Source organism: Coregonus clupeaformis, chromosome 30 (genome assembly GCF_020615455.1).
Source record: "Coregonus clupeaformis isolate EN_2021a chromosome 30, ASM2061545v1, whole genome shotgun sequence".
Classification (NCBI taxonomy): domain Eukaryota; kingdom Metazoa; phylum Chordata; class Actinopteri; order Salmoniformes; family Salmonidae; genus Coregonus; species Coregonus clupeaformis.
Window position 1 is genome coordinate 47,106,257 of NC_059221.1, and position 72,089 is coordinate 47,178,345.

Consider the following 72,089-nt stretch of genomic DNA (forward strand, 5'->3'; position numbering starts at 1 on the left):
GAAAAACCTAAAATAAGAGAGAACAGTCAGATGAACTGATAATTGACTCAGACATGGTGGCACAGCAGGATGCTCGTAATGCCATTAACCAAGAGGTTGTGAGGACATGTTGATTAATAGTTACTGTATAAATGAAAATGCACAGTGTAATCGTGTGTCAAATATGTATGTTGAAAACACTATAAAAAGTGTGTAACTAGTTCCATAGCCATTTTTAGGTAAGATGTTGGGCCAACTAAAAATGTTAAGTTCAGGTAACACTTTGACCGAAAACTTGAGTAAACAAAAAAAAAGTATGTGGAACCAGTTATTTAATAATAATTAGTTGAAACAACTAGATTTGCGGGTGTTTAACATTTTTAAAAGTGCACACACACACACACGCACAAACACACATGTCTGTTCCCTCCTAGCCGTGTTGCTATTCATAGACTCTCTCTCCATCTCCAAACACATGACCTCACTGGTCCTCCACTCAATAGCATCTTTCACGCACACTGTTGTGATTTACCTCACTATATTACCTATAGGAACGTTAATTCCCCCAGTAACCTAAAATATGGGACTTTTAAAAAGGTGATTTAAAGGCCTTGATTAGCTATGTTTGTTTAGTTTTGGGGGCTGAGGAGAGGCGGAGAGAGAGAGGAGGGAGGTGAGGGAGAGAAGGAGGAATGTTAGCTGGCTGTAAAGGGAGGGAGGGGGAGGGGGGTTGGGGGGGTGAAGAGACTTAGTGCCGGTGGACTGGTCGAAGCACTAGGCATGTCTGTGGTCCCTATGGGAAGACGCCAAAGGAAAACACAGAGCAAATCAGCTCGCAGAGACATTTCCTGTGCTTGTTTTATCAGATGAGGAAAGAAGCTCAGGGGCAAAAGTCCTGCTCAACAATGTTACCCACTTTCAGCCCACCGTCTTTTTGGGAACTGAACATAACACATCTTTGGAGAATGACATAAGTAGCAGTGTATGAGTCTCGGGGTAGTGAACTGAACTCACACTCCCACGATCACCCCCACCCTTCAGATCTATACCTTGGGGCGAAAAATTTACTTTTACCTTATAAGACTTGGGTTGAGTAAGCCAAGGATTCCTGTACCGTCGCCCATCCACTAAAAAGAGAGTTGGTTGTGTTGTGAGTGAATTGGATGTGAAAATATCCTTATACAGCTGGTGGACTTCTGGAGGCCTCGCTGCCTGCCAACTGGCATTCGATGGGTAAATGTGCCAATTATCAACACAGTCTGCCATGCTACCAATTAGGGAATCTGGGCTTGAATGATAGCACTTCAAAGTCTGAGAAATGTGGGAGAGGTTTGATCTAAGAGGCCTTCTAATCTGAGCAGCAAAAAGGACGAGTTCTTCTTCATCACCCGGGAGAAATCCAGACTCTTCGTTCCCCAGAAGAGTTCTACTACTGCCAGGGTCTCTCCATACCAAGGACTGAGGACACATACGAGCCTGGTTTGGCACGGGTTCTAAAGCAATGCAGAACCTTTCCATTGCAACCTGGCTGGTTAATGAAGAACAACAAACAGAATATAAAGTTGAATTACAGAGAGGATTTCATGCCATGAGAGGAAAGATTAAAAAGGAGAGTGAGAGGAATTTTTTATTTATATATTACTAACAAAACATCTGTAAGCCACTTATTGCATATTTGCAGGGTCCTAAATAAACTAAATCAAGAGTTTCAGTTTCAGCTGGCCGCTCTTACTTCACAAATTAGGAATGTCCCACTTGCCCCCATTTTTTGATCATCACCAGTTAAGAGTTAAGCAGATTCCTGTTTTTTTCTCATATTTTCCAAATGTGCTCCAACTTTACCATATTATACAACTTACTGTGCGGTTCTGGATACAGTGCATTCAAATTACATGCTATCATATTCAAAGCAGAAAATAAATAACAGTGAGTATGCTGTGGACAGAGTCCAGGGCAGAATCCCTTGAGGTTAAGTTCCATGTCAATCATCCTCCACTTCAAATTAACTGAACGCTCCATGAGAACAGTTGTCGAGAGGACACAAATTTTAGCTTTGTGCTCCAATTAGATTTCTCCCTTGGAGACATTGATGATTTTGACTCTTTTGATCAAAGACGAAGAAGAGACATCTTCGTTGTGTAACCTATAAAGATGGCTCCTCGATCCCGCAAATATATCTTGAGGCAGCAAATCTGCATAAAATCAAGCCAAGTGGCAATAAACTGAACTATGCAAAACATGCTTGACATACTTTAAGTCGTCCATTATAAGACAAACCAGAAAATGTGCTCTGGCAAACTCTGAGAACACTGTGCATGTTTGGATATACATGTCAACATGTAATAATTTAGAACTCCTTGCAGAACATTATCGAATATATTATCGATAAACAATGGTAATAACAAAAAACGAACAAACTACTAGTTTATGTTACACAATTTCCTCTGCAGGTTCTCTTTTTTCGTACTTCAGTTTAGTTGGCAGCCTCTCTCAGTGGCGGTAATAGCAACTGCAGGCTGCAGCAGAGATATAAAGAACTTCTGGAACTGAATAGTGGATTAAAGCTCTGCCTCGCATCACAGAGGCACTGCAGAACTCTTTGTCTGCATTTACACAGGCAGCCCAATTCTGATCTTTTTTTCACTAATTGTTCTTTTGACCAATCAGATCAGCTCTGAAAAAAATATCTGATATGAAAAGATCGGATGTGATTGGTCAAAATTGAGCTGCCTGTGTAAACGCAGCCAGAGAGACTCAGAGAGACACACAGAAAAATAAAATGAGAGATATTTCTCATGAATCCTAAGAGGACACCACCTTTAAAAGACATTATGCTTCAACTAGCCTTCTCTCAAATACTAACTGTGTCTAAGAAATAGCCTTTTCTCATAACCACAGTGTCTCCAGGCACTCCTTTAAAGAGAGAGGGCCTGGATTCACATTGTCTTTAATAACTTTATCAGCTTCTCAACCCTGAAGACAGTGGTAGTGATTCCAGAGTAAAATGTGTGTTTTCACACCTGCAGGGACCTTGAACACAAGTAGCTCAGGTCAGTCAGAGAGCAATGAAAAGTTATCTAGTACAGTTAAAGGGATCTACTATATTGTTTGTGAATCCAAAGGCTGCATCAAAGCCCTGCCCTTGGCCACAATCTATCGTATGCTCCAGGGTCAAGCCTCAAGTCTATGTCCAAGTTCCATCCCAAAGTTCCAACCTTCGGCCAACTAGGCCTAAACTCCCTTCTCTAGTCCTTGAGGGCATATTCTCCTCCCTTCACCACTGGTCTGAAGCCATCTTTACGTCTTTTTGAGTAATGATTAAGGTTATGGAAGAACTGATCCTGAAACAGTCTGTAAATGAAGGGCAGAGAGAGCAGAGTAACTACAGCCTGTACTACACAGGGCACACCAGACTCCGGAAACCCAGGGCAGTGTTCCCTACATCCTGCCCGGGGCCTAGCCCATGCCAAACCCTTGTTATCACTGTGCCGAATTACCTCCAGATCCCCCCCCTCTCCGCACAGCACAGCACATTACCCAGGCTCTTTATACGCTAAAGAAAAGAAGCAGAAAGAGGTTAAAAAAAAAAGAGGCAGAAGTAGACGAAAAAACTAAGCCTGGCTGTTATGCATTCCAAAGGCTATTCCAATCGTCTGTCAGCAGGTTCAATCTGTTCCTTATAAGGCAAGGGCATTCCCCTCATATTTTCCAAACACTGCAGTGTTATCAGATACAGCTTCATGGACAATTACTGTGCTGTCTAGCTTGGAGCATTCTGCAGCTCCATAGCCCCCTAACCCCCTTTTCTACCGTTCACTCACTTCACAGTAACTGCTATGTAATCAACCTGAGATCAAATGGAAGGCTGAGATAAAGTACGTTAAAATAAAAAGAGGTTGGCCCAAGGGATGGTGGGACTGCACAGGACATGATACCTTCAAACTATGTGGGTGGATTCATTTGGAGTTATTGCACATCTTACTGCAATGCTTTACTGCACCACAATGTGGTGAGATGAGAGAGAGATTAGGTTCTTGGAATACCACACACTGTTTGGACAGTGTTGAATCAGTGAGTGGCCTTCTAAAGCCCATGACAACATCAGCGTTTCCTGTTACTTTGATAAACTTAGATATCAAGTTGATTACTCAGATGAATCATGGTCTGCTAAATGACTTAAATGTAAATGTTTAACTGGGCTCAACTGGTGCTGTGTAGCATCACATAGGTCTATGTGATCTAGATCTACATAGGGATAAGGATTCCAGCCAACCCAGTGCTAATGGTTGCTTTTAAGTGGAAAATGATCTATTTTATGTAAAGTAAGATGTTGTTTTGTTTGTTTTTCATAACTTGAGATATTATCCAGTTAAAACGAATGCATTCATAACCCAATTATTGTTATAGGTGTAATTGATCCTAAAGTTAGCCCACTGGCAAACTAATCAAAAGCATAATTAAATCATCACATAACACATTTCCTGAAATTGTCAATTAATATGCAGCCTTTGTATTGTTTCTTATAATGGAGAGATCTGGCACCCATCCCTCTCCATGAGTTTGGAGACTGCCTCCTCATATTTGTCCGATAAGAATCTATGTCAGTGGGCAGGAGGGGGACATTCCACAATTCACATCCAGATCGGTAATAGGTTTTCTAAAGTGATTAGCCATATAATAAAACATATTATACTCGATAACAACAACCACATTTTATTACCATGCATAAATGATCAATATCGACTCTTTAATTCTTTATAGTTTAGGTTTAGTTTAGTTTTTGAAAATGTTCTAACCGCAGGATAGTCACATTATTGTGAATCTGCTGGGTGTGTGCACCGTATGCAGTTTGCTGTAAAGATCTATCATTTTAAAATGACATATCTAATAAATTGCAGCATTGCATAGCCAAAAAGAGCATCGCACAAGTTATAGTCTACGTTCGTGCGCACTACGCAAATTTCACCAAGTTGGATAAACAACACAAACAACTTTGGAGGCGCAAAACTTACCTATAGAGTTCACAAAGTAAAGTATTGTTTTTTTCGCGGGGTTAGAAAGCAACCACGAAGCAGGCCAGTCAATGAAGAGGGACAGAATCTGCCTTCGGATCGGTCTGCTCCACAGTACTCAATAATAGGTTACTACAAAGCGTAAACCCCTCCCTTCAAAACATAATCGCACACATCTCTCATATGTTTACAGTTGGAGAGCCCTATGCATTGTCCATTGTCTGGTCCAAGTGCTACCAAGGCTATCTGTTTAAAAATTCACTTTGGCCAATCTTGTCAGTGTAAAAAAAAAGGTTAAAAACACGATGTCCATCGCTTTGTGAAAAAGTGAGGAAATAAATGCCGGGGGAAAAAAATCGAAGCAGCCAAAATTGACTTGCAGAATGCCCTTTTTTGGTTATCCTTCAAGAGGCCTCTGAAAGAAAATCCTCTGTCAGGAAAGATCATACGAAATGTTAATCTTGGCGAAAAGGGTTGCTCAAACAAACACTTAGAGCCTGGCGTCCTTTAGAAAGGCCTCAAAATATCCCCCATTATTTTGATACATGCCGGGATTAACCAGGTAATAAAGTGAGACTTTTTACACATTCATGTATTACAGGGCACCTTTAAAGTTTTCATTAGACAACATTCTTACTCATTCAGTTATGTAATAGCCTACTTTTTTTTAAAAATACATTTGGTTGAGATGTCATTCTTATCATTCTGGTCCCATTGTGACCTTTTGTTTGTCAACAAGTTTCCCTGTAAGCAAAATTACGTTGAAAAGCATATTTTCCAGATGTTGACATCAGGTGCATTTTAGATGCTAAATGAAAGGTGAAATTATGTATTTCCCGGACTCGAAAATACGCCTTTTCCTGAAGTTGAAAATATGTATTTTCCGGATGTTGAAATCAGGTGCATTTTAGGTGCTGAATGAAAGGTGAAAATCCGGCCGAAAATCCATATTTTCTGGACATTGAAAATACTTCATTTACAGATGTCCTCAGGGTAAGCACAATACAAATTTTGCAAGCCTCTTAATATAGGAAAGAGGAGCCAATTTAAGATTCCAACATAATATGAATTATTGTTCCCATCTGTCACATGTACTTATGTTCACTTTTTCAAACACATTCAACTGGCAGTGATGATGTTCAAAATGATATAACCTACTCAATAAACCGACAGACCAGTTCAACTACAATAACATTGTTAATAACGGTTACAGAATTGTATTTGTTCTTGCTATGACTGTGATATGTTGTTGTTTATCTACCTTAGTTGAATGCACTGACTAAGTCAGTCTGGATAAGAGCATCTACTGAATGACCAAAATGTTAAAACAAACAATTGCAAAGCATGCTGGGTATTATTGTAATGAGCTCCGCCTCCAAACAATTACACATTTGGTCGGTGCAGACTAGGGCCCTCAGCAATCAAGCGTCTCTTCAGCAGTTCTTACGGAAAAATGAAATGTGCTGTTTATTGATTCGGATTCCTTCTTGTGCTGGCTGGTCAATGTAGGACAACATTTGCCCTTGATAATGATTTTGTATTTCTCAACTTGCACTGCAAGTAAAATACTTGCCTCTTCCCACCAGTTCGGTTTTCTTTTTATTTCCATGATCGCATGCCGCATAGTATGTTTAAAAAGGCTAGAAACCGAAAAGGGGTTGGTAGTTTTATGTAAAGAGGGTAAAATGAGACAGCTGTTCATAATGTCCTCTCAAACTATTTGGGTGAGTTAGATTAGTCTATCTCTCACCACATTGCCAACCTTTCATGCGCCTTTGTGCCTGGGAGTATTATTGAACCTAAATAGGCCTATTAACCAATTTTACAATTGGCCGACACCATTATAATTATATTTTATGATGATTACATTTTAATACAACAATAAAAACAAGACATATCGAATAGCCTACAAAACAAACATCATAACGCTATGTTGATAGGCCTGTAATTGGTTTGATATTAATGTTGGTTAAATGTATCGGTCTTGATTTTGGAAAAGTGGAATCCACTCAGTGTGCCCTTTTTCTACTTGAAAAACTACAAAACGTCATCACAGTTTCACTTAACAGCTCTTCTCATGTCGTAAAATATGCTGAGATCAATTCATCAGACTAGTGGTGGAAAAAGTACCCAATTGTCATACTTGAGTAAAAGTAAAGATACCTTAATAGAAAATTGACTCAAGTAAAAGTGAAAGTCACCCAGTAAAATACTACTTGAGTAAAAGTCTAAAAGTATTTGATTTTAAATATACTTAAGTATCAAAAGTAAATGTAATTGCTAAAATATACTTAAGTATCAAAAGTAAAAGTATGAAAAATTAGAAATTCCTAATATTAAGCAAACCAGACGGCACAATGTTCTTGTTTAGTGAGTCCGCCAGATCAGAGGCATTGGGGATGACCAGTGATGTTCTCTTGATAAGTGTGTGAATTGGACCAGTACTTTTGGGTGTCAGGGAAAATGTATGGAGTAAAAAGTACATTATTTTCTTTAGGAATGTAGTGAAGTAAAAGTAAAAGTAGTCAAAAATATAAAGAGTAAAGTAAAGAACTGATACCCCAAAAAACTACTTAGGTAGTACTTTAAAGTATTTTTACTTAAGTACTTTACACCACTGGCCGTCACTCTCCTCAGCAGCCTCCACTGGTGTGGAGAGCCTACCTAAAGTGAAGGTTGGCAAAGTGATGGCGGAAAAGCATTCCCTCTCCACCTATGGGACTAGGGCGCGCATCATCATCGCCATTGTCTCCATCGCTGTCATCATCATCACTGTCGTCATTGTCAGTTTCTGGGTTTCCATCATCGGGAAGGTAGAGGGATCAGCCGTAGTTTGAAGATGTTGTGCAATGTAGATGGGTTAGCTGACAACGTCACAAACGATGTGCACGCTTCAATGGGGCAGAAGTCCGTGAGTTGTGATTCTGGATGGCCAGATAGCTACCAAAAATGACCATAAACTGCCATGTGGGGAATCGTAAGTGACTTATTTCAGCTAGTTTCATCTTGTTCTTGATACCATGTCTTGTTTTGAGGTGTTTTGACAGATTTTATGTCAATGCTAATATGGCTAAAATTCACTAGCTAGCTAACCAACAACTGTAATGATGTACAGTGGCTTGCGAAAGTATTCACCCCCCTTGGCATTTTTCCTATTTTGTTGCCTTACAACCTGGAATTAAAATTGATTTTTGGGAGGTTTGTATCATTTGATTTACACAACATGCCTACCACTTTGAAGATGCAAAACATTTTTTTTGTGTGAAACAAACAAGAAATAAGACAAAACAACAGAAAACTTGAGCGTGCACAACTATTCACCCCCCCCCCCCAAAGTCAATACTTTGTAGAGCCCCGTTTTGCAGCAATTACAGCTGCAAGTCTCTTGGGGTATGTCTCTATAAGCTTGGCACATCTAGCCACTGGGAGATTTGTCCATTCTTCAAGGCAAAACTGCTCCAGCTCCTTCAAGTTGGATGGGTTTCCGCTGGTGTACAGCAATCTTTAAGTCATACCACAGATTCTCAATTGGATTGAGGTCTGGGCTTTGACTAGGCCATTCCAATACATTTAAATGTTTCCCCTTAAACCACTCAAGTGTTGCTTTAGCAGTATGCTTAGGGTCATTGTCCTGCTGGAAGGTGAACCTCCGTCCCAGTCTCAAATCTCTGGAAGACTGAAACAGGTTTCCCTCAAGAATTTCCCTGTATTTAGCTCCATCCATCATTCCTTCAATTCTGACCAGTCCCTGCCGATGAAAAACATCCCCACAACATGATGCTGCCACCACCATGCTTCACTGTGGGGATGGTGTTTTCGGGGTGATGAGAGGTGTTGGGTTTGCGCTAGACATAGCGTTTTCCTTGATGGCCAAAAAGCTCAATTTGAGTCTCATCTGACCAGAGTACCTTCTTCCATATGTTTGGGAAGTCTCCCACATGGCTTATTTTTTTCTTTAAGCAATGGCTTTTTTCTGGCCACTCTTCCGTAAAGCCCAGCTCTGTGGAGTGTACGGCTTAAAGTGGTCCTATGGACAGATACTCCAATCTCCGCTGTGGAGCTTTGCAGCTCCTTCAGGGTTATCTTTGGTCACTTTGTTGCCTCTCTGATTAATGCCCTCCTTGCCTGGTCCGTGAGTTTTGGTGAGCGGCCCTCTCTTGGCAGGTTTGTTGTGGTGCCATATTCTTTCAATTTTTTAATAATGGATTTAATGGTGCTCCGTGGGATATTCAAAGTTTCAGATATTTTTTTATAACCCAACCCTGATCTATACTTCTCCACAACTTTGTCCCTGACCTGTTTGGAGAGCTCCTTGGTCTTCATGGTATCGCTTGCTTGGTAGTGACCCTTGCTTAGTGGTGTTGCAGACTCTGGGGCCTTTCAGAACAGGTGTATATATACTGAGATAATGTGACAGATCATGTGACACTTAGATTGCACACAGGTGGACTTTATTTAACTACAGTGAGGGAAAAAAGTATTTGATCCCCTGCTGATTTTGTACCTTTGCCCACTGACAAAGACATTTACATTTACATTTATGTCATTTAGCAGACACTCTTATCCAGAGCGACTTACAAATAGGTGCATTCACCTTATAGCCAGTGGGATAACCACTGGAGTAAAGGGGGGGGGGATTACTTTATCCTATCCCAGGTATTCCTTAAAGAGGTGGGGTTTCAAATGTCTCCGGAAGGTGGTGAGTGACTCCGCTGTCCTGGCGTCGTGAGGGAGCTTGTTCCACCATTGGGGTGCCAGAGCAGCGAACAGTTTTGACTGGGCTGAGCGGGAACTATGCTTCCGCAGAGATAGGGGAGCCAGCAGGCCAGAGGTGGATGAACGCAGTGCCCTCATTTGGGTGTAGGGACTGATCAGAGCCTGAAGGTACGGAGGTGCCGTTCCCCTCACAGCTCCGTAGGCAAGCACCATGGTCTTGTAGCAGATGCGAGCTTCAACTGGAAGCCAGTGGAGTGTGCGGAGGAGCGGGGTGACGTGAGAGAACTTGGGAAGGTTGAACACCAGACGGGCTGCGGCATTCTGGATGAGTTGTAGGGGTTTAATGGCACAGGCAGGGAGCCCAGCCAACAGCGAGTTGCAGTAATCCAGACGGGAGATGACAAGTGCCTGGATTAGGACCTGTGCCGCTTCCTGTGTAAGGCAGGGTCGTACTCTCCGAATGTTGTAGAGCATGAACCTACAGGATCGGGTCACCGCCTTGATGTTAGCGGAGAACGACATCAAGGATGTCGTCAACCTTCTTTTTTGAGAAGGGGTGCAACTCTCGCTCTCTTGAAGACGGAAGGGACATAGCCAGCGGTCAAGGATGAGTTGATCAGCGAGGTGAGGTAAGGGAGAAGGTCACCGGAGATGGTCTGGAGAAGAGAGGAGGGGATAGGGTCAAGCGGGCAGGTTGTTGGGCGGCCTGCCGTCACAAGTCGCAAGATTTTATCTGGAGAGAGAGGGGAGAAAGAAGTCAAAGCATAGGGTAGGGCAGTGTGAGCAGGACCAGCAGTGTCATTTGACTTAACAAACGAGGATCGGATGTCGTCAACCTTCTTTTCAAAATGGTTGACGAAGTCATCCACAGAGAGGGAGGAGGGGGGATTCAGCAGGGAGGAGAATGTGGCAAAGAGCTTCCTAGGGTTAGAGGCGGATGCTTGGAATTTAGAGTGGTAGAAAGTGGCCTTAGCAGCAGAAACAGATGAAGAAAATGTAGAGAGGAGGGAGTGAAAAGATGCCAGGTCTGCAGGGAGTCTAGTTTTCTTCCATTTCCGCTCAGCTGCCCGGAGCTCTGTTCTGTGAGCTCGCAATGAGTCATCAAGCCACGGAGCTGGAGGCGAGGACCGAGCCGGCCGGGAGGATAGGGGACATAGAGAGTCAAAGGATGCAGAAAGGGAGGAGAGGAGGGTTGAGGAGGCAGAATCAGGAGATTGGAGGGAGAAGGATTGAGCAGAGGGAAGAGATGATAGGATGGAAGAGGAGAGAGTAGCGGGAGAGAGAGAGCGAAGGTTGCGACGGCGCATTACCATCTGTGTAGGGGCAGAGTGAGTAGTGTTGGAGGAGAGGGAGAGAGAAAAGGATACAAAGTAGTGGTCGGAGACTTGGAGGGAGTTGCAGTGAGATTGGTAGAAGAACAGCATCTAGTAAAGATGAGGTCAAGCGTATTGCCTGCCTTGTGAGTAGGGGGACGGTGAGAGGGTGAGGTCAAAAGAGGAGAGGAGTGGAAAGAAGGAGGCAGAGAGAAATGAGTCAAATGTAGACGTAGGGAGGTTGAAATCCCCCAGAACTGTGAGGGGTGAGCCATCCTCAGGAAAGGAACTTATCAAGGCGTCAAGCTCATTGATGAACTCTCCAAGGGAACCTGGAGGGCGATAGATGACAAGGATATTAAGCTTAAATGGGCTAGTGACTGTGACAGCATGGAATTCAAATGAGGAGACAGACAGATGGGTCAGGGGAAAAATTGAGAATGTCCACTTGGGAGAGATGAGGATTCCTGTGCCACCACCCCGCTGACCAGATGCTCTCGGGGTATGCTAGAACACATGGTCAGACGAGGAGAGAGCAGCAGGAGTAGCAGTGTTTTCAGTGGTAATCCATGTTTCCGTCAGCGCCAAGAAGTCGAGGGACTGGAGGGTAGCATAGGCTGGGATGAAGTCTGCCTTGTTGGCAGCAGAACGGCAGTTCCAGAGGCTGCCTGAGACCTGGAACTCCATGTGGGTCGTGCGTGCAGGGACCACCAGGTTAGAGAGGCAGCAGCCACGCGGTGTGAGGCGTTTGTGTAGCCTGTGCGGAGAGGAGAGAACAGGGATAGGCAGAGGCATAGTTGACAGGCTGCAGCAGATGGCTACAATAATGCAGAGGAGATCGGAATAAAATGAACTAAACATCTGGGAAAGGAGAGAGCGGGGCCTCCCTCACCACAACTCCCAAATATAACTCTCCCAACTTCCACCATTAGAAACTATAATTGTTGTAAACTACAGCGGTTCAATGTTTTCTAGGAATAGACTAACCTAGTTTATTCAGCTAGCTAACTAGGTGCAGTATTATTCTGTGAAAAACGTCCGGGCACCTCGTCATAAGACGCCACAGCCAGCTAGCATGCCGGTCTCCAACAGCAGGGTTTAGCGCCAATACTCAGCCACAACAACCACCAGTGTATCAACACACAAGCAGATCGTCCGTGTCTAACGTTGTGGGTTAGTCCCGACAGCTTGAGCGAGTCCGTCGTCAACTTATTCAGCCAGTTAGTTAGCTAGAATAGTTAGCAAACTAGCTAGCCATTGCTTTCAGACAAAGAAGAACACGGCACGAACACACAGAGAGAGCCAAACTAACGTTAACTAGTCACCCATGTCCCGAATTCCTTGAGCGACTCGGGCTATCAATATGTAAAAAACAAAACACAAGTGTAGGTTATGACTTACCCCTAGCAGCTACTGTTAGCTAGCAAAGTGCAAAGCTAGCCACTGAATTGACTCAGCCAGTTCGCGTCTGTTCGCTCGGTCGTTCCAGCTATTGTTTACAAGTAGCTATCCAGGTTGCAACAAGCTTGCTAATTTTCGAGCAAAGTAGCCACTTGCTGCCTAACGTTTAACGGTTCAGACAATGAGGTTAGAAAACAGCTGAATGGTAGGCAATTATTGTATGTAATTATTGTAGGCAGCCAGCTGGCGTAATTACAGGCACTCTCAGGCGTGAAACAACTATACCGTTGCTAATAGCTACTCGCCAGCTAGTCCAGGTGGTGAGTTAGCTAGCTAGCTAGCTGTGCTACACCCGCACCGCCGAATACAACACTAACCTACAATAATTACATACAATAACTACCTACAACAACCCACGATACCTACCTACAATACCTAACTACAATCTAAATACATAGTTTAAGCCTTACTCGACAAAGCCCAAGCTATGTATAAAGCCAAACTTACCCGACTCCAAGCTCCTCACCTGCTCGCCACACCGGACATGATCAGTCTATAATTTTAATGGTAGGTTTATTTGAACAGTGAGAGACAGAATAACAACAACAAAAATCCAGAAAGACGCATGCCAAAAATGTTATAAATGGATTTGCATTTTAATGAGGGAAATAAGTATTTGACCCCTCTGCAAAACATGACTTAGTACTTGGTGGCAAAAACCTTGTTGGCAATCACAGAGGTGAGATGTTTCTTGTAGTTGGCCACCAGGTTTGCACACATCTCAGGAGGGATTTTGTTCCACTCCTCTTTGCAGATCTTCTCCAAGTCATTAAGGTTTCGAGGCTGATGTTTGGCAACTCGAACCTTCAGCTCCCTCCGCAGATTTTCTATGGGATTAAGGTCTGGAGACTGGCTAGGCCACTCCAGGACCTTAATGTGCTTCTTCTTGAGCCACTCCTTTGTTGCCTTGGCCGTGTGTTTTGGGTCATTGTCATGCTGGAATACCCATCCACGACCCATTTTCAATGCCCTGGCTGAGGGAAGGAGGTTCTCACCCAAGATTTGACGGTACATGGCCCCGTCCATCGTCCCTTTGATGTGGTGAAGTTGTCCTGTCCCCTTAGCAGAAAAACACCCCCAAAGCATAATGTTTCCACCTCCATGTTTGACGGTGGGGATGGTGTTCTTGGGGTCATAGGCAGCATTTCTCCTCCTCCAAACACGGCGAGTTGAGTTCATGCCAAAGTGCTCGATTTTGGTCTCATCTGACCACAACACTTTCACCCAGTTCTCCTCTGAATCATTCAGATGTTCATTGGCAAACTTCAGACGGCCCTGTATATGTGCTTTCTTGAGCAGGGGGACCTTGCGGGCGCTGCAGGATTTCAGTCCTTCACGGCGTAGTGTGTTACCAATTGTTTTCTTGGTGACTATGGACCCAGCTGCCTTGAGATCATTGACAAGATCCTCCTGTGTAGTTCTGGGCTGATTCCTCACTGTTCTCATGATCATTGCAACTCCACGAGGTGAGATCTTGCATGGAGCCCCAGGCCGAGGGAGATTGACAGTTCTTTTGTGTTTCTTCCATTTGCGAATAATCGCGCCAACTGTTGTCACCTTCTCACCAAGCTGCTTGGCAATGGTCTTGTAGCCCATTCCAGCCTTGTGTAGGTCTACAATCTTGTCCCTGACATCCTTGGATAGCTCTTTGGTCTTGGCCATGGTGGAGAGTTTGGAATCTGATAGATTGATTGCTTCTGTGGACAGGTATCTTTTATACAGGTAACAAGCTAAGATTAGGAGCACTCCCTTTAAGAGTGTGCTCCTAATCTTAGCTCGCTACCTGTATAAAAGACACCTGGGAGCCAGAAATATTTCTGATTGAGAGGGGGTCAAATACTTATTTCCCTCATTAAAATGCAAATACATTTATAAAATTTTTGACATGCGTTTATCTGGATTTTTTGCTGTTATTCTGTCTCTCACTGTTCAAATAAACCTACCAATAAAATTATAGACTGATCATTTCTTTGTCAGTGGGCAAACGTACAAAATCAGCAGGGGATCAAATACTTTTTTCCCTCACTGTAATTATGTGACTTCTGAAGGTAATTGGTTGCACCAGATCTTATTTAGGGGCTTCATAGCAAAGGGGGTGAATACATATGCACGCACCCCTTTACCGTTATTGATCTTTTTGAATTTTTTTAAACAAGTTATTTTATTCATTTCACTTCACCAATTTTGACAATTTTGTGTATGTCCATTACATGAAATCCAAATAAACATCCATTTAAATTAAAGGTTGTAATGCAACAAAATAGGAAAAACGCCAAGGGGGATGAATACATTTGCAAGCCACTGTATTTGAGAGACAACGACTGCTCATTGTGCAAATGTATTTATGTTTTCAATAAACATTGAAAAGGAAATATAGTTTACATGTTGTCAACAATCTGTCAACCCAGTCTGTTGCACACGCGTCAGTTCTGCTGCTAAACAACCAACTCGTCTATTGCTCAAGGCATTATTATGCGGCAGACCATCCTTGAGCTGTGACACACCTCTCCAAGGAGCACATGAAATCTCCTCTTCCACTTGCCTATTCCCCTTTCTACCACGCTCCTTGGGATCTTGTGAGCCCTTCTGATAAAAACATATTTACATGTAATTTTATATAGATTAATATTTTAAACATGCAGAGAAAAAGTCCACTAAAACAAATGTTTGGCCTAAAGTCCATTAAAACAAATGTTTGGCCTAAAGTCCACTAAAACACATGTTTGGCCTAAAGTCCATTAAAACAAATGTTTGGCCTAAAGTCTATTAAAACAAATGTTTGGCCTAAAGTCCATTAAAACAAATGTTTGGCCTATTGCCTCACCTGTTTATAATTGAGCTGAGCGCCGGGAAGAGGTCATAGGAAAGGGGTCAGCAACCACCTCCTCTGGTGGTATCCCTTGTCACCAAGCAGGTGACATCCTGGCAACTCCTAACCGGTTAGGACACCTCTCAAGCTCTCTTAAATACACCCTGAGATATGAGTACTTTTATGTCATAGGAATGTTGATAACATGCTCTTACTCCTATGTAGGATTTTATTCAGTACAGTACAGTAATGTACAGTGGAGTTTAGTAGGTTACAATACAGTACACTATACTTGACTTTTCTTTACTGTACTCTACTGTGCTCTACTGTATTGTCCTGTGATGTACTCTACTCTACTGTACTGTACGCTATTTTTCTTTACTGTACTGTTTAGTGTACTGTAATGTACTGTACTCTGCTGTGCTCTACTGTACTGTAATCAATTGATCAATCACATGTATAAAGCCCTTGTTACATCAGCAGATGTCACAAAGTGCTTATACAGAAACCCAGCCTAAAACCTACAACAGCAAGTAATGCAGATGTAGAAGCACGGTGGCTAGGAAAAACTCCCTAGAAAAGTCAGGAACCTAGGAAGAAACCTAGAAAGGAACCAGGCTCTGAGGGGTGGCCAGTCCTCTTCTGGCTGTGCTGGGTGGAGATTATAAGAGTACATGGCCATTAAGGCCAGATCATTCTTCAAGATGTTCAAACATTCATAGATGACCAGCAGGGTCAAATAATAATCGCAGTGGTTGTAGAGGGTGCAACAGGTCAGCACCTCAGGAGTAAATGTCAGTTGGCTTTTCATAGCCGAGCATTCAGAGTTCGAGACAGCAGGTGCGGTAGAGAGGGAGAGAGAGAGAGCGAGAGAGAGGGAGCGGGAGAGGGAAAGATAGGGTCGAAAACAGCACGTCCGGGACAAGGTAGCACGTCCGGTGAACAGGTCAGGGTTCCATAGCCGCAGGCAGAACAGCTGAAACTAGATCAGCAGCACGACCAGGTGGACTGGGGATGGGGACAGCCAGGAGTCATCAGGTCAGGTAGTCCTGAGGCATGGTCCTAGGTCTCAGGTCCTCCGGGAGGGGAGAGAGAGAGAGATGGGAGAATTAGAGGGAGCTGTACTGTGCTGTCCAAACTTGTGAAACATGGATGTCTATGATTGGTTCAAATTTGTTCAGGTCTGGCCCAGATCAAATCTGAACCAATTATAGACTTCTTTGTTTGGGCCAAATCAAGGCTGGACGTCTGAGGACGTTGAAATCAAGGCCGGTCCAGACCGGACCAAATCTGAACCCAAACATAGACGTCTATGATTGATTTAGATTTGAATCAAGGCCAAAATACATTGCTGTTGGTAAATGCTTAGTGGGTTGGTAAGGAGCCACCACGCAATAATAAAACAATAGAGCCAGTGTTCTGCAGATTACTATGAAATAGCAGATGGGCATCTCTGCTCTTTTGTTCTCCTCTTATAACAATTATATTATAGACAAAGGCTGCATTTAAGCAAATTATGCCATTGAACCAGAAAAATACAGTACGTGCATATTAATTCTCTATTGCACATGTTAAGTCATAATCCATGCACTTACGGTATAAGCAATATGTTGTGAGTGAGTGAGTGCCACTTTATGTGTTTGACAAAGTGTTTGTTCGTTAGATTTTGTAATGTTCTGCATGAACAGAATTCCAATCAACCGTGCTCACATCAGATAAATCCAGCAAACACTAAATATGAAATGTTTGTTTTCTCTGCGTAAGTCGTGATAAAGTCCCGGGTATTTAACCTCAAGGTAGAGTATTCAGACAGGCACATTTCCCCTTCTCCTTTACTCACAAATCCCCAGCCCCACAGATCCCCAACCTCCTTTATTCTCATGCAAAACCACTCTCATGCATAATTTGATTGCTTAAAATATGATGTAGCCGAGGCATGTTTATAGTTGTTATAATAACCTGGAGCTCTGCAGGCTGTTGTTGTTCACTCCATTTTTACATCATAATCTCAGGTGTTTACCTCAGCAATACACTGAGGTTTATGCTATGTCAAATCAAATCAAATTACATTTTATTCGTCACATGCTTCGTAAACAACAGGTGTAGACTAACAGTGAAATGCTTATTTACGGGCTCTTCCCAACAATGCAGAGATAAAGAAAATAGAGAAATAATACAAATAGAAAAGTAAAACACGTAATAATAAAAGTAATAATAGATACACAATGACTAACGATAACTTTACAATATACAACGGGTCCCAATACTGAGTCGATGTGCAGGAGTACGAGGTAATTGAGGTAGATATGTACATATAACTAGGAATAAAGTGACAGATAGTAAACAGTAGCAGCAGCTTATGTGATGATTAAGTTATGGCAAAAAGGGTCAATGCAGATATTCCGGGTAGCTATTTGGTAAACTATTTAATTAACTATTTAGCAGTCTTGTGGCTTGGGGGTAGAAGCTGTTCAGGGTCCTGTTGGTTCCAGACTTGGTGCATCGGTACCGCTGGCCATGCAGTAGCAGAGGGAACAGTCTATGACTTAGGTGGCTGGAGTTTTTGAAAATGTTTAGGGCCTTCCTCTAACACCGCCTGGTATAGAGGTCTGTGATGGCAGGGAGCTCGGTCCCAGTGAAGTATACCCCTTCCTTTCTAGGAAATACATATCCAATGGCAGCTTCACAATTAGTAGAAAAGTCAACCACAATCTGATGGAGAGGGTAAAAAGCTTTAAGTTCCTCGGCGTGCACAGGTCCATCTACACAGACAGTGTGGTGAAGAAGGCGCAACAGCCCTCTTCAATCTCAGGAGGCTGAAGAAATTAGTCTTGGTCCCTAACATGCTGACTACACCGGGCACACGTGCGCATGTTGATTTTGTCCATCCACACCAGATGCGATCAGGACATGCAGGTTGAAATATCAGAACAAACTCTGAACCAACTATATTAATTTGGGGACAGGTCAAAACACATATGAAACGTGGACATTTAGCTAACTAGCTTGCTGTTGCTAGCTTGCTGTTACTAGCTAATTTGTCCTGGGATATAAACATTGGGTTGTTATTTTACCCTAAATGTACAAGGTCCTTTTTTTTGCTGGATCTTTGTAGAAGATCGACACATTTTGAGTCACACAAAATCGTGTGTTTTCTACTCCGACAATTAATCCACAGATAAAATGGGAAACCTAGTTAGTTTCTAATAATCTCTCCTAGTTCAGTCTTCTTCTTCTGAGGATTTTATATGGTGTTTGGCAACCAACTTCAGTATGCATTACTGCAACCAACTGGACTAAAAACCAATGAGGTGATGGGAGAGGCAGGACTTTCAACGTGTCAAGTGTCAAAAATAGAACCAAGTTCTATTTTAGCGCTTGGCTACGCAGACGCTCGTTGACACGTGCAAGCAGCTTGGATGAAATTATTGAATAACATGTATGTGTACATTTATTTTGCAACGCTCGTGCACGCAACGTGGCCGGTGTGGTCAGCATGTAAGACTCTCAAAAACTTCTACAGATGCACCATTGAGAGCATCCTGTCGGGCTGTATCACCGACTGGTACGACAACTGCACCGTCCGCAACCACAGGGCTCTCCAGAGGGTGGTGCGGTCAACCCAACACATCACTGGGGGCACACTGCCTGCCCTCCAGGACATCTACAGCACCCGGTGTCACAGGAAGGCCAAGAAGATCATCAAGTACCTCAGCCAACCGAGCCACGGCATGTTCACTCCGCTACCATTTAGAAGGCAGAGACAGTACAGGTTCATCAAACTGGGACAGAGAGACTGAGAAACAGCTTCTATCTCCCGGCCATCAGACTGTTAAATAGTCACCACTAGCCGGCCTCTGCCCAGTACCCTGCCCTGAACTTGAGTCACTGTTACTAGCCGGCTACCACCCGGTACTCAACCCTGCACCTTAGAGACTGCTGCCCTATGTACATAGTCATTGAACACTGGTCATTGAACATGGTCACTTTAATAATGTTTACATACTGTTTTACCCATTTTATATGTACAGTGCATTCGGAAAGTATTCAGACCCCTTGACCTTTTCCACATTTTGTTACATTATAGCCTTATTCTAAAATGTATTAAATTGTTTTTTCCCCCTCATCAATCTACACACAATACCCCATAATGACAAAGAAAAAACAGGTTTTTAGAAATTTTTGCAAATGTATTAAGAATAAAAAATTGAAATATCACATTTACATAAGTATTCAGACCCTTTACTCAGTACATTGTTGAAGCACCTTTGGCAGCGATTACAGCCTCAGGTCTTTTTGGGTATGACGCTACAAGCTTGGCACACCTGTATTTGGGGAATTTCTCCCATTCTTCTCTACAGATCCTCTCAAGCTCTGTCAGGCTGGATGGGGAGCATCGCTGCATAGCTATTTTCAGGTCTCTCCAGAGATGTTAGATCAGGTTCAAGTCCGGGCTCTGGCTGGGCCACTCAAGGACATTCAGAGACTTGTCCCAAAGCCACTCCTGCGTTGTCTAGGCTGTGTGCTTAGGGACGTTGTCCTGTTGGCAGGTGAACCTTCGCCCCAGTCTGAGGCCCTGAGCGCTCTGGAGCAGGTTTTCATCGAGGATCTCTCTGTAGTTTGCTCCGTTCATCTTTCCCTCGATCCTGACTAGTCTCCCAGTCCCTGCCGCTGAAAGACATCCCCACAGCATGATGCTGCCACCACCATGCTTCAACGTAGGGGTGGTGCCAGTTTTCCCACAGACGTGACGCTTGGCATTCAGGCCACAGAGTTCAATCTTGGTTTCAACAGACCAGAGAATCTTGTTTCTCATGGTCAGAGTCCTTTAGGTGCCTCTTGGCACACTCCAAGCGGGCTGTCGTGCCTTTTACTGAGAAGTGGCTTCTGTCTGGCCACTCTTCCATAAAGGCCTGATTGGTGGAGTGCTGCAGTGATGGTTGTCCTTCTGGAAGGTTCTCCCATCTCCAAAGAGGAACTCTGGAACTCTGTCAGAGTGACCATCGGGTTCTTGGTCACCTCCCTGACCAAGGCCCTTCTCACCCGATTGCTCAGTTTGGCCGTGGCGGCCAGCTCTAGGAAGAGTCTTGCTGGTTCCAATCTTCTTCCATTAAAGAGTGATGGAGGCCACTGTGTTCTTGGGGACCTTCAATACTGCAGAAATGTTTTGGTACCCGTCCCCAGATCTGTGCCTTGACACAATCCTGTCTCTGAGCTTTATGGACAATTCCTTCGACCTCATCGCTTGGTTTTTGCTCTGACATGCACTGTCAACTGTGGGAACTAATATAGACAGGTGTGTGCCATTCCAAATCATGTCTAATCAATTGAATTTACCACAGGTGGACTCTCAAGTGTGATCAATGGAAACAGGATGCACCTGAGCTCAATTTCGAGTCTCATAGCAAAGGGTCTGAATACTTATGTAAATATGGTATTTCTGTTTTCATTTTAAATAAATGTACAAACATTTCTAAAAATCTATTTCGCTTTGTCATTATGGGGTATTGTGTGTAGATTGATGTGGATTTTATTTTTCTCCATACATTTTAGAATAAGGCTGTAAAAGTCAAGGGTTCTGAATACTTTCCGAATACACTTTATATACTGTATTCTAGTCAAGGCTCATCCTATATAACTACTGCTGTACACACCTTTCCTATTCATATTTCATACTATTTGCACACACCAGTGCCTTCAGAAAGTATTCACACCCCTTGACTTTTTCCACATTTTGTTGTGTTACAGCCTGAATTTAAAATTGATTAAATTGAGATGTTCTGTCACTGGCCTACACACCATACCCCATAATGTCAAAGTGGAATTATGTTTTTAGAACTCTTTACAAATTAATAAAAAATGAAAAGCTGAAATGTCTTGAGTCAATAAGTATTCAACCCTTTTGTTATGGCAAGCCTAAATAAATTCAGGAGTAAATATTTGCTTAACAAGTCACATAAGTTGCATGGACACTCTTTGTGCAATAATAGTGTTAAACATGATTTTTGAATGACTATCTCATCTTTGTACCCCACACATGCAATTATCTGTAAGGTCCCTCAGTTGAGCAGTGCATTTCAAACACAGATTCAACCACAAAGACCAGGGAGGGTATCCAATGCCTCGCAAAGAAGGGCACCTATTGGTAGATGGGTAAAAAAAATGAAAAAAGAAGCCGACATTGAATATCCCTTTGAGCATGGTGAAGTTATTAATTACATTTTGGATGGTGTATCAATACACCCAGTCACTACAAAGATACAGGCGTCCGTCCTAACTCAGCAAAATCCTAGAGGAAAACCTGGTTCAGTCTGCTTTCCAACAGACACTGGGAGACAAATTCACCTGTCAGCAGGACAATAACCTAAAACACAAAGCCAAATATACACTGCAGTTGCTTACCAAGACAACATTGAATGTTCCTGAGTGGCCTAGTTACAGTTTTGACTTAAATCGGCTTGAAAATCTATGGCAAGACTTGAAAATGTCTGTCTAGCAATGATCAATAACCAGCATGAATAAATAAATATATGTGCAAACATTGTTCAACTCAGGTGTGCAAAGCTCTTAGAGACTTACCCAGAAAGACTCACAGCTGTAATCGCTGCCAAAGGTGATTCTAACATGCATTGACTCAGGGGGTTGAATTCTTATCTAATCAAGAGAAATTAGTGTTTTATTTTTCATATACAGTATATATATATATATATATATATATATATATATTGTGATGTCACGAGAGGCTGTGTCCTGGAGGGACGTTACATCCCCCTGAGGTGGCTGCAAACCCAGACAGCTATGGCTCCATCTGCTGGTATGGTCGGGAACTCCACCCCTCTATGGCCAATCTTCCCACGCAGCTGAAACAAATGAGGAGCTGATGAGCTGAAGGTTTGGGAAGGGAAGAGACACAGTCTCCAACCTGGGCTCTCTGGAGAACAAGAGTGCTGCACGTCCACTTCCATGAGGAATATAAGGATTTGGAGATACTTACCTTTGGGAAATACTCACCTTTGGATATATGCACCTGTGGAAATACGTGAGAGACATTTGGAAGGACTTTTTGCTGGGTTAGCCACTAGCTGCAACGTGGACTACAGTAAGGCTGGGGAAAAGTTATCTGAGCGAGTGAGAATTATGATTTTGGATGTGGAAGAGACATCCCTGAACTGTTAACCCTTAAAGAGCCACAAGAGAACAGAATTTTGTTATATTTTCGTTAATTTCCCAAGACCTATAATAAAATCCTTGTTTTGTTTGAACCTTGTCTCCTTGCACTACTTGAGAAATCCCGCTGAAAGCTGTGTAGCCTCTCGTGACGTCACAGATGGTGGAGAATACGGGCACGCTCAAGCGTTAATAGTGCATGTCAGAGGAGGATACCGAAGGTTTGATCACCCAGTTTTCCAAGTTGGCCGTAGGCTCCCCGCCGACTGAAATGGAGGACATATTGAAAGCCCTTGTTGCTGGCCAGCAAGCCCAGATGCAAGCAAACGTGGCTCTCTTGGAGGAGCAAAAGAAAGCCAACCTTCTGAAGGCAGAGGAATTGCAGTTGCAGAGACAGAGGGTGGTCCAAAATACCCGCCCAATAAAGGCAAGTGACTTTATATCTAAGATGGGAGCTACCGATGACATTGAGGCATACCTGCATGCATTTGAGGCCACGGCCACTAGGGAAGCCTGGCCCAAGCAACAGTGGGTTGGTCTGTTAGCCCCCTTTCTAACCGGGAATCGCTGAATGCTGTCCGGGACCTGGGCCCTGACCAGGTTACTGACTATGATGCCCTGAAGTCTGAGATCCTCAGCAGATATGGACTCACAAAGTTTGGTATGGCCCAGCGCTTTCACAGCTGGACCTTCCAACCAGACCAACCTCCTCGGGCGCAGATGCATGAACTTGTCCGAATCGCAAGGAAATGGCTTGATCCGCAGAGGAATACAGCAGCGGCGGTGGTGGAGGCCGTTGTGGTGGATCGTTACCTCACGCGCCCTGCCTTATGAGGCAAAACGGTTCATCAGTCAACAGGCCTTGACCACGGCTGATCTGACCGTGGAAGCTGTGGAAAAGTACCAGGCCACAGCGGAGATGCTGAATGCTTCCCGAAAAGACCCCAGGAGTGCGGCCCCACCACAAATGGGAAGAACCCGTCCAAAGGACCCCAAGGTCTCGAACCCAGCCACGTCAGGACTTATCCCGGCTCCAGGGGGAGCCAGAAACCAGGCGGGTCCAAGAAGAGTACACCAGGAGGGGGGAAACTCGACAGTGTTACCGGTGTGGGGAGATGGGACATATCTCCTGGCAGTGTGGGAAACCAGCCGATGAACCTATGCCCACTGCGGAGTCCTCCAGCTCAGCACCCACACACCGCTTTTGCCTCGCTCTTGGGAGTCGTAGATGGCGGCCCAGATCGACCCCCCACCTGCCCGGTAACTGTGAATCACCATGATGTGGAGGCCTTACTGGATTCTGGTAGCCGGGCCACCCTGGTGCGTAAGGATTTGGTGGGCCCAACGTGTCTGACCCCGGGGAAAGTCCTCCCAGTTTCCTGTGTCCATGGGGACACCAGAGAATACCCCATTACTGAACTTACAATGACCAGCACACGGGAACCATACACACGACGGCGGGGTGGTTGATTCCCTCCCCGTCCCTGTCCTAATTGGACGAGACTGCCCAGCCTTTTACCCACTCTGGAGAGAGTCTCAGGAGAGGATAACCCGAGTACCTCGGAAACGGAGAGGCAAGACTCATCCTGGGAAGGCTCCGGTGCAATCCTCCGAATTACTCACTCCCGCCCGGGCTCTGATAGGGATGGCAGGTGCCCAGACCGACACAGAGACGGAGCTACAGAATCTGGACAAAGAACTGTCTGGTCTGAAGGGGACCGCTGAGAGGTATCGTTTGTTAAAGCAACAGTTAGACATGAAGACAGAAGAGTTAGATATCCTCCAGGCTAAACTCCAACAGAGCTCCTTCCATAAGCAACAGGAGGAGCTGGAGAGGCTGCGCAGGACCATCGAGGAGTGTGAGGAGACCCTGCGCAGTAGTAAGGAGGTCCAGAAGAAGGCAGAGGAGAAGTACAAGGTGTTGGAGAACAAGATGAAGAATGCGGAGGCAGAGAGAGAGAAGGAACTGAAAGCTGCTCAACAGAAGCTAAACTCTGCTAAAACCAAGGCTGATGCGTTCAGTAAGAAACTCAAGGAGAGACAACAGGAGGCTGAGTCCCTGGTCCTAGAGTTGGAGGAGTTGAAGAGAGAGCAGTCTGGCAAGCACCACGGCAATGCGGACGCCCTCTCCCGGCGTGATGCCTTCTTCGCTGCCTTTACCCGACGAGGACGTCGGTCCCGAGGAGGGGGATGTGTGATGTCACGAGAGGCTGTGTCCTGGAGGGACGTTACATCCCCCTGAGGTGGCTGCAAACCCAGACAGCTATGGCTCCATCTGCTGGTATGGTCGGGAACTCCACCCCTCTATGGCCAATCTTCCCACGCAGCTGAAACAAATGAGGAGCTGATGAGCTGAAGGTTTGGGAAGGGAAGAGACACAGTCTCCAACCTGGGCTCTCTGGAGAACAAGAGTGCTGCACGTCCACTTCCATGAGGAATATAAGGATTTGGAGATACTTACCTTTGGGAAATACTCACCTTTGGATATATGCACCTGTGGAAATACGTGAGAGACATTTGGAAGGACTTTTTGCTGGGTTAGCCACTAGCTGCAACGTGGACTACAGTAAGGCTGGGGAAAAGTTATCTGAGCGAGTGAGAATTATGATTTTGGATGTGGAAGAGACATCCCTGAACTGTTAACCCTTAAAGAGCCACAAGAGAACAGAATTTTGTTATATTTTCGTTAATTTCCCAAGACCTATAATAAAATCCTTGTTTTGTTTGAACCTTGTCTCCTTGCACTACTTGAGAAATCCCGCTGAAAGCTGTGTAGCCTCTCGTGACGTCACAATATATATATATATATACAGTGGGGGAAAAAAGTATTTAGTCAGCCACCAATTGTGCAAGTTCTCCCACTTAAAAAGATGAGAGAGGCCTGTAATTTTCATCATAGGTACACGTCAACTATGACAGACAAAATGAGAATTGTTTTTCCAGAAAATCAAATTGTAGCATTTTTAATGAATTTATTTGCAAATTATGGTGGAAAATAAGTATTTGGTCAATAACAAAAGTTTCTCAATACTTTGTTATATACCCTTTGTTGGCAATGACACAGGTCAAACGTTTTCTGTAAGTCTTCACAAGACTTTCACACACTGTTGCTGGTATTTTGGCCCATTCCTCCATGCAGATCTCCTCTAGAGCAGTGATGTTTTGGGGCTGTCGCTGGGCAACATGGACTTTCAACTCCCTCCAAAGATTTTCTATGGGGTTGAGATCTGGAGACTGGCTAGGCCACTCCAGGACCTTGAAATGCTTCTTACGAAGCCACTCCTTCGTTGCCCGGGCGGTGTGTTTGGGATCATTGTCATGCTGAAAGACCCAGCCACGTTTCATCTTCAATGCCCTTGCTGATGGAAGGAGGTTTTCACTCAAAATCTCACGATACATGGCCCCATTCATTCTTTCCTTTACACGGATCAGTCGTCCTGGTCCCTTTGCAGAAAAACAGGCCCAAAGCATGATGTTTCCACCCCATGCTTCACAGTAGGTATGGTGTTCTTTGGATGCAACTCAGCATTCTTTGTCCTCCAAACACGACGAGTTGAGTTTTTTACCAAAAAGTTCTATTTTGGTTTCATCTGACCATATGACATTCTCCCAATCCTCTTCTGGATCATCCAAATGCACTCTAGCAAACTTCAGACGGGCCTGGACATGTACTGGCTTAAGCAGGGGGACACGTCTGGCACTGCAGGATTTGAGTCCCTGGCGGCGTAGTGTGTTACTGATGGTAGGCTTTGTTACTTTGGTCCCAGCTCTCTGCAGGTCATTCACTAGGTCCCCCCGTGTGGTTCTGGGATTTTTGTTCACCGTAGTTGTGATCATTTTGACCCCACGGGGTGAGATCTTGCGTGGAGCCCCAGATCGAGGGAGATTATCAGTGGTCTTGTATGTCTTCCATTTCCTAATAATTGCTCCCACAGTTGATTTCTTCAAACCAAGCTGCTTACCTATTGCAGATTCAGTCTTCCCAGCCTGGTGCAGGTCTACAATTTTGTTTCCGGTGTCCTTTGACAGCTCTTTGGTCTTGGCCATAGTGGAGTTTGGAGTGTGACAGTTTGAGGTTGTGGACAGGTGTCTTTTATACTGATAACAAGTTCAAACAGGTGCCATTAATACAGGTAACGAGTGGAGGACAGAGGAGCCTCTTAAAGAAGAAGTTACAGGTCTGTGAGAGCCAGAAATCTTGCTTGTTTGTAGGTGACCAAATACTTGTTTTCCACCATAATTTGCAAATAAATTCATTTAAAATCCTACAATGTGATTTTCTGGATTTTCCCCCCCCAATTTGTCTGTCATAGTTGACGTGTACCTATGATGAAAATTACAGGCCTCTCTCATCTTTTTAAGTGGGAGAACTTGCACAATTGGTGGTTGACTAAATACTTTTTTCCCCCACTGTATATATATATTTTTTTACAAATGTTAGAATTTTTCTTCCACTTTGACATTACGGAGTATTTTGTGTAGATTGTTTACAAAAAAATGACAATGAAAAATATTTTTATCCCACTTTGTAACACAACAAAATGTGTAAAAAGTAAAGGGGTGTGAATACTTTCTGAAGGTACTGTACATATATATTTATATTCCAGACTCTGACATTACTCGTTCTAATATTTCTATATTTCTTAATTAATTTCTTAAAATTTGGGGGGATTTGCGTGTATTGTTTTGTATTGTTAGGTATTACTGCGCTGTTGGAGCTAGGAACATGAGCATTTCGCTACACCCGCGATAACATCTGCAAAATATGTGTACTCGACCAATAACATTTTATTTTGTGGGTCAGTCTATTAGACAGTTCTCTGAGCACTCTCATGATCGCCAAGGTGTTACGGAAAAAACGAACACACAAATCCTGCAGGCAGATGCCACCCATATACAGTCATTTGGGATGGGCAGCAAAGGAGGCAACACAAATATCCCATAAACAATGGGATGAACCAGGTGTGAGTGTTAAAATGTTACCCTTGCTGAAGCTGGATACAAACCCTCTGTGCTGCTCTATCAGAAGGAATCAGCCTCAATCAGCAGCTGTGTTGACCTCCAGCACCACGGCAGAAAAACAACGTCCAACCCTACGGCCCACATCAAAGACAGGGTGGATTAACGCTGGGCTCTCTCCTCTCTGTGTTTGGATGCCCAGCTGTAGCCACAGTCAAGGCTACACTCCCAGAGCTTCTGGTCTCATGGTTGACTCAACATAGACCTTTGGTCCTCTTTGGACCATGGACAAAGAAAAGATTAGTCTGAGAATATCAGCTTCACAAATCTGTCTCCAGAGCAGCGATCCCAGATTTAGTGAATTTTGAGGAGTGAATCCTAGTAAAAACACAATGTTGTTGTAAATACGCTGCTGTAAAGCTGTTTGACATTAATGGAACATTGTGGAAAGGTTGTTACAGTGGATTTGGTGTGCTTGGCCTCAACACAAGCATGGCAAATGACAGCATAGTAGATGAACCAGAAACACTCTGTACTTGAAAAATGTGAGAGAAAAATGTATCACATTTTCATTCATGAATGAACACTGTTATTGAACCCGAAATTCTAAATTAAACTGAATAAAGCATGACCGTAACATAACATCCATGCATGTGCTTAATCTCCCAAATCCCCCACAGGTCTCGTGAAATCCAAGCCCCTTCTGTGGATACTAGTTTTTTGTAGCTGCATGATGAATTCCTATATGGGCTGAACATATCCCTGTTCCATCCCCCTATGACCTCCTTCCATGGCTAATTTCCACTCTGCATTATGTCAAATGATTTATTATGATCAATTACATGTAGCGTGTTACGGGCCTACAGAGAGATTAGAAGACCTAGCTGTGACCACCTGGCTCAGGTTCCACCTCTTCTACATGTCAAGGTGCACCAGAACACATCCCAGGGGGACACCGTCATCCCCAGCTATAAGGCTAAAGCACATACAGAGAATCCATCTTACTTACATCTTCAGCTCTATACATAATGTAAACTTGAGCCTTCATGCCGAATTGGACAGATTGTGGCAGAGAATATAAAACGTTGAACATGGAACGTGGTTGAATAATGTTAGTTAGTTGTTTCCAGAAGCTACAGTGGAGTTTAATAATGAAACTGAAATATTATGCCTCAGCTGCCGACTAATCTGCAATAAATTAGGGTGTTTTCACATATAGTCCTCTTTAAAGTGAACTCTGGGGTATGAAAAAGCAAAATAACTCAGTTCTCTTTGTAATACACTGCCCTTGCCTTTAAACTCTTTTGCCAGTTCACTTCACCTATTTTGTGGACCGAGTCCTCTTTGCATTCACATTGCTATGTTTAGAAAGGAACTAAGATCGTTTTACAACATTCACTCTGGGTTTTTACAAAGTGCAGGACAAGCCATTCAATCAGAATGTGTTATCGGACAGCTAGATAAACCTACTTACATTTTTTAAGCTAATAGATTGCATTTAGTTAAAATATGAGACAAAATAATTGCAATCAGAAGATACTATTAACATGTACACTACCGGTCAAAAGTTTTAGAACACCTACTCATTCAAGGGTTTTTCTTTATTTTTACTATTTTCTACATTGTAGACTAATAGTGAAGACATCAAAACTATGAAATAACACATATGGAATCATGTAGTAACCAAAAAAGTGTTTAACAAATCAAAATATATTTAATATTTGAGATTCTTCAAATAGCCACCCTTTGCCTTGATGACAGCTTTGCACACTCTTGGCATTTTCTCAACCAGCTTCACCTGGAACGCTTTTCCAACAGTCTTGAAGGAGTTCCCACATATGCTGAGCACTTGTTGGCTGCTTTTTCTTTACTCTGAAGTCCAACTCATCCCAAACCATCTCAATTTGATTGAGGTCGGGGGATTGTGGAGGCCAGGTCATCTGATGCAGCACTCCACCACTCTCCTTCGTGGTAAAATAGCCCATACACAGCCTGGAGGTGTGTTGGGTCATTGTCCTGTTGAAAGACAATGATAGCCCCACTAAAACCAAACCAGATGGGATGGCGTATCGCTGCAGAATGCTGTGGTAGCCATGCTGGTTAAGTGTGCCTTAAATTCGAAATAAATCACAGACACTGTCACCATCAAAGCACCCCCACACCATAACACCTCCTCCTCCATGCTTTACGGTGGGAAATACACATGCAGAGATCATTGGTTCACCCACACCGCGTCTCACAAAGACACGGCGGTTGGAACCAAAAATCCCCAATTTGGACTCCAAATCCAGACCAAAGGACACATTTCCACCAGTCTAATGTCCATTGCTCGTGTTTCTTGGCCCAGGCAAGTCTCTTCTTATTATTGGTGTCCTTTAGTAGTGGTTTCTTTGCAGCAAATCGACCATGAAGGCCTGAACAGTTGATGTTGAGATGTGTCTGTTACTTGAACTCTGTGAAGCATTTATTTGGGCTGCAATTTCTGAGGCTGGTAACTCTAATGAATGTATCCTCTGCAGCAGAGGTAACTCTGGGTCTTCCATTCCTGTGGTGGTCCTCATGAGAGCCAGTTTCATCATAGCGCTTGATGTTTTTTGCGACTGCACTTGAAGAAACGTTCAAAGTTCTTGAAATGTTCCGTTTTGACTGACCTTCATGTCTTAAAGTAATGATGGACTGTTGTTTCTCTTATTTGAGCTGTTCTTGCCATAATATGGACTTGGTCTTTTACCAAATAGGGTAATCTTCTGTATACCCCCCACTTTTTTGGTTACTACATGATTCCATATGTGTTATTTCATAGTTTTGATGTCTTCGCTATTATTCTACTCAGTTCACAAAAATAGTCTGAAAGGGAACAAGTGTGAAAACACCCTTACTTAACTCGTGATGAAATGGTACAATGAGGTTTATATCATTTGAGGTATGTAGCCTACACACAGGTGTGTCTTTCTGCACACTAAGCAGCACAGCCCGTTACAGTAACTGAACCATCTCCATTCCGAGCAGGTGGGGAGCCATCACCATGACAAGGAGGAGGCTTCAGAGACATCTAACGCTGCATTCTTAAATTCTATATCATAAAGATACTGTCAAGTGTGATGGGTCCTGGCACGTGCCCAACAGAGCCTAAACTCCATAGGAAGCGCTAATAAAACATCCCACAAACACAGGAGGACGACCACTCCTCCACACATCTGCTGAGTTTGTTCTCTCTCACCATGGGGTTCAGGTCACTACTTTCATTGGGCCTTAAAGAGCATCTCCCCCATCGCAGTTATCATGCCCTGCCGACTGATGCCCATAAATGGTAGTCTGGGTACTTACACTGGTTAGTTCTGAAAGAATGACTTCAATAACTTCCCTAGCGGGTAACCCTTGTTTGTTGTCATTTAAGGAAATGTCACTAGTATGGTATAGAATGCATGCATTTTTCAGGGCAACTGCTGAAAGGAAATATTACACTGGCAAGGATTGCCAGACATGGGAGAGAGAGCAATGAACAACATACTTATTTTATTGGAAAGTAGATTTCCCACACTTCAATGTAGCCTAGCCATTTCTCAAAAGCCTGGCCAAGCTGTATATTGATGCTATATGAGCCCATCAAAGCTTTGCAGGTCACTGCATGTTGAGCAATTCATTTTAATACCAGCCCCTTTCAAAGTGGATCTTAAGCCTTGTTTCTTGATAGTTTCAGTCTAAATCACAGTGACATACAGTACAGCAACAGACAATAAACCTTTGAAATCATTCCTGCAGTCCAGTCACAGCAAGGTCACATATAACATTGTGTGGGATGTTTAATATTACGACGGAGCCTGCATCTGCGTCCGATCAAAACCGGGCCATCTGCTAATCATAAAATGTAAAAACTACTTTATTAGAGGAGTATCTGCAACTCGAAGAATCACATTGTACTGTATTGTAAATAGAAAATAAATGGAGATAGTGTCTCTGTCTCCCACAACACATGTTTATAGTTTTAGAGCCTCTGTAAGACACTGTAAATGTTTACTCCGATCACATTTGCCTTGACCATTTTACTAACAGCACAGGCAAATGTGTCTCATGCCAAAGAGAGCTGTGGAAAGGGTTAGGGACAGTATCTGTCCTTTATCACAGAAAAACTATAACAACACATCACTGCCATATAAAAATGAATGCATATTTGCAGAAGCATGCTACTTGACTTCTCCACCCTTTGTGCCCCTATGGCAGGTTACATACCTACAGTGGGGAAAAAAAAGTATTTAGTCAGCCACCAATTGTGCAAGTTCTCCCACTTAAAAAGATGAGAGAGGCCTGTAATTTTCATCATAGGTACACGTCAACTATGACAGACAAAATTAGAAAAAAAAATCCAGAAAATCACATTGTAGGATTTTTAATGAATTTATTTGCAAATTATGGTGGAAAATAAGTATTTGGTCAATAACAAAAGTTTCTTAATACTTTGTTATATACCCTTTGTTGGCAATGACACAGGTCAAACGTTTTCTGTAAGTCTTCACAAGGCTTTCACACACTGTTGCTGGTATTTTGGCCCATTCCTCCATGCAGATCTCCTCTAGAAAAGTGATGTTTTGGGGCTGTCGCTGGGCAACACAGACTTTCAACTCCCTCCAAAGATTTTCTATGGGGTTGAGATCTGGAGACTGGCTAGGCCACTCCAGGACCTTGAAATGCTTCTTACGAAGCCACTCCTTCGTTGCCCGGGCGGTGTGTTTGGGATCATTGTCATGCTGAAAGACCCAGCCACGTTTAATCTTCAATGCCCTTGCTGATGGAAAGAGGTTTTCACACAAAATCTCACGATACATGGCCCCATTCATTCTTTCCTTTACACGGATCAGTCGTCCTGGTCCCTTTGCAGAAAAACAGCCCCAAAGCATGATGTTTCCCACCCCCATGCTTCACAGTAGGTATGGTGTTCTTTTGGATGCAACTCAGCATTCTTTGTCCTCCAAACACGACGAGTTGAGTTTTTACCAAAAAAGTTCTATTTTGGTTTCATCTGACCATATGACATTCTCCCAATCCTCTTCTGGATCATCCAAATGCACTCTAGCAAACTTCAGATGGGCCTGGACATGTACTGGCTTAAGCAGGGGGACACGTCTGGCACTACAGGATTTGAGTCCCTGGCGGCGTAGTATGTTACTGATGGTAGGCTTTGTTACTTTGGTCCCAGCTCTCTGCAGGTCATTCACTAGGTCCCCCGTGTGGTTCTGGGATTTTTGCTCACCGTTCTTGTGATCATTTTGACCCCACGGGGTGAGATCTTGCGTGGAGCCCCAGATCGAGGGAGATTATCAGTGGTCTTGTATGTCTTCCATTTCCTAATAATTGCTCCCACAGTTGATTTCTTCAAACCAAGCTGCTTACCTATTGCAGATTCAGTCTTCCCAGCCTGGTGCAGGTCTACAATTTTGTTTCTGGTGTCCTTTGACAGCTCTTTGGTCTTGGCCATAGTGGAGTTTGGAGTGTGACTGTTTGAGGTTGTGGACAGGTGTCTTTTATACTGATAACAAGTTCAAACAGGTGCCATTAATACAGGTAACGAGTGGAGGACAGAGGAGACTCTTAAAGAAGAAGTTACAGGTCTGTGAGAGCCAGAAATCTTGCTTGTTTGTAGGTGACCAAATACTTATTTTCCACCATAATTTGCAAATAAATTCATTAAAAATGTTACAATGTGATTTTCTGGAATTTCTTTTCTCAATTTGTCTGTCATAGTTGACGTGTACCTATGATGAAAATTACAGGCCTCTCTCATCTTTTTAAGTGGGAGAACTTGCACAATTGGTGGCTGACTAAATACTTTTTTCCCCCACTGTATGTGTGCCTCTGTACCATCTGTATGATCTGTAGAGAGGATGCATTGTTCCATACACCCTTCCCTTCCTCAAGCCAGCTCTTCCTCTGCCAAAACATTGCCTCCCCTCTCTAATACAGTACTATGGACTTAGATACTCTTATGGGTGGTTTTATAGGTCATTTGTAGTAGCATATTGGTCACAGTATGGTACCCATTTTAGAAAGTGATTATGTTTATGTCTGCTGAATTCAACCAGTTTCGGTCACTTTAATGACTTCAAGGTATAATTCACCTGAACTACACAACTATTCAAACATCTCCTTACTTTACAAGTAGTCTTTGGCCCAGGGGAGATTGTGATCATCATGCTAATTGCTGACTTTGGCATTGATCAGTGAGAGTGAATGGCAAAGATCAGTGAGAGTGAATGATACTTCCAGGTATCATTTGTAAGCACAAACCAGCCACAGGTCAACTTTTAAAAGGGTAATGCTATAACACATCCTAGCGGTGATAGGAATGAACTGAAGTGACAGAGGAGAAAATGGCAACCTTGATTAAACAGTACAACAGCTTGTCTATAGTGTCACCCACAGTCTGAAAGGAGAACTGCTCTTGAAAATCCAATTCAGTGGCTTATCCATGTTATAAACAGCATCTACACTGTATGTGCATTTAATATTTGCATATTGCATTTCATATTGCATTATGACAAAGGTAAACAACATGAAAGACAACTAACTTCACCATATTTTTTTAAATCAGCAAACTTGGCAGACACAGATATTAATTCAAAACAGAATAATTGGTGTTTTAATAACAAACTGGAATTGAATATTTACAAAGTGAACTAATATGATGAGTATATTAGGTTGTTCCACATTGTACTATCTTCTTTTTATAGGAATCTAAATCAAACATGAAATCAAAAAATTATTATCTAAAGTAGCCCACACTAAATCGTTTTTAATAAAAATATTGATTAGTTCCCACGGTCTTTATATTTCTCACAGTCTTTAGTGTAAAATACCTCACTTCATACTATCCTCCAAAACACACAATCTCACTGCAAAAATATATTTTCATGAAAATCCTAAATTTGAATTAGTAAACAAACAGGTAATGCAGCCACATATCTCCACAGAGCCAGTGTATTTCAACTGTTTTAGCTATTGAAAAGCTTCTTCCTGCCCTCCATTCCAGACATGGACTCCACATTCTTACGCCAGTCACCCGGGTCCGCTTTCTGTGAAGAGAATGGACAGTCCTTCAAATTTAACCTTTACTTTACCAGGCAGGCCAATTAAGAAAAACATCTTATTTACAATGACGGCCTGGTTACCATGGTCACATACAGCATGGATGATCAAACACGACTCAGACACAGCAACAAGACCAGTGAACTCTGTATCTTGATCAGTATCATTTGAATCAAACCCATTGTTACCACATGTTTGTGTAGTAAGTACCAAGAAATACAGTACCAGCAGAAACAGCGCTGTAAACCATGACATTACTAAGACATTAGGTTTTTTTCTAAACTTCCCAGTCTTACCTCCTCTTCCTTCTTGTCCTTCTTGACTGTCTTCAGGTTGGACTTGAAGTCTGCCTTGGAGCTGAGTTTGGCTTCAGTCAGAGCCCCCAGCATAGCGTCGGCAGACTTCTTGACCCTCTTGAGGTTAGGTCGCTTTCCCCCCTTCAGCTCGTTGATCTTTGCATTCAGGTCCGCGAGCTGATATGTTCATACAGCAAAAAGGTTCACTCTCCCTTATCAGCTAAGCATGTTGCCATTTAGGGTCTTGGCATTTCAATGAAAATCAAAATGCTTTCATTTGAGAAAGAAAGCATTTTGTGGCACTTTTGGAACTTCTAGAATATTGAAATCACCAATAGAAGTCAATATACAAATAGTTATCTTCAACAAAATATACTTTGAGGCACTTTCATAGATCTCAAGTAACTTCAGGTAACTGTCCTGAGTCTGACAGTGTAAACTCATTTAATTTACATTACAAAAAACAAACCTCTTTCTCATTCTTGAGCACTTTTGCTTCGATATCGTATCGTGCCTCATCCACTGTGTCACATTTCCTGTGCAGTTCCTTACAGATCTCCTGTGAAGAGAAAAGACTCAGTCATCTATAAGCCACCGAGGGCTGTTGAAAAAGTACTGTGGGAGGATGCATCAAACAAACTACAAAAGCCGCTGCTTAAAAATTCCATTCACTCTTCAATGAGACAGGTAGCAGGGCTCTACAAAAAAGTCATATTTTGACATGTCTAAACAAAAAGGGAGATTCTGTTTTTTACCAACAATAAGTCCTGACAATGTAAGCTTGGATGGCTACTATCTGTGCCCCAAATAACACCTTATTCCCACTACTTTTGACCAGATCCAAAAGAGTTGGGCAAAGATACTATATTGGTACAATAAAAAAATACTCTAAAGACCAATGTATCAAAATAAAATGCTAAATACTTTTGCAAAATATTGTATTTAATCAAAATACAGTTATTTTAGGTATTTTCAAAATACATTTGCAAGTACACGCTGTCACTACAACAACATTCTCAGTAATGGTAAAAAAGAAATAAATAGCTTCTTGCTATGATTGTGATATGTGGTTGTTTATTTACCTTAGTTGAATGCACAGAGTAAGTTACTCTGGATAAGAGTGTCTGCTAAATGAGCTAAATGTAAATGTTTACGTAAAAAGCAACAATTGCAAAGCACCTGGGTATTACTATTGGCCTTGTTTCTGGGGTGGAGCTCATCAGAATAATGCCCTGCATGCTTTGCAAGTGTTCATTTACATTTACATATTGGTCATTTACCAGACACTCTTATCACACCATAGTGCCATCAGACTTTTGATACCAATGCAGGGTAAAATGGGACGACAAAATTGTGAACTGCTATAAAAAAAATTATATAGAAAAGTATTTTGTATTTTACAAAAAATACAAAATACAGGTCTCAAAAGTACTGTATCTTGTTACAAAATACATTGGATTGTAGTTCAGGCCAGTGAAATACAAATGACAAAATACTCAAAAGAAATTGAAATACGTATTTCAAATAGATGTAACAGAAATACTGCCCATCTCTGACCAGAGCCATATACACCCTGGACAATAGAAGTGCACTATATACTGTAGGTACTTGAACCTTGAACCTTGAACCTTAGTATTATGTTAGTGTACCTGAAGCTCCTGCACAGATAGGCCGGAGAGTTTCAGCGGTGGTACTCTCTCATTCAAGGTGCTCTCCCTCTCTGTCACCTTGTTGCTTTGCTCCTGGACCAGCAAGACCCCAGCTTTCTTCAGTAGTTTTTGCTATAAGGAAACATGACTGAACAACTTAATGATAACACAGTACAATTCATAGTTGAAATTATGTACAAAATGTTGTGTTTTCAAGTGTTTTTGGATTTTTACTTATATTGCAATCAGTTTTGGTGAACATGATTTTCAAGGCACTTGTATGTTGTTGTTGTTGTTGTTGTTGTTGTTGTTGTTGTTGTTGTGTGTGTACAGATGTAGGATCTTCATTTGATCACTCTTTGGTGCTGAGAATTTTGTGATTTACATAAATTCACTGAAAACCCACACAGTTATATTAACATTATTGCACTTTTTATCTAGCCTACTTTTGGCCAGGTAATAGCCTAACCACCGATCAAGCAACATTATAGACTAAACCAGGGGTGTCAAACTCATTTTGCCCTCAGGCCGCATTCAGTCTTCAATGAAGTCTGGAGGGCCGCACTGAAAATTGGTTATATTTCCTCATCGTCAAAATGTGCAAAAACTGGTCCTCTATCCATTGTTTTTTAAATGTGGTTTTCGAAATGTTAAAGTATATTGAGTCCCCTTTCCATGACATAGACTGAACAGGTGAATCCAGATGAAAGCTATGATCCCTTATTGATGTCACCTGTTACATCCACTTCAATCAGTGTAGATGAAGGGGAGAAGACAGGTTTTTAAGCCTTGAGACACTTGAGACATGGATTGTGTATTTGTGCCATTCAGAGGGTGAATGGGCAAGACAAAATATTTAAGTGCCTTTGGATGAGGTATGGTAGTAGGTGCCAGGTGCACCGGTTAGAGTGTGTCAAGAAATGCAACGCTTCTTGGTTTTTCACGCTCAACAGTTTCCTGTGTGTATCAAGAACGGTCCACCACCCAAAGGACATCCAGCCAACTGTGGGAAGCATTGGAGTTAACATGGGCCAGCATCCTTGTGGAAAGCTTTCGACACCTTGTAGAGTCCATGCCCCGACGAATTGAGGCTGTTCTGTTTTGTACACTCAGTGTATATAATATACAGTATATATATTTTTACTCAAACCACTAGCGGGCTGGATTGGACACCCTTGTGGGCCAGATCCAGATTATTTGCTGTGACAATATACTGTAGATCAAATTAAGATCCTACATCTGAACATGTATACTAGTCATATGCAGCCTGCTAAACATACATACTATCAGTGCTATGAATACATTTTCTTGTTCACTTCCATACAGAAAGAAACTCCCATCAGACCGACCTACCTTCAGCAGTAACCTGCGGGTCGCTGAGTACTTTGTCTTTTTCTGAAAAAGAGAGATGAGACATACCAGGTATATAATAGGCTCATTACAGTCACTAATGATGTTAACACATCTTCATATGTAGGTAGGCTCATTCATTACAGTCACTGATGACGTTAGCCTAAAGTCGTATGTGGTCTCTATTACAGTGGAGCTACAGAGCATACAAAAACCTGTCTCTGTTGATTAGGATGAGATGTGATTCCTAATGTAATAGAATGTAACGCTCCGCCACCAAATCACCAAAGACTTAATTGAAGCACAGTCTTAGAGAGCAAGGGGCTAATTTCTACTGTGTATGTGGCTTGGTATTGATACCAAATTAATCCTTCTGTGTGGATACTGCTGCAGTGGTCTTGGGATAATTTATATGATTATCAGTTAGCCTGAGAAAAACTCAGTAATTGCTGATAGATTAATAATGTCTAACATGTTAAGTCCCACAATCTGTTGCCAGGATTTCAGTGTGGCTATTCATAAGCATGACATGATAACTGCCTGCATATGTATACCGTATCAAAGGACCATTACAAAGGTTTAATTGTGCACAACAAAGCAAAGTTATGAACAAAAGGGCATTTCTAAGATATGAGGTTTAAACTGCTACAACAAAGGGTATAAGGGGGAAAAATAGGTCCAAAACTGACTTACCGGTCTGTTTCAACATATTGCAAACAAACAAACAAACAAATTGAAAGAAGGCGTTATTTTCTGTCCCGTATTGAAAACATTGCCATAGTTGTGTGATTGATTGAAAGGCACAGAGTGTGACAGTTATAGACTCACCCCTCAGACATGGCTGTTCTGGTTTATGAGCACTGCTGGGGAGCCAACATAGTTGTGGTCAGAAGTTTATTGGCAGAACATTCACAACACTAGACATCATATGGAAAGTATCATATGGAAAGAGATTTAAGAGTCAATGTATCATACTAGGAACAATTATCACATATAAAAATAATGTAATAGGTTACCATCATACACGTATTAGACTTGTGACTATTATCAGCTACTGTAATAGAACAGAAATCACTCTTATCAAATAAGTTATTGGAAAAGACAGTTGTTATTATCTGGGTGATAATCAAGGTCTCCCACAAGGTCCTCATGTCCTGACTTAGATAAAAGAGGCTGACCTTGGCTCTCTTATTACCCAGAGAGCAGGGGTTCACTGTCAAGGTTAATAGGGTCCTTGGATGGAATTGTCTGATGATAGAAAACGATGAAGGAGAAAAAGCTTTAAGTACCCAAGATCCTTTTTTATTTCTCCTTACATTTTCTCAGAAGTGCTATACCCTAGAGCCATTATCACCTTTGGTGCTAGCGTGAGCTACTATGCGAGGTGAGATTTTGACCAACCAAGGGCATTGCTGCAGTATCTGCTGGACCAGGCCACCAAATAACTGAGGTCCATTGAGTAAAAAGGCTGTCTGCTTTAATGTCACCATTGTGACATTACAAGGAAGGATCAAACTTGTGACCTTTCCGGTGACATGCTGTTCTCCTGGTAGAGAAGCCTTATTAGCTCCCCATGTTAAAACCAACCCTCTGGGCTCCTCACACATCACACGAAAGTAAACACACACACACACACACTTGTGAACGGACCCCACGCTCACACACACACACACACACATACACACACAGACGCACGCGCGCACACACACACACACACACACACAACACACACACACACGTCGTTACCCACTCCCGCCACTGAGTAACGTTGGGAGGGGATTAAAAAGCAATGCCCCAATTTATGACCAAGCAAGTCTAACACCAATAAAATACAATTTTATTACGAGAATTCCTCAATGTAAATATGAGCGAAGATATGAGGTGTGACCGCTTAAGCATGAACACACTAGCCCCAATGAGGTAAACACAAACTGTACACACAATCAACTGCTGGCAACTACTGAAACTTAATCTATGTGTATCGTTAACTTCTAGGAAATCTTCCCTGAAAAGCGAACACATTTCCCATTTGAACAATATCAACCCAAATTCTATTTTACATGGCAGATTGCTCTCGACAATGGTTTTAACCAAACATTTTAAAATACTTTAAACATTCAAAAGACCTATCTGCTTTGATTGCTCTCACATATTTCTCAGAATACTCTTTGTTTTCGTAGACTGAGCTGAGACGATTGGATAACTTACCTTTAAAAGAGAAGCCAATCAGAGAGTGAAAGTGTAGTAGTGATGTCGTGCAGGAAAAAGCGGTTTATGATTTTGAATGATTGATTTATGGCTTCTGCTGCCTCATGTGAATGGCTCTCTAAAATAGGCCCCCCTGCTACACCTCCCTAACACACATTGGCCACATTTTGATCATCACGCGTGTTTGTGTGTGTGTGTGTGTGTGTGTGTGTGTGTGTGCGTGTGTGTGTGTGTGTGTGTGTGTGTGTGTGTGTGTGTGTGTGTGTGTGTGTGTGTGTGTGTGTGTGTGTGTGTGGACCCTGCCCTACCCTGTCCTCAACCCTTGACTGACTGCCCTGATATATACATAAAGGGGCAGAATTGTACTTTATTTTGACATGTAGAAGAGTTATATGAGGAAAAACAAAGTATTTATGTACTATACATTGTACTATACTGTAGTATTTACTGTAATGTTTTTGCGGACTGTACTATATTGTAGTATTTACTGTAGTGTTTTTGCGGACTGTAGTATACTATAGTATTTACTGTAGTGTTTTTGCAGACATTACTGTAGCATTTACTATAGCGTTTTCATTTTATTATGTTTGACATAGAAGTGGAGGCTTTCTCCTTCAGGAAACATACTGGAGAAATACAAAAATAAAATGAAAGCTTTTAAACATTTTACACATTCGCATTACACAGCGTTGGGTGGAATGTAGCGACAGAAGTCTATCAGAAGAGTTGGAGGCGTAGCCTATTGGGGGCATGGCTTTAAGTTTGTTCTTTTTGGCCACCCTGAGAGTGAATGTAATGTTACGGTTTTTTCAATTTTCAATGATTGTATGTTCATTGTAAGCACTGAATCTTAAATTATATCTGTGTCTAATAGATCGATGTATGTACTGTGATACTAAAGCCATCCATTGATGAGATGGTCACCATTTGGTTATCGTATTGTAACCAGTTAATGTGAAAGTCTTATGTGAAGAAAGTGTTTTGGAGTCATTATTTTATGTAATAGAACCAACTTAATATCTTGGGGGAATTGATTGAATTGCTTGTAACCCAAATGAAGAAATTTGGATAGGTAATTCCTAAGTGAAAAATCTACTTGGTACAACATGGATATTATTTTTTGTATATGCAGTATATATTAGTTTGTATTTATGCTATGTATCAGGTTTAACCAAAGCAGAAAAGTAGGTTGAGTGTTGAAAGAACATGTTTTTTTTTTCAATTGATAAAATCTAAATAATTTTTTACAATGTGTGTAATATTCCCAAGACCAGTTCCAAAGACAACAAAGCCTTATGATGTTCTCACGGTCAGGTGCGGCAGCTATAAGAGCAAATCATTGTTTAACTGAGCATTTTATGGGGCTGTCTGACACTATGATTCAGTGGAGCCTTGCAGCCAGAGGCTCTGGTTTTTAAATGATAACACATTGAGCTCAGTAGCGCATGTCTAATTACATGTGGATATTACTCTGGGTAATGTAATGGCTAACTGTGCCACTTACTTTAGTGTAGTGTAGTCTTGGGCCTGGTGATAGGAAGGATGGTACTCTCTAGGTAACTACTGTATCTCTCTGTTTAGAGACCTGAGTCAAGTTGGTGGCGTCCGGCACACGTGAGAAAATCAGAGGGCGCGGGGACAGGCCATTTCTTGGCATATGACACAGAGACATGTGTTGTGTGATATACACACCCACACACACACACAGGTATGCAGACCCACAAATAAACAAGCACTCACAAAACCCACCCACCCTCACACACATCGGGCATTGCGCACGTAGGAATCCACAATCCACACACACACAATGACCACTGTTCCATGCTCTAAAATAGCTGGGGTTGATGTCAATGCTGTGCAGTGATGCACAGTAATTCGATATGTCTCATGGTGCTGTTTTCCATGAGACTGAGTCAGGATTCCAAATATCACCCTATACCCTACATAGTACACTACTTTTGACCAGGGCCCATAAGGCTAATGTTGGGAATAGGGTGCCATTTGGGATGAAGCCTAAATGTGCTCCAGTATTTAAGGTGCTGTTCAACCTGGTCTGCCACATGCCCTTTGTCACACATCTAATTTTAGAGGTTAATCCGTCATAAACAGATAGTAAACACTTGGGTCTTATGGCCTTAAACTTGAAGCAGGCAGGAGGGCAGGCAGGCAGGTATAATTGATTATTAATTATTAATCCATTCATTGAGGAATCAGAGAGATTTGACGTGCCGTCACCTGTCAGATGCATTTAGTGCCACAGTGGAGGCCTCAACACTACAGATTGGAATGATTTCATGCGCTGTATGTGTGTTACCATCACAATGATCTCCCTGCTGCTTTTGTCGATTGAGAGAATGTCTGTCATTATGACGGGATAGCTCGCTACTTATGCCATTTCAAAACAACTGGGAACTCGGAAATCTCTGACTTCAGTGCGTTCAAGACAACTGGGAACTCTGGAAAAAACGAGCTGTGACTGAAAAAATATATATTTTTGAATGGTCCTCCAACTCGGAATTCCAAGTCGGAAACTCAGGCCTCTTTCTAGAGCTCTGACTTTCCGACCTGAAGAGCACTGATGTCATGTTTTGACCTCTTTTTTTTGACCTCGTTTTTTCCCAGTTGTCTTGAATGCACCATTAACCGTGAGGATAATACGACCATACGAGTCCTTAGGAAAACTGATGTGCACTGAGGTTCTTACATAATTTCTAGAGCAGGGGTGTCAAAATCATTCCACGGAGGGCTGAGTGTCCGCAGGTTTTTGGTTTTTCCTTTCAAATAAGACCTAGACAACCAGGTGAGGGGCGTTCCTTACTAATTAGTGACCGTCATCAATCAAGTACAAGGGTGGAGTGAAAACCCGCAGTCACTAGGCCCTCCGTGGAATGAGTTTGACACGTGTTCAATAGGGATAAATGCTGCATAAAGGATCTGATCATAAAAATGTATAATGAGAAACTATGAACTTTTACCTATATCTGCTGAAGTATGACCAACCAAATAAAGGAGTGGGATGAAATAATGACTAATTTTGAAAGAAGAGATCTGTGCCATCCAACAGATTTCATTCATCAAATCCGAAAACTAAACAAAATAAGACACATTTTTCCTATTTGGTTTAACAATGGTAGTTGATACCAGGGTGAAAGTAAATACTGCCCTACAGCCGATTGGTTTATGCAAATTAGCCGCAGTAATAATACAATTTAACACCCCCACTCCACCCCCTCCACTCTCCCTCTGCATACCTTAGACGGGAGTAGTGTGGTTCTAATTTTAATTAGATTGGATTTACATAACGGTTTTCCATTAACTGGGTCCCCAACGAGCCTTCACAGATAGCGTCAACTGCTCCCCAACGCCCACAACGCTAATAAAGCCTGGTGACGTCACTGTCTGTCTGACTGTATCCAGTCCAATCACCATCATGGCTGCCTAGGCCTGTGGACAATGTACCCACTTATACTGAATCAAGTATTGCACTATTATCAACAAACAAGACATGATACAACGGATATTGTTGCTGTTACAAAAGGTATCAGAGGACTCTAACAACTTAAGCTGTGGTACATGATGATGTTGAGAGATTCATGCATAAGGGCCATTAGGCCCATATCGGCTACTGTACTACTTGACCTGAAAAAATGTGCCTCCTTGGTCTCAGACACCATGGTACTATACATAAATGGTTATGTCACTGGTCCGAAGTTACCATTACTTTGTAGTGTCAATTTTGAAACAAGGTGAGAAAGCAGAAGACAGAAGTTCCCATGTCAAGTATCCTGTTTATCATAACAAGTACACACTATTAATCATAAGTAGTCGATACAGGTCCATCTTCATCATCTTTAAGTTCACTGAACAGCTAAAGCAATTCTCAGTCTACACCCCATCATATTATTATTTTGTGCTCAATCAATGTCTTGAAGTAAACAACCTTTATTTTGCCTTTAGTGTTTTATCTCTCCTCACTCCTCAGCACTTCTGTTCAGTCACAGAGGGGGGCATATTGTTTAACACGGATGAAAGCTCTTGAATCTGGATAGAGAGAGAGAGGACCGAGAGGCGGCGGCTCGCTGCTATCTTTTGACGTACTTTGTACAGAGTTGAAGTATTCTTTGGTGAACTGGGTCAATTTCAAACATACACTCTGCCTATCATGTCCTGAACTGCCCTGTATCAACCCTGATGGTCTCTCAGACTGACCTAAAAACAACTCCTAAAGGACCCAACGAATCAAAGACATGAGGCCATGCTATCAAATATTCACCAAATCGCTGTACCAATAACCACACAGGGGACATGTTTGGCATAAGGCCTTTGAAAAGCATCTGTGCACTGTGGCGGCTCCTCTCTAGTCTCCACTCCCTCCGAATAGGGGGATATGTAGAAAAAGAGAAACTGTTTCCCATTCTTCTCATGGCCTCAATTCAGTTGAATGAATATATAGGGCAGTATATAATTATTTCTTTCAAAGTGGGGGGATGCAAGCTATACTTCATCCAATGTGGGGCTATTTGCATTTAACAATAATAACTTAATAATAATAATAATAATCTTTCCAACACATGCATGGGTAAACTCACCACACACCAATGACTTAAGCTTTAAAAACCCAATTCCACCAAGCTGACAATTAAAGGTGCTCTTTTGCTCCATGCTTCTTAGGATTACTTTTACTTAGCATCCATTTGAAATGTTTCTCAAATGGAGAAGGGAAACATATAGCATAAAGACCCTCTAGAGGCCTATGCAATAACAGCCAATGCCATTCATTGGTGTGCGAGTCAACAAACATGATATTCAGTGAATAGCAACAATGGATGTGTTCTTCACCCCCCACATTCAATGTAATGTACTGCTACACAGCATATTCTCCAGTGTTAAATTTAACACTGGGCCAGTGTCTATGCAATAACACCTTCAGTGTTAAATTAACACTGTGCTTAGTGCTGACGCTGTTACACTTTGTCAGTGTTAGGAAATTAACACTTTTAGTGTTACGCAATAACACCTCTTATAGTATTTTGTAACACTAGTTAGTGTATTTAGTTTATACCAATGGTGTCATGCAATAAAGCCTCATATAGTATATTTAACCATTACACAAAGAGGTCTTTATCTCTTTGACAAGATTGCACATGTTGGATTAAGGACATTACAAAAACATTTTCTTGCCTTATTGAGAGTTACCACCCATGACTGTATTTGTTAATAACAGACACATGGTTGTTGAATTAATTCGTTTTACAGTCCTGTGGACTTCACTGATTGAGTTCATACTATAGCCAAATGTTAGCATTAAATTAAACTCTTTAGGAAAATACAGTAAATATATCATAAGGCCTTACTTTGATGACCAAATTTTGCCCGTACACAGTGATGTTAGGAACCTTGTGGATTATAGGCCACATTACAGATGTGTAATTTCTATTGGAATCCAGCCAACAATTTGACTTTTTTGTCAACCACAACCTGCATTCAGAATGATTGTCAGGGTTAGAAAAATTGTGAGGAGACAACCTAAACCATTTAAACTGGAACAACCATTTCAGTGCAATAAATCTAACTAACTGATTGTATTAGTTTTTTTAAATGTATGTTATTTATCTTTGTGTAGCATAAGATTAATCAATCAATGTACATGCAAAAACACAGATATGAAAAACAATCCAAAAAAATACTACCTGCAGTAGAGCATGCTGGGAAATCTGATAATAATGGGAGTGGTTTTGATGGGAATGTTTTACTCTCCACAGAGGTAACACTGGCCAATTTGCTGTGTATTCATTCATTCATTCATTCTCTCTCTTGCTTGCTCTCTAACCAAGCCGCTACTGATCTCTGACATGCATTACTCTCCTCGGCCTCAAGGGAGAAGCTTCTCATGACTGATCACATACAGAAGGAGAAAATAGCTGATGCAATGATTCCAAATGAGAGGACTTGTAAACATGTCACATACAGTTGTTAAAGATGATAATAGAAAGGGTGGAGCGTGACACTGCAGTCTGCTCCACAATGAATCCAATTCCCACATGTACATTGAAAACAGGGAGACGCACGGAGTGGAGAATTCTCCTTCATCCAGCGAGAAGACCTAATGCAACATTAAATCTTTCATCCATTTGACAGCATATTAAACCTCTGTTGTCAACATTAACAGTGCTTATTTATTGTGTTGTTGTAGACAGTTCCACATCACTGTCAGTCTAACTCTGCATATGGTAAATGTGGGTGTGTATTGTATTGACAGTCTTTACTGCAGGGTTGACTGGTGAGAAAGGTTGTTGACATATTGAGGTGACTCGTGGGAGTTGACATTGGTGGTTCCAGCCTTTCTTCTGCTGACATCCTACTGTCAAATAAGGTCTGCACTACAACCTGTTGTCAACTGCACAACTCTCTGCTTCTCCAGAAAGGTTATATTTCGGAATAATTTGATATTACTTTAACCATAATGCTTTACTACGTGGCCCCTACATAAGGACCATATCACACAATCATAAGCAATTCATAAATGTTAATACCAGCTTATGTAAACAACTTCAGGTTGTCTAAGGACAGATAGCACACCAACACTTTGGCTAACCTGCATCCTCTTAGGCCCTGTTCTGTTTCTACCCTACCCCCTCCTGAACCTAACCACCTCCTCCCAGAAGACTGAGGCTGGTTTACCTACCTGTGCGTTGGGCCGGCCCCACTTGTCCGCGGCAGGCTCAGCAGCCCTGATAAGATCCTGTGTCCTGTCATTGGGATTGTTTGGGCATGAGACAGGTTACGGTAGGGTGAGACAGGTTGGCGGCGGTGTGTTTTTGAGTGACGGATTGGGTCACGGGAAGTACACACATGTCTCAGATTGGTCTGTCAGTTGGATGACCTCCGTTGACCCTCCTGTGGGTTGCTGCGCTGCAGGCTGGGCGGATGGCTACACAGACCACAGACAGAGGAGGATGGGCCTGTAAGGCTTCAGGCTACTGGGGGATAGGGGGGATAGGGGAAGAAGAGAAGAGAAGAAGAAGAGTGCCCAGTACAGTCTATCTACCTATGACTCATGTGGCTACTGTCTCATTAATGTCAGATCAGGCATCTTGAGAAATGGACAAGCAATAGGCTACATCAAGCAATTTATTCTCCTAACTCCTTTCAATCTCTCTGTCAGGGATGTGGATTGTAAACACATACAGAATATACAGTACATCACTTCCCCAACTACTTGAATAAATAAATACAAATTGTAAGAATTAAGGTTTGCTTGAGCGATTACAATAATGTAATGCCTCATAATCCAATGTGAATGTAGGACATTTTCTCCTGAGTTACTTCATAAACCCCACTGGACACAAATACTGAAAAATACAACAATAAATTAGCTCAATGTTTCATTGGGATTAGAAACAAAAGGTGTTAGCTAATTAGCTTATAACCTCGAACAAATTGCTTTCTGTCTGCACAGATTGTACAGATAAAAAAACACTGCTATTGTTGAAATATAATGGTGGAAAAAGCGCGTTGTGCATTTGAGGATACCTACAGTGACTCTTATCAGTCCAACCATACATATCCCATTAGCCCGCAAGAGGACTTTGAACTCATTAATTGATTTTTAATTGGCTAAAGCTAAGCGGCGGACACGGTCACCACAAGACAGCTTACAGGAAAAACCTTCAATACAACAACCTCTGACTATCTGGCTATTGTTACGCACAAACGCATGCACGCACACACACGCGCACACACACACGCGTGCACGCACGCACGCACGCACACACACACACACACACACACACACACACACACACACACACACACACACACACACACACACACACACACACACACACACACACACACACACACACACACACACCAACCCCCCGGTGTACAACTGAATAATGTTATAATTGAGAAGTAGCAGGCACATGTCTCTGTCTCTTATTCACTCACAGCCAGGCAGCCTGGATGGGATAATTACAGGACTACATACAGCTCTTTCCATGGCCTATGATCCCTAGCCCGGGTTCTCCTGGGCTTATCTGGGAGTCAGGAGGGCCCTTTCATTTGTTAGCTCTGCCCTGACAGAAGAGAAGAGAGCAGAGGAGAGGAGCTGCGGCATTAAACAAAGCTTTATTATGTGCCTCTGATATAGCCAGAAATAAAGGGCTGTCTGCTGCAGCGGATCACAGATGCTGGCTGCTTTATTTCCACATTTATTATGTAGGCCTGCCTGCCATCTTGATAAGGGTATCTCATAACCCGCGCTAGCTACCGTACCGCCCGCCTAATCCAAGAGAGCTCCACTCTGCTCTGCTTTGCTCCGCACACTGGAGCTGAACAATTTTGTAGGGAAGTCCTCAGCGGCTCAATCTGAAGTTTCATCTCAAGTAAATATGGATATATGAATCCCCCTGAATGCTAAACCACTGCATCTGGCAGAGAGGTGAAATGTGATTGGGTGCAACAGAAGTGGGTATAGCTAGTATCTGATACTCCCAGGCCTGCTTCGGAAGAGCTAGCGTTCTAAGTTGAAGATACACTTCTCCTGCATTTTGATACCATCTTTGAGGGTAAACATGAATATAAATTAGCTGATGAATGTGGTGAGTCATTGCAAAGCAATTATCACTATACACTCTTAGAATTAGTGGTGAATCATGAACCCTGGATCCTCATTGCTAGTCAATGGTTCATATTTGCACCTTTGGTTAGTTGAGGGGTTCTTGGTGGAACCTTTAATGTTTTTTAATGTAGCAAAGGGTTCCTGGAGGAACCCTGGAATGGAGGTTTGGCTTAGTAGCGGCGTGGCTTTAAGATATATCCTTTTTAAGCCAGCCATGGGAGTAAATGTCATTGTTGTTCATCTGTTCTGTTGTATTTTCAGCACATATTAAGGTTGTACACTAATAGTTTTGTTATTTCAATGAGGCTTACAGAGGTGTATGAGTTCCTCAAGTGCCAAAGTTGGGCTAGTTACCACTTTATTACTATATGTAATCATTAATATTATTTTAGAATACGCATAAATATTCAACTAAATGTAACGTGACATGCAGTGTACAAACTTTTAACATGATGAACAGGAATTACATTTGATGTAGCAGGTGGCCAAAAATAACTATCTGAAAGCCATGCCTCCAATAAGCCACGCCTCCAATCTTCTGTTAGGCTGTGACCTCTACAATATATTATTAAAAAGGTAAAACATTTAACCCCTCCCATAACAAAAGGTTCCGGTTTGAACCTTTACACAGGGATTCCTCGAAGACCCTTTTCAGAGGGGTTCCTAGAGGAACCTTTGTCAACTGGAAAGGTTCCCCCTATGTGGCAATTTTTAGAACCCCAAAAGGTTCTTCCAGGCTCCTTTACTTCTAAGAATGTATACATAAGAGACCATTTAGTCCTATGGTACACAAGTTGGCGGGTACTTTTATGAAAGTATTGTGTTGGTCGACAGTAAGCCATGTATTTGATACATTGTAAAACATTTAAATAAAAAGTTGTTACGGGAACTTACTGGCAGCCAGTTACTGGTAAGTTACTGTAAAGAAAGTTATAGTATGTACCCGTAAATTCCAAAGAAACGTTGGTTAAACATTACATTACTGTAATGTGCTGTTAAACCAAAGTTTCTTTAGAATTTACGGTATCATACTGTACCTTTTTTTTTACAGTAACTTACAGGTAACTGCTGCCAGTAAGTTACCGTAAAAACAACAGAATTGTTTTACCGTGTAGGTCTAGTAGTAAATGGGAATCATCAAATTGGCTTGTGCAGGAACATCTTTTGTTTGTCTGTGGTGATTCATCGGGGTAGTTTCAATGCAGTGCAGACTGGACGTCACTAATGATGAAAAGGAGCTGTAAATATCATTCACAACATTGGACCCTACTATTACTCACAACACCACCTACGGCTGCTTTTTACATTTCTACCATTATGCGATTATACATAGACTTGTATGTAGCAATATGTATGTAATATTTCAACTCTGTCATTATGTATTTAGACACATTATGGAGGTGGAAACATGGAAAAATAAAAATATGTCAAGTCAAATACACAGCTGACTGAACTGTGTCCCAGGTAGGTAGAATACTGCATTGAATTCAGATGCCTCCCAGCAGTATCTGTGCTGTGAAATTCTGTAAATGGCGGGATTTCAGCTCTGCCAAATAACTGGAGGTCAACGTAATTTTACCACTGCCAATAGCGCCCATGGTGACATTGTAGTGTAGCTGCTTTTTTCATCTATTTGGTTACGTGTGGAGGCTACCTTCCCTGAAGGGAAAGAAATTCAGGGCACTTTCCCACTGGCTCAAATACTTAGTTATTTTTTGGTAATATCTTTGATCACATGGCACTTATTTCAAAGTAATCTAACTTTGGGGACTAGCATGCCGTAGTCCATGCACTTACCAGCAATTCCAGTGAAGTCAAGACGCAGAACTGCGATAGTTTCTCCCTCTCCATACATAATGGTTTGACTTCACAGCTGAGCCATGACACACCGCTGGCAGAAATTTGTCTGATAAGCCTTAACCTTTTATCTCAGAGATCAGTATATTTAGCACATTTACTTTTATATTTTTCCCACAGTGGGTTTGAGCTTTCCATTAATTCTGTTTTTTGGAGGTTAATGCATCATCTTAGCATTACACTCTAAGAATGACGGGAGATTCAAATGGATTTTGAGACTGAGCAGTACTTTCTCCATCTGGCGTTCATCAATATGTTTCTAAGCGAGGAAACGAAAGAGAATGTTGGATCTGTTCAAGTGCCTCATGTAATGTTGTCTGTCTAGATCAGTGATGGTGGAGTGTGACATAATACCATATTCCAATTCAACCAGTGAGAACATTCTGTCTCTCTGTCACTAGATATTAGAAAATGTCCCCTTGAAAATGGGTTGCTTGCACTCTCAGTGAATTGAGCCCACAGCAGCAAGCATATCGAGACAAACGCCACACTCGTGAGACACAGCTCTTCTCCAACACAATGTAATTGAATTTGAGATAAGTATCACTCACAACATCTCCAAGAACCCTCATTTTGGCAATATGGTCCACTTCATCAACTTATGAAGTACTTTACCAAGATATAGTAGAAGTGTACATTACAATCCCAAAGAAGATAGCGCTAACAATTTGTGACAGGATTTGAACCTGGGTTTCCTGCACTTCAGAAGGCTGTGTTAGCCTAGCCCTCTGAGCTTTAGCCTAGGCATTCACTTGGGGAGCTAACACATGTCTTAGGCAAGGTTACTCATTGCACAAGCATGGCTCACTGAACTACATCCTTTACATTGACACACATGTGTACTTCTCTAAGAATCCTCAAATGAAAAGGTGCATATTTGTCAAGCCCCTGCTTGTTTCACTTGATATGAATCTCTGATATGTTTTTCCAAGTTTAATAACATAAATCTGTCCTGCTAAATAGATTCTGCACTGATGAAATGCTTTCCTCAGACTGCCAATGTCCTTTGGGTCATTTCTCTGCAGATTAAAAGCTAATTCAAATCATATTTTTCTTCTCATATAAACAAGATGAGCTTAGATCCTCAGCAGAAGTCATGATAAGTAGCTTTGCAAATATTTGGGTCCAGAAGCACACAAACTGTGGCCCTGAATCAACTAGTCTTGTTTGGGAAATTAATTTAGGCAAGGACATAAATGGATTAAGACTCATTAAAAGACATTTGAATAAAATGTATGACATTTTCTCACAAATGTCTAACATTGACAGACCTGAACTTTCCGAAGAAAGCAGGCTCAGTGCCAGTGGTTTCATTGGGCAAGAAGTGTACTGTTCCCTTGTTGATTGGCTCAAAGAAAAGTGTCACTCCATTATCACGTTCTGTACTAATGCCTGTCACCATAATGGCCCTTAACCCTTTACACTCGTACCCCGTACACAGGTTGGAAATTGCAGATTTGGACTCTGAGAAGCGCCTAAATTGGAACGCAAGTGTCTGTACAATAACATGCTATACATGACGTCAGAGCTCAAGGTCTCCTCTTCACAGATCTGTATGGGTTTTGACTGACAGCCGTTCTGAACATGAACACCCCACGCAACAAGAAGTTTCCCCCACCCATCCCGCTAATTGGGCAACTTTTGAAAATGGTTTGTTGTCTGAGTGAGGGAAATGCTGTAAATTATGAGGACTCTATTTTAAAGATGAGACTTTGAGGATTATAATAAATACAGCTTTGATGTCATACAAGCAAGCCAAACACCCGTGAGTCCAAATGCGCACTTCAAATTTCCATATCATGAAACTCATGTAATATACAGTGTCAACGTTTATGATCACTATGTTTGATGGACAGTTACAAGATGATATGGCTTATACCCTGGGTTTATTCTGAACAGAACGAGCCTATGTTTGTTGTATTGTGAAGAAAATTTGCCGCGGACCTTGCATCTGAATGCACTCATGACTCCATTCTATGCACACTAAAACTACTATCTGCTTCTATGAATTGTGAAAAAAGCCTAACATTGTATGATCATATTTTATAATTAAGCTAGTCATATTGGCAATAGAACCAGCTTTCAAATTTTGCCCACCTGACCCAGATTGCGATTTATAATGGACTGTGGATTCAATAAACAACAACAGTAATTATATGAAGGAGTGGATGCAGAGCTGTGTTCAAAAGAAAATAACTACAAGTGTGCTTGCTCTAGTTCCTCAACGGCACAGCTAGGAGAGCTCAAAAAAGTACCTTATAGTTGAAGAGTCTTCTTTGAGTCATGAAAGTGCATTGAAATTACTTAGGAACTGTGCACACTTTGGATAGGTGTGTGGCCGCTTAGAAACACCAGTTAGACCTCAATAAATCAAATTGTATTCATAAAGCCCTTTTTACATCAGCAGATGTCACAAAGTACTATACAGAAACCCAGCCTAAAACCCCAAACAGCAAGCAATACAGATGTAGAAGCACGGTGGCTTCACTCAAACTCTTGACATTTTTATTCTTATCTTGCACCTACCCCAGATTTTCCAAGAATATTGTTATCATGTTACTGAATGTATCCAGAGTCTTTTCAGACTTCGTTATTGACAAATGCTGCAAAAAGTACAGTAAATGTAAAATGCACATAAAATCAACAGTGTAATGTTTTGGATTCAGTTTTGTGTCAGGTGAACTGTTGTTTCCTCACCTTTAGTCGAATCATTTTCCCATAATCTCCAGACTGTTCCCTTTTAATTTCGACCATGGTTATGCATATGCTTTCCACATTTCTTCTGTAAGAAACTTTTCAATTTAGCCCTATCCATATAGGACAATTCCCAAGAGTGTAAGTGGTTAACTGTAGGAGTTTGGGTTGCACATTTCAAATAAGACACTGCACAACTCAACGGTTAACTTGTGAGACTCCATCCATTCCCTTTTGTGATGAAACCGAGTTCAACTGTTACAGCAAGGTCAGCCTGAATTCACCCAGACTTTGAGACATAAATTATTTTAATGAGCGAGAGTTGTTCGCACTTCAGTCTCTAACAAGAACCATGGAATATTGATTTCCTAAACCCACACACTCGATTTTGGATTCTGCGCTACATCCGTTTAGCTAGCAGAAGAGACAAACTGCAAAGAACCCAGCATGACAGTAAAATTAACAACCCCCAACATCCAGACCTTGAAACATGTGTTTAAAGATGAATTATGCGTACAGCTGCTCGTTCCCCGCAGTCAAATAAACTGCAAAAGACTGTCAATATCATCACTTGTGCTGTTACATTTATTGTATGTTCAGCATCTGCAAAGTTTCAGCACCAAAGATTGTCTGTTGATTAGGAACAAAGGCAGATTTAGTGAGCAATTATAACTAGATTCAGAATGCCTTTCTCTTGGGTTTAGCTGACAATGCAGGAGCTCACCCTAGTTTATTCACATCACATTGTCAGGCCTTATTCAGACGTATAAATTAATGATGTGAAATTATGATTAATCTTAACTACCGTATGCTTCCACAAACACTGCCATACTGGTGTCTGGGTGGTGCTGCGTGGTTGGTGCTGTGGGCCAGGCGTCATTTCACATTATGAAGAATGACCTTTGTTGTCACCTTATCTCGCGGCCAGAGTCCATCCTTTAATCAAAGATGATTAGTTCAATTTACTTCCCCCTGGCAACACTAGAGAGGTCAAACTTACTGAAATTCCCCTGTCATCATCCTCATCTTGACCTTTCTATCTGGGTAAACTGTCTGCATTTCATACAGGGCATCCAGCATGTAAAAGCCAACCAAAACAACAGCAAAGTACTGTGCTATGAGTACACTCACTCAATCTGCCGTTTGCACAGTAGTCAAGGCAAGAATTGATGTGTGAAATAAAAAACACGCATTAAGGAGATTGATATGAATACTGAGAGTGGAGCTCTGCTGATATCCCAGACACCTAGCATCTAGCATCTCTAACATCTAACACATGTTGGCAGGTCTGGAGTTTGGGGGTGCAGTGCTGTATGTTGTCCTGTTGAAATCATGTATGTACAGTATGTGCAGTATGTGTGTGTGTGTCATCTACATGTCATCCGTGTGTGTGTGTGTTGTGTATGAAGCGGGGGGCACCTCTACCCCCTCAGGCTTCTCATTGTGATATGTGACTGCAGAGCAGGTCAACTGCACCATGCGTCAGATGTGACAGATGCTGATAAAACGGTCACAAATAACTTGTCTTCATGAAACAATAGAGAATGAAAAAATCTGATTCTATTCTTTTCTCTTCTCTGTTCTCTCCTCCTCCTCCTCCTCCTCCTCCTCCTCCTCTTCCTCTTCCTCTTCAAATACAGCTGCCTCATGAGGATTCATGAGGTGTGTAATAGGAATGAAAATACTCAAGGTGTGTGTGTTAGTGGTGCGCGGGTCAGCTGTTTGTTCACCCGCAACTGCCCGCAATTGCTAAATAACCCATCCACAAACACCCACTATATGTGATAAAGGCCCGTACCCGACCCTAACCCACAAATATAGAAAATGCGCTGTAGGCTAGAGTCAGAGACGGCAAGAGTATTTTTTTGACGGGGCGCAGGATTTTTTTTGTTAGCTAATTTAGATATATTTCTGCTTTTAATTTCCAACATTTTTGTAGGTTATTTGTTAGTCATCTTATCTATAATTAGATACATGCAGCCTCTCTTCTGTCATTATATGTCGCCTTAGAAGACTAAATAAACTCTTACTCAACAGAATAATGTCATAAATGATATAATGAGTGCTTCAATCTAGTTGACATCGGTAAAGTTTTCTCTGTCATCTCTCTTTCGAGGAGAAAATGCAATAACTCAACAGCAACATTTAAAGATTTTATGTGCAGAATGTCCAAATAACATCAGTTTGACCGATTGTAAGGAAATAGAAAGCTGTGACCCAACACGTTTCTGATAAGTAACATACTCTCAAGATGCTGAAAGAAATAGATTTTCACTCCTGTTCCTGAGTCAAAATGTACATTTGGTGTATAATTTTACTGCAAGAAATGCTTAATTCTGCAGGAGTTAATATTAAGACTATGTGAGAGGTTATAGGCCTACAGTCAGTGTCCAGATTTCAGTTTCCATTTAACCCATCTGAACAGTATGCTACAGTTCCATTGACATGCCGTAGGCCTATTTTAAGTCCCCTTCTTTTGACTGTCGAATTTGTAGGCTATAGTGCCTCACAATCATCACACAACATAGGCACTGCTATCATCCTCTTTTACCACTTCAGATCTTTCCCAAACATTACTATTCTGGCCCTCCCTTCTCTTTATTTTAAACTCTCCATTTCACAGCTTTTCTCTTACTGAATTAAACTCCAACATTGTCCTTTTTGCGTCAGTGGATCCACTAACTTTTTCTGCCCATTCCCAAAAGCGTTTGGCGATTGGTGTGTAGGCTATTTGGCGCACATAAAATTACATGCTGACCAAACCACTTGCGTTGCCTGTGCCAGCTGTTGCAAAATACATTTACACCTACATGTTATTCAATAATTTCATCCAAACGTCAACAGGCGTCTGCATAGCCAGGCGTTAAAATAGAACGTGGTTCTATTTTAGACACTTGACAAGCTGCAAGTCCAGCCTCTCCTATCTATTTATAGATTTTTAGGAGCATACTAACCCACGTGGGTGATTGAAAGATGAACTACTGTAGGTAAACACTCCAGTCCAGTTGGTGGCTGTAATGCACCTTAAAGTTGGTTGCCAACCACCATATAAAATCTACAGAAGAAGAAGAAGAAGGAAGGAGAGATCAATCAAAGAAAACAAAAAACAAGCTAAGTTTCCCCTGCTATCTATGGATTAATTGTTAGAGTAAAGAATACATGATTTTGTTTGACTCAAAATGGGTAAATTTTTTACAAAGGTCCAGCAAAAAAAAAGGACTGTATGCATTTAATGTAAAATAACAACCTAATGTTTATCTCCAAGGACAATTTAGCTTGCAACAGCAAGCTAGCTATATGTCCAGGAATGTTTCATGTGTGTTTCAACCTGACCTCAAATTAATATAGTTGGTTCACAGTTGGTTTTAGTATTTTAACATGTGTGTCGTGAACGCGTCTGGTGGGGATAGACAAAATCAACATGCGCACGATGGCGCACGTGCGGAGCCAGTCTGATCAGCATGTTAGGCCGTAAAGCAATAGTCTTACTCACTAATGCCAGATAGCCTGAAAGAAATCAACTAGCTCTCACAGTCTCACATCAGAAGTAGACGTTCATCCATGTTTCTCAAATGTCAAATTTCAAAGTTATTCCAAACGTGTAATTTCAAAGTGTTTAAGGTTAAATTTAGGCATTAGCTCTGAATTGTTTTCGCTTTATTCAACCCGACCGCCACCCACCCGCCCTGATGTTGGAGAGAGGGAAGGAAGGAGGGCACTGGGAAGTAGGGAGGGAGATTTAGATGGGGAAAAAACTGAGGACATCCATGTTGCATTTTTCAGGAGTTGGTATGTATGGCGTATAGAGCCACAAAATGAGAAATATCACAGAGCTGGCTGGGATGAGGAAGCACACACACACACACACACACACACGTGCGCGCGCGCACACACACACACACACACACACACACACACACACACACATACCCACACACTGCGCACGCACACACACACACACACACGTGCGCACGCGCACACACACACACACACACACACACACACACACACACACACACACCTGCCCTTCAGCTCTGCCTGGCTGCTATCAAATATAAGCGTTATGAGACAGCAAAACGCATTAGCGCCTTTTGAAAGTGTCCTTACTGCCAAGCTGAATCCCACAGGGTATATGAGGAGCCCTGCCTCAATAACAGTTTGTGATCTAATTTGACGAACGGCCACCTATTTTACAATTCCTATGGAAGGTAGTGTACCGCAGGGCACTGCCACATAGGATTTAGAGAAATCTGAAAATTCCACCTCTACTCTGCCTTTGCCTGCAGAAAACCTTCACATACTGTATATTCACACTAAAATGCATTCAGATAGGTACAGTTGAAGTCGGAAGTTTACATACACTTAGGTTGGAGTCATTAAAACTCGTTTTTCAACCACTCCACAAATTTCTTGTTAACAAACTATAGTCTTGGCAAGTTGGTTAGGACATCTACTTTGTGCATGACACAAGTAATTTTTCCAACAATTGTTTACAGACAGATTATTTCACTTATAATTCACTGTAATACAATTCCAGTGGGTCAGAAGTTTACATACACTAAATTGACTGTGCCTTTAAACATTTTGGAAAATGATGTCATGGCATTAGAAGCTTCTGATAGGCTAATTGACATAATTTGAGTCAAATGGAGGTGTACCTGTGGATGTATTTCAAGGCCTACCTTCAAACTCAGTGCCTCTTTGCTTGACATCATGGGAAAATCAAAAGAAATCAGCCAAGAAAATTCTGGTTCATCCTTGGGAGCAATTTCCAAATGCCTGAAGGTACCACTTCATCTGTACAAACAATAGTACGCAAGTATAAACACCATGGGACCACGCTGCTGTCATACCGCTCAGGAAGGAGACGCGTTCTGGCGCCTAGAGATGAACGTACTTTAGTGCGAAAAGTGCAAATCAATCCCAGAACAACAGCAAAGGACCTTGTGAAGATGCTGGAGGAAACAGGTACAAAAGTATCTATATCCACAGTTAAACGAGTCCTATATCGACATAACATGAAAGACCGCTCAGCAAGGAAGAAGCCACCGCTCCAAAACCGCCATAAAAAAGCCAGACTACGGTTTGCAATTGCACATGGGGACAAAGATCGTACTTTTTGAAGAAATATCCTCTGGTCTGATGAAACAAAAATAGAACTGTTTGGCCATAATGACCATAGTTATGTTTGGAGGAAAAAGGTGGTGGCTTGCAAAACGAAGAACACAATCCCAACCGTGAAGTACGGGGGTGGCAGCATCATGCTGTGGGGGTGCTTTGCTGCAGGAGGGACTGGTGCACTTCACAAAATAGATGGCATCATGAGGAAGGAAAATGATGTGGATATATTGAAGCAGCATCTCAAGACATCAGTCAGGAAGTTAAAGCTTGGTCACAAATGGGTCTTCCAAAGCATACTTCCAAAGTTGTGGCAAAATGGCTTAAGGACAACAAAGTCAAGGTATTGGAGTGGCCATCACAAAGCCCTGACCTCGATCCTATAGAATATTTGTGGGCAGAACTGAAAAAGCGTGTGCGAGCAAGGAGGCTTACAAACCTGACTCAGTTACACAAGCTCTGTCAGGAGGAATGGGCCAAAATTCACCCAATTTATCGTGGGATGCTTGTGGAGGGCTACCCGAAACATTTGACCCAAGTTAAACAATTTAAAGGCAACGCTACCAAATACTAATTGAGTGTATGTAAACTTCTGACCCACTGGGAATGTGATGAAAGAAATAAAAGCTGAAATAAATAATTCTCTGTACTATTATTCTGACATTTCACATTCTTAAAATAAAGTGGTGATCCTAACTGACCTAAGACAGGGAATTATTACTAGGATTAAATGTCAGGAATTGTAAAAAACGGAGTTTAAATGTATTTGGCTAAGGTGTATGTAAACTTCCGACTTCAACTGTATTTTCCACTTCCTGCGTTGCACGGTGGTTGAAGTTATTGGACACACAGGGAGATGTGGATAAAATGGCATAAACGATAACGTACATTTTTCATTAGGATATCCACGCTAGATGCACTGTAAAAATACAGTAAATGTTCACGTCTTGGAGAAGCGGTGGGAGTTGAATAGGCTAAAATGCTTTTAGCATCTCTTTTGAGTGCTGTGTTTGACCTCAGTGTTCTTGCTCTAATTAGCTTAGGGCTAACTCACTATGCTACGTGCTGTGCGCTGCAGACAGACATGCTTCACATTAATCAATTCGAGCACACTATGCCCCTGAATTCTCATTCAATTCTAATATTATTTCAAGGCTTAGAGGACTGTCATGGGGTTGACATAGGTTCTTTCTCATAAATGAATTTTCCGGAGAGATAATACATCATGTGCTTTTTAAACACTTCATTAGCTCGCCTCTATTAGCACCAAGAAGATGACGTTATATCAACGAGACAGTGAGTGACAGAAATTCTATATCCCAACCAAGATTCTATATTTGATCCAAGCCTTCTCCAGAGACAGAAGAAGAGGATCTGCCTATGGGATTTGAGCCTCAACACACTGCTGTGAGGATGTCATTGAGAGGATTCAGAAAGGAGTGCCATACACTGCCAAATAGGTGAACTCATCAGAATACAGTCCCACTTATGATGATAAATGTCTAACAATTCCCAGAACTGATTTTGACGTTTTTATTATTTTGTCATTGTAGTAGCTAAGTCATCTGAGGTGCCAAAGAAGATCTGAGGTGCCAAAACTAGGCTGCAGTACAGCACTGAGTGGGTAGAGTGATGTCGTTAATGGCTCTGGTGTAGAGATACAGTACATTCCTCATTAAACTGCCCAGTTTGTCTTGAGGTGTGTCTGTAAATGACAAAGACAGGAAGTAGCATTTCTCTGAAAGACAGACCAACATTGCGGTTTAGTCTTGTGCATGTAATGTGCTGTATTCATTGGATCTTGAACTAGTTGCTCTCGATGGTTAACATTGAGACTGTATCTTGCTAACTACAGAAAAAGTAGTAAAAAGTCAAAAGAAATGTAATACAATTGTAGATTTCGGAAGTGGAGTGTTGCTGACCAACTCAGTTCATATCCTTATCCGACCTCAGAAAGAATAGATGAAGTTTGTCAAAAGCAAACTGTGTTTTAATTTTTTACCTCCTACACATTTCTCATAACTCCACACCTTATCGAGCAGAGTAAAGTGGACTGTTCATATGCTTAGCTCTTGCAGTCCTTTCATTTTTAATTTGGAATTCAATCAGCCCTCCCTTCCCTCATCCCCACAAAACGAAATTGCCAATGCGAATGAATGGCAGAGGATAATTATTCAGTTAGTGTTTAAGCGTAAAGTAAACACTGTTTAATTTCTCAGATAAATTAAGAAATAGTGCAGGTCTGCGTCTTATGGGTAAACGGCAGGTACATGACTCCCAGCAGATACTCAGTGGTGGAAAAAGAACCCAATTGTCATACTTGAGTAAAAGTAAAGATACCTAAATAGAAAATTAGTGAAAGTCAACCAGTCAAATACTACTTGAGTAAAATTCTGAAAGTATTTAGTTTTAAATATACTTAAGTATCAAAAGTAAATGTATTTGCTAAAATATACTTAAGTATTAAAAGTAAAAGTATAAATCATTTCAAATTCCTTATATTAAGCAAACCAGATGACACCATTTTCTTGTTTTTTTTCTTCTAAATTACGGATAGCCAGGGGCACACTCCAACACTCAGACATCTATTACAAATGAAGCATTTGTGTTTAGTGAGTCCACCAGATCAGAGGCATTAGGGATGACCAGGGATGTTCTCTTGATAAGTGCGTGAATTGGACCATTTTCCTGTCCTGCTAAGAATTCAACATGTAATGAGTACTTTTGGGTGTCAGGGAAATCTATTGAAGTAAAAAAATATATTATTTTCTTTAGGAATGTAGTGAAGTAAAAGTAAAAGTAGTCAAAAATATAAATAGTCAAGTAAAGTATAGATAATGTCAAAAACTACTTATGCAGTACTTCAAAGTATTTTTACTTAAGTACTTTACACCACTGCAGGTACTATGTATGAAGGGGTGAGGTCAATGGCTAGAGTCATGCAACACTCTCACAGTGGATTGGATTTTTATACTGAACAAAAATATAAATGCAACATGTAAAGTGTTTGTCTCATGTTTTATGAGATGAAATAAAATATTTATTTACATTCCTGTTAGTGAGCATTTCTCCTTTGCCAAGATAATCCATCCACCTGACAGGTGTGGCATATCAAGAAGCTGGTTAAACAGTATGATCATTACACAGGTGCACAATAAAAGGCCACTCTAAGATTTGCAGTTTTGTCACACAACACAATGCCACAGATGTCTCAAGTTTTGAGGGAGTGTACAATTGGCCATGCTGACTGCAGGAATGCCTACCAGAGCTGTTGCCAGAGAATTTCATGTTAATTTCACTACCATAAGCCGCCTCCAATGTCGTTTTAGAGAATTTGGCAGTACATCCAACCTGCCTCACAACCGCAGACCACATGTAACTACGCCAGTCCAGGACCTCCACATCCGGCTTCTTCACCTGCGGGATCGTCTGAGACCAGCCACCCAGACAGCTGATGAAATTGTGGGTTTGCACAACCGAAGAATGTCTGCACAAACTGTCAGAAACCGTGTCAGATAAGCTCATCTGTGTACTTATCGTCCTCACCAGTGTCTTGACCTGACAGCAGCTCGGCATCGTAACCAACTTCAGTGGGCAAATGCTCACCTTCAATGACTACTGGCATGCTGGAGAAGTAGGCTCTTCACGGATGAATCCCGGTTTCAACTGTACTGGGCAGATGGCAGATAGTGTGTATGGCATCGTGTGGGCGAGCGGTTTGCTGATGTCAACGTTGTGAACAGAGTGCCCCATGGTGGTGGTGGGGTTATGGTATGGGCAGGCATAAGTTACGGACAACGAACACAATTGCATTTTATTGATGGCAATTTGAATGCACAGAGATACTGTGACGAGATCCTGAGGCCCATTGTCGTGCCATTCATCTGCCGCAATCACCTCATGTTTCATCATGATAATGGACGGCCCCATGTTGCAAGGATCTGTACACAATTTCTGGAAGCTGAAAATGTACCAGTTCTTCCATGGCCTGCAGACATGTCACCCATTGAGCATGTTTGGGATGCTCTGGATCGACGTGCAAGACGTTTTTTCCAGTTCCCGCCAATATCCAGCAACTTCGCACAGCCATTGAAGAGGAGTGGGACAACATTCCACAGGCCACAATCAACAGCCTGATCAACTATATGCAAAGGAGTTTGTTGCGCTGCATGAGGAAAATGATGGTCACACCAGATACTGACTGGTTTTCTGATCCACGTCCCTACCTTTATTTTTTAAGGTATCTGTGACCAACAGATGCATATCTGTATTCCCAGCCATGTGAAATCCATAGCTTAGGGCCTAATTCATTTATTTAAATTGACTGATTTCTTAATATGAACTAACTCAGTAAAATCTTTGAAGTTGTTGCATGTTGCGTTTATATTTTTGTTCAGTGTAGTCTCAGTGTAGTCTCAACGTCAACAGTGAAGAGGCGACTCCAGGATGCTGACCTTCTAGGCAGAGTTGCAAAGAAAAAGCCATATCTCAGACTGGCCAATAAAAATAAAATATTAAGATGGGCAGTCTGAGATATGGCTTTTTCTTTGCAACTCTGCCTAGAAGGTCAGCATCCCGGAGTCGCCTCTTCACTGTTGACGTTGAGACTGGTGTTTTGCAGGTACTATTTAATGAAGCTGCCAGTTGAGGACCTGTGAGGCGCCTCTTTCTCAAACTAGACACTCTAATGTATTTGTCCTCTTGCTCAGTTGTGCACTGGAGCCTCCCACTCCTCTTTCTATTCTGGTTAGAGTCAGTTTGTGCTGTTCGGTGAAGGGAGTAGTACACAGCGTTGTACGAGATCTTCCGTTTCTTGGCAATTTCTCGCATAGAATAGCCTTCATTTCTAAGAACAAGTATAGAATGATGAGTTTCAGAAGAAAGTTATTTGTTTCTGGCCATTTTGAGCCTGTAATCGAACCCACAATTGCTGATGCTCCAGATACTTGTCACGGTTTCGGCCGAGGCTGCTCCTCCTCCTTGCTCGGGCAGGTTTCGGCGGTCGTCGTCCCCGGAGTACTAGCTGCCACCGATCTATGTTTCATGTTCGTTTGGTTTTGTCTTGATGTTGTACACCTGTTTCTAGTTAGTCTTCATTAGTGTCCTATTTAGTTCTCGTTGTGTGTGTCAGGTGTTGTGTGTGATTACACTTCTGTTTGGTGTTCTGAGCTACGTGTTTCCCTCCGTTGTTTGGAGAGGTTTTTCGCACATGTTAGTGCGCCTTTTGTTTGACGCCTGTGTGCGCCTTTATTTTGCCTCCGGGCTTGTTGGGCTCGTGTACTACGCGAATATTTCACTAAAGTCTTTTGGACTTAGTTTCTGCGTCCTGCGCTTGATTCCTGCACCACACCCACCTTCAGCACCCGTGACAGAATCACACACCTTATATAATGGAATCAGCAGGAGCAACAGCCACACCTGAGTCGCTGGAGGAGCATGTCCGCGGCCAGGATGACCAGATCAGACAACTGGGGACCGCTCTACAGGATGTCATCAACACCCTGCACCGATGGGAGTCCAGAGGGGTACCCACACCTCCACCTACCTTGCCACCCCCATCGGCCGGTTCACCAGTCCCAGGTCAGGAACCCAGTGGGATTCGGCTCTCGCTCCCGAGGGCGTATGACGGCACAGCTGCCGGGTGTCAGGGGTTCCTCCTGCAGGTGGAGCTCTACCTGGCCACTGTACACCCGGTGCCCTCGGGACACGAGAGCGTTTCCGCCCTCATCTCCTGTCTCACGGGCAAGGCGTTGGAATGGGCCAACGCCGAGTGGAGGAGGATGGACGCCACCACCATCTCCTACGCAGAGTTCTCCCGTCGCTTCAAGGCCGTATTCGACCATCCACCTGAGGGCAAAGCGGCGGGGGAGCGTCTATTCTACCTGAGACAGGGGAGGAGGAGCGCACAGGCGTTCGCACTGGAGTTCCGGACTCTAGCGGCAGACGCAGGGTGGAATGAACGGGCCCTCATCGACCATTTTCGATGTAGCCTACGGGAGGACGTTCAACGTGAGTTGGCCTGCAGGGACACCAATTTCACCTTCGACCAGTTGGTCGACATGTCCATCCGTCTGGACACCCTGCTGGCCACCCGTGGACGTCCCGAGTGGGGTCCGTCCATTCCACCCTCCAGCACCTCCGAGCCGAGCCCTATGGAGCTCGGGGGTGCTGGTGCTAGAGAAAGGAGGAGGAGGAGCCCGAGGGGGCCTGTCCCCTGCACCAATTGCGGTCGTGGAGGGCACACTGCGGCCAGGTGCTGGGGAGGGTTCCCAGAGGGAGGAGACAACAGGCCACGCACTGGGGAGCCTTCCCAGGTGAGTAGACGCCCCACTTACCCAGAGCTCTCTGTTGTGCACTTTTGTATACCTGTTTGTTTTCCACAGGTTGCACCTCATTCCCAGCATAAGGCGCTAGTAGATTCAGGCGCAGCTGGGAATTTTGTTGATCGGAAGTTTTGTTTAGATTTAGGGATTCCTCTCCTGCCTATTGACAAGCCTTTTCCCGTTCATGCTTTAGATAGCCGCCCGTTGGGGTCGGGGTTGATTAGGGAAGTCACAGCGCCACTTAGGATGTGTACGCAGGGGGGTCATGAGGAGACAATACAGCTATATCTGATCGACTCTCCTGCGTACCCGGTGGTGCTGGGAATTCCCTGGTTAAGTACCCATAACCCTGCCATTTCGTGGCAACAGAGAGCTCTCAATGGGTGGTCTGCTCAGTGTGAGGGGCGATGTCTGGGGGTTTCCGTGGGGGCGACTTTGGTGGAAAGTCCAAACCAAGTGCCCGCACTGCACATTCCGCCTGAATATGGGGATTTGGCTATCGTGTTTAGTAAAGCTAGGGCGACGCAGTTGCCTCCTCATAGACAGGGGGATTGTGCGATTGATCTCCAGGCAGGAGCAGCGCTCCCACGGAGCCACGTGTATCCTTTGTCTCAAGAGGAGAGAAAAGCTATGGAAACTTACATAGCCGAATCTTTGAGACAGGGATACATACGGCCCTCCACTTCTCCCGCCTCCTCAAGCTTCTTTTTTGTGAAGAAAAAAGATGGAGGGTTGCGCCCGTGCATTGATTACCGTGGTCTCAATCAGATTACTGTGAAATACAGTTATCCACTCCCTCTGATTGCGACCATGACGGAGTCATTGCACGGAGCGCGGTTTTTCACAAAACTGGATCTCAGGAGCGCGTATAACTTGGTGCGCATTAGGGAGGGCGATGAATGGAAAACAGCGTTTAGTACCACGTCGGGTCATTTTGAGTATCTCGTCATGCCATACGGGTTGATGAATGCTCCATCAGTCTTCCAATCCTTCGTGGATGAGATTTTCCGGGATATGCAGGGGCAAGGGGTGGTCGTGTACATTGATGACATTCTAGTGTACTCGTCTACCCGAGCCGAGCATATAGCCCTGGTGCGTCGTGTATTGAGGAGGCTGTTGGAGCACGACCTGTATGTCAAGGCAGAGAAATGTCTGTTTTTCCAGGAGTCGGTCTCCTTTTTGGGTTATCGGTTGTCCGCGTCAGGGGTGAGAATGGAGGTGGACCGTGTGTCAGCCGTGCGTAATTGGCAAACCCCAACCACTGTCAAAGAGGTGCAGCAGTTCTTGGGCTTTGCGAATTACTACCGGTGGTTTATCCGGGGTTTTGGACAGGTGGCAGCTCCCATCACGTCCCTTCTGAAAGGGGGTCCGGTGCGCCTGCAGTGGTCAGCTGATGCGGACAGGGCCTTTGGGAGACTGAAGGACCTGTTTACGTCGGCTCCGGTGCTGGCGCATCCGGACCCCGCCTTACCATTTCAGGTCGAGGTGGACGCGTCTGAGGCCGGTAGAGGGGCCGTACTCTCTCAACGGTCCGGCACGCCACCTAAACTCCGCCCTGTGCTTTTTACTCTAAAAAGCTCAGCCCGGCGGAGCGAAATTATGACGTCGGGGACAGGAAGCTGTTAGCTGTAGTTCAGGCCCTTAAGGTGTGGAGGCATTGGCTTGAGGGGGCTCAACACCCTTTCCTCATTTTGACAGACCATCGGAACCTGGAGTACATCCGGGCAGCGAGGAGACTGAACCCTCGCCAGGCTCGATGGAGTATGTTTCTCGCCAGGTTCGTATTTAAAATCACGTACATCCCTGGGTACCAGAACGGTAAGGCAGATGCGCTGTCCCGGCGGTATGACACGGAGGAGAGGTCCGTTGAGCCTACTCCCATACTACCGGCGTCTTGTCTTGTGGCACCGGTTGTGTGGGAGGTCGATGCTGAAATCGAGCGGGCGTTGCGTACCGACCCCAGCCCTCCACAGTGTCCTGTGGGTCGGAAGTACGTTCCGCTCGAGGTTCGGGATCGACTCATTTACTGGGCTCACACGTCACCCTCCTCTGGACATCCGGGTATTGGCCGGACAGTGCATTGTCTTAGCAATAAATACTGGTGGCCCACGTTAGCCAGGGATGTGAGGGTTTATGTCTCCTCCTGCTCGGTGTGCGCCCAGTGTAAGGCGCCCAGACACCTGCCCAGGGGTAAGTTACAACCCCTGCCCGTTCCACAACGACCATGGTCCCACCTCTCAGTGGATTTTGTGACAGACCTTCCCCTCTCTCAGGGGAATACCACCATCCTGGTCGTTGTGGACCGGTTCTCTAAGGCCTGTTGTCTTCTCCCTATGTCGGGTCTTCCTACTGCCCTACAGACCGCAGAGGCACTATTTACCCACGTCTTCCGGCATTACGGGGTACCCGAGGATATAGTGTCTGATCGAGGCCCCCAGTTTACCTCCCGAGTCTGGAGAGCGTTTATGGAGCGTTTGGGGGTCTCGGTGAGCCTTGCCTCGGGGTACCACCCGGAGAGCAATGGGCAGGTAGAACGAGTCAACCAGGATGTGGGTAGGTTTCTGAGGTCATATTGCCAGGACCGGCCGGAGGAGTGGGCTCGGTATATTCCCTGGGCCGAGATGGCCCAGAACTCTCTCCGCCACTCCTCTACCAACCTAACCCCCTTACAATGTGTGTTAGGTTACCAGCCGGTTCTGGCACCTTGGCAGCAGAGCCAGATCGAGGCCCCTGCGGTGGATGATTGGATGAGGCGCTCGGAGGAGACGTGGAACGCTGCACACGTCCACCTGCAGCGGGCCATCCGTCGACACAAGGCGAGTGCCGATCTCCACCGCAGTGAGGGGCCGGTGTACGCACCCGGAGATCGAGTCTGGCTCTCAACCAGAAACCTGCCCCTCCGCCTGCCCTGCCGGAAGCTGGGTCGGCGGTTTGTTGGGCCTTTTAAAGTCCTGAGAAGATTGAACGAGGTGTGTTATAGGTTACATCTGCCTATTGAATATAAGAATATTAACCCCTCGTTCCATGTGTCTCTTCTCAGGCCGGTGGTAGCTGGTCCACTCCAGGAAGGTGAGATAGGAGAGACTCCTCCGCCCCCACTGGACATCGAGGGGGCTCCGGCGTACACCGTTCGGTCCATCTTGGACTCAAGATGCCGGATGGGGGGTCTCCAGTATCTCGTGGAGTGGGAGGGGTACGGCCCGGAGGAGCGGTGCTGGGTGCCGCGGAGGGACATCCTAGACCCGTCTCTCCTGTCGGAGTTCCACCGGGGCCATCCCGCGCGCCCTGCTCCGCGTCCTCCTGGTCGTCCCCGAGGCCGGGGTCGGCGCACGGCTGGAGCCGCGCGTCAAGGGGGGGGTACTGTCACGGTTTCGGCCGAGGCTGCTCCTCCTCCTTGCTCAGGCAGGTTTCGGCGGTCATCGTCCCCGGAGTACTAGCTGCCACCGATCTATGTTTCATGTTCGTTTGGTTTTGTCTTGATGTTGTACACCTGTTTCTAGTTAGTCTTCATTAGTGTCCTATTTAGTTCTCGTTGTGTGTGTCAGGTGTTGTGTGTGATTACGCTTCTGTTTGGTGTTCTGAGCTACGTGTTTCCCTCCGTTGTTTGGAGAGGTTTTTCGCACATGTTAGTGCGCCTTTTGTTTGACGCCTGTGTGCGCCTTTATTTTGCCTCCGGGCTTGTTGGGCTCGTGTACTACGTGAATATTTCACTAAAGTCTTTTGGACAGTTTCTGCGTCCTGCGCTTGATTCCTGCACCACACCCACCTTCAGCACCCGTGACAATACTCAACTAGTCTCAAGAAGGCCAGTTTTATTGCTTCTTTAATCAGCACAACAGTTTTCAGCTCTGCTAACATAATTGCAAAAGGGTTTTCTAATGATCAATTAGACTTTTAAAATTATAAACTTGGATTAGCAAACACAACGTTCCATTGGAACACAGGACTGATGGTTGTTGATAATGGGCCTCTGTACGCCTATGTAGATAGTCCATTAAAAATCAGCCGTTTCCAGCTACAATAACCATTTACAACATTAACAATGTCTACACTGTATTTCTGATCAATTTGATGTTATTTAAATGGACCAAGAAATTGCTTTTCTTTCGAAAACAAGGACATTTCTAAATGACCCCAAACTTTTGAATGGTAGTGTACATTTAAGCTCTCCAGAAATCACTGGTGCATGTCTTTGTATTACCCCTGCTGCAACTAAACTCTGCCACTTTACATACACATACACACAGACATCAAAGCCATCTGCATAAACCAACGTCCACAATAAAATCTGTAAAATCATTGAGTCCTTCTTCATAAATATCTTCAGATGTCATGGGCAATGTGGTAGTCTAGGTACGTATTAAACCCCTGAATGTTGTCTTAATCCGGCACAGGGTGTCTCTCTCCTTCTGCGCTAATGTCATTGCCAAGGGTTTCAATATGTATCTGAGGTATTCAATAATTAAAACAGAGAGAGGCTTCAGATGTCCTCAACTCTAATCCATTTCTACTCAATGTCTGGCACCTGACTGTCACTAAATACAGCCGTAAAGCATTATTGGTACCGTTTATCGGTATGCCGAACGATTGTTACTTTAATCCAGTAATCTGTAGCCAACCTATCTGCAAACTACTTTCAGATGGTTCTCAAATAGTTCTTGAAGGGGAAATACTGTTATTATTGGTAAACTGTCCAGATTCAATTTTATTTTCATACACTCAAAAGAGATAAGATGGGATCAATGATGGTCAACAAGTCAAGAACAGAAAAAAACTCCAAAAACAATTTAGAAAACGGGGTCAAAATCTTGTATTATCAGAATTGGTCTTCTCCAAAATCTCTCTGTTTGTTCCATTTGACTATCTAGACGGAGCACCTATAACATTTACCAGCGATGAACTACGGTTTCCACCATGATATTTATGAAAATAAGTAATTATAGATAGGGACAATACATGAAAGAGAGCGGCCCACGTTTTAAGGCCTCCATCATTCATAATAATTGAGAAGATAATCCTATCAAAAGTGAAATGCACTAACATTTCTAAGGTCAAGCTCTGAGACTCTGCTGGAGAAAGAATGTTCCCATCACGCATTGACAAGAACACATATGGGAAAATGTTTCGGGAGGGTGTCTGCTAGGCACTTTCATGATTGCAAAAAACAATTCTGAGTGGGTAGATGCTTTGAGGTTGTTCATTTTCAACTTAAGTCTTTGGAAGTGAAAAGACAAATACTTGTTTGAAGAAACCTTTATTCTCAACCTGCCAAGTTTCTCAACAGACTACTTTGAATAAAACATTAACCACATTGGTACTTGGTAAGTAGGAAGTGCACAGCTAATCTTAGTAAAAGCATTTCGCGTGAAGCTTTAAATCGTTTTTCTTCATTATCTCCGAAATAGTGTATTCTTTCCCACATTATATCAGTAGTCATGAATAATGCAAGCATTTTAATTATTTCAGGTGCATTGTATCATGATGTCAATATTTTTCTGTAAACAGTATTTCGCATTAAGCAGAAATGTTAAGGTCAGTTTATTTACTAGATATATTGATTGCGACATGTGAATGTGCTGCCACAGTGGCTGAGGAAAATCTAGATATTAAACAACAGAAAACATCAAAAGCTAATTTACAACTGGAATTGAGAACAAAATAAATGTAGTGCTGTGAAGCCAAGACCTCCCATCTGCTCTGCTGGGGGATAGATGTAATGTGACCATCTGTGCATGGGGCTGTCTTTTACATCTACACTAGTGGGACAAATACTTCCCCAAATCACTGCATTCTCCATGTTAATTAGTTCTCCATCAGTATCTAGCCTATACTATGTATTTGAATATTTGAAAGGTAAAGGGAAACAATAAACCACAGGGGTGATATATGTGTGATACATGTATGTGCAATACATCTCAAATACAGCTTCTGAGAAAAACACAAAATATACAAAACCTCCCTAACACAAAAACTGTGCAATATCATAATGTGGACTGTAACAGCTGTTTACACACCAACTCCCAACTGTTGCATTTCTCATGTACTGAGCCAGATGTACAAAACTTTAATCAGAATTCCATGTCTTATTCTTGTATCATTGTCCTATTTTCGTGAATTATTTTTGATCTGAGACAGACTCTAGTCATTATAGCCAGACTCTGCTGGACCTTGGGTTTGCTCTGACAAATGTCCCAGATTAGATCACCTGCTCGACAATACTCCCCCATCTTGTCTACAGCACCATAAATTACTAACTGAGACAGAGCAGAGAGAGACGAGAGAGAGACCGTGAACGAGAGAGAGAGATAGAGCGGGAGACCGAGACAGAGCGAGAGAGAGGGACAGAGAAAAAGAGAGACAGTGGCCAAGACCGAGACAGAGGAAATGAAAGCGAGAGAGAGAGAGAGAGAGAGAGAGAGAGAGAGAGAGAGAGAGAGAGAGAGAGAGAGAGAGAGAGAGAGAGAGAGAGAGAGAGAGAGAGAGAGAGAGAGAGAGAGAGAAAGAGAGAAAAGCCTTCAATGTCACCTATCGTCCGTTCCGCAAGAGGCCAGTGGCAGCTACCCTCCGTGGATGATTCACATTGTGGGACGTAATTACCAGCGTGACATTTCCTGTTAATTGGGTTACCAATGACTTCTCGCAAGGATTTCGGAGAGAAAGGTCATTTCTGGCTCCAGTCAAAGTCTCTCCTCCTCCTCCTCCTCCTCTTCCTCCACCTTGTTGTGTTTCGATGGAGATGGAAGGGAGAAATAAATGATTTGATTGTCAATAGACTTGGTGTGTGGTTGAACTTGCATTAGTGATGACACACAGCAGGCACACACACACACTATATAATAACATGTACAAGCTACTTTGTATGTCGGATAACCAAGGCAAAGCATGCATATCTGTCCATTTTGAAACAACTTCCACTGTCACATGCAAGTTACATAATTAATAAAATAACTCTAATTAGCTGATTGGACCTGAAGATGCAATTAGGAAGATCTGTTGTGGCTGCTGCTACTCATAATGTTGACTCATTCTACGTTGATGACATCATTATTGTTATGATGTTTGGTCATCATCAGCAGTAACCCAAAAGAGATAACACATCACTCTTGGTTTGACTGGCTTTCTTAGCTCACGATGCTGTATGTCCTTTTTTATGTGAGTCAGACACCGCAGAGTACCATACAATCTCCACTGGCCATTATCACTAAGCCAAATCAAAGAATTGTCGGCTATATCCTAACACAAAAACAATGTGATTAAAATCCTCTTTTTAAATTGGTGACCTTAACATATCTGTTGGAATCCTCTACCTTGTCTGTCTTTCTTTGTGAATATTATTTCATATCTGGCTGTATAACAAAGTGCTGTCACCATGGTGAGACCTCCCATGGCAACAGTGGACAAAAGGAGAGGAGGTCTGAATCAGAGCTAACAAGTTAGTCGAAGATAAGCTAGCATAAAGACACCATTTATCACAT

At 42.8% G+C, this 72,089-nt stretch overlaps 1 protein-coding gene across 3 annotated transcripts; it reads right to left on the reverse strand.

Moving 5' to 3' along the window:
• Positions 1-34,023: 34,023 nt before the first annotated feature.
• On the reverse strand, positions 34,024-41,560 carry LOC121546237 (troponin I, slow skeletal muscle-like). Of its 3 annotated transcripts, none has more exons than XM_041857340.2 (8): positions 41,504-41,560; positions 38,620-38,654; positions 38,485-38,488; positions 37,795-37,836; positions 36,442-36,573; positions 35,262-35,351; positions 34,793-34,969; positions 34,024-34,483 (listed from the first exon to the last, which is right to left on the reverse strand). In XM_041857340.2, exons 2-8 carry the CDS (start codon positions 38,628-38,630, stop codon positions 34,403-34,405), a joined length of 537 nt encoding a protein of 178 aa, XP_041713274.1. In that variant the 5' UTR covers positions 38,631-38,654; positions 41,504-41,560; the 3' UTR covers positions 34,024-34,402. The 3 variants fall into 3 exon arrangements, with proteins under 3 accessions (XP_041713274.1, XP_041713273.1, XP_041713272.1); XM_041857339.2 differs by lacking the exon at positions 41,504-41,560 and adding an exon at positions 40,000-40,110 and having other exon boundaries at positions 38,620-38,651; XM_041857338.2 differs by lacking the exon at positions 41,504-41,560 and adding an exon at positions 40,000-40,109.
• Between the last annotated feature and the right edge of the window lie 30,529 nt (positions 41,561-72,089).

What these genes read in the sequence shown, in the direction of transcription:
- LOC121546237 (XM_041857340.2), bottom strand. An exon ending in CCCGCAGGTTACTGCTGAAG is followed by an intron (nt 36,574 to 37,794) that starts GTAGGTCGGTCT and finishes GTTTCCTTATAG; the next exon opens with CAAAAACTACTGAAGAAAGC. An exon ending in AGGACAAGAAGGAAGAGGAG is followed by an intron (nt 34,484 to 34,792) that starts GTAAGACTGGGA and finishes TTCTCTTCACAG; the next exon opens with AAAGCGGACCCGGGTGACTG.